Source organism: Pollicipes pollicipes, unplaced genomic scaffold (genome assembly GCF_011947565.3).
Source record: "Pollicipes pollicipes isolate AB1234 unplaced genomic scaffold, Ppol_2.1 Scaffold_4219;HRSCAF=4965_pilon_pilon_pilon, whole genome shotgun sequence".
NCBI classification, from domain to species: Eukaryota; Metazoa; Arthropoda; class Thecostraca; order Pollicipedomorpha; family Pollicipedidae; genus Pollicipes; species Pollicipes pollicipes.
Window position 1 is genome coordinate 9,057,904 of NW_023596448.1, and position 72,089 is coordinate 9,129,992.

At 50.0% G+C, this 72,089-nt stretch overlaps 3 protein-coding genes across 3 annotated transcripts in view; 1 reads left to right on the top strand and 2 right to left on the bottom strand.

Annotated features, from left to right (window-relative positions):
* LOC119095771 (uncharacterized) overlaps positions 1–8,863 on the top strand; it is a 13,738-nt gene extending 4,875 nt beyond the window's left edge. Inside the window, exons 3-9 of the mRNA XM_037218626.1 lie at positions 186–297; positions 648–1,028; positions 4,169–4,345; positions 7,358–7,528; positions 7,957–8,034; positions 8,415–8,706; positions 8,838–8,863. Of these exons, the coding sequence (XP_037074521.1) occupies positions 186–297; positions 648–1,028; positions 4,169–4,345; positions 7,358–7,528; positions 7,957–8,034; positions 8,415–8,706; positions 8,838–8,863 (1,237 nt within the window). The remainder of the gene's footprint in view (positions 1–185; positions 298–647; positions 1,029–4,168; positions 4,346–7,357; positions 7,529–7,956; positions 8,035–8,414; positions 8,707–8,837) is intronic.
* Positions 8,864–20,836: 11,973 nt separating this feature from the next.
* Positions 20,837–51,798, bottom strand: LOC119095773 (sulfhydryl oxidase 1). Its single transcript, XM_037218627.1, has 10 exons — positions 51,661–51,798; positions 43,781–44,032; positions 41,600–41,849; positions 39,398–39,458; positions 38,627–39,301; positions 36,748–37,088; positions 29,526–29,700; positions 21,652–21,787; positions 20,895–21,020; positions 20,837–20,841 (listed from the first exon to the last, which is right to left on the bottom strand). The coding sequence occupies exons 2-10, from the start codon at positions 44,028–44,030 to the stop codon at positions 20,837–20,839; spliced, it is 2,019 nt and encodes a 672-aa protein (XP_037074522.1). The 5' UTR covers positions 44,031–44,032; positions 51,661–51,798.
* A 13,020-nt stretch (positions 51,799–64,818) lies between these two features.
* On the bottom strand, positions 64,819–65,895 carry LOC119095774 (techylectin-5B-like). The gene has a single exon (XM_037218628.1). The coding sequence runs from the start codon at positions 65,893–65,895 to the stop codon at positions 64,819–64,821; it is 1,077 nt and encodes a 358-aa protein (XP_037074523.1).
* Positions 65,896–72,089: the final 6,194 nt, after the last annotated feature.

Here is a 72,089-nt window from a genome sequence, read left to right on the forward strand (position 1 = left end):
GGAACACTCCCTTTAACTAATACAACACTCGTAGTGAAAAATGACACCCGCGGCACCTTATATGTAGAATGCGACACAACTGCGTCATTGTGTTGAATATATGATAGGCAACAATCTTACCTCTCTACACCCACAAGCCTGACATTCTAAAACTACCTATCACCTTTCGAAATCTCTTGATGCAGGTACCGTTCCGAGCCGGTGGTGACCTCCATGGACATGACTTATTACAAGGTTCCCAGCTTCACATTGTGCCCCAAATACCGCGCGAACCTGACACGTCTTCTTGAGCTGCAGGTGAGGACGACGCAAAACGAGCCAAGATCTTGCATGTCTTGCCCCTTCTTTTTACCTTGTTTTAGTTCACTGATCACGAAACGTACCTTTTGGCATCAGAGAGTACCAAAAGGTGTCTTTTTGAAACCGCCCGAATAACCTGTGGTTGCTGCAAATTAAGCGAAATGAGACCATCGATTTTTCGTCGCTCTGCGTGAAACTATGACCCCGTCGTTGAGCCAATCAGTAAAAGGCAGTAACTAGTCATCACCGGTGATAAGCGATTGCCGCGAAAGCGCAGCTTCATATCGACGACGCCAGTCGGAACACTATCACACGTCACATAATTCTCAGGCGTGCCGTTTTCGCAGAACTACGTGCAACCGGTGAACCCGAATGGCTTCTGGCTCTTCTACAACAGCAGCTTCGGCAGTCCGGACCAGTTCGTGGTGGACTACCTCGGCCTGCCTGTCAGGCGGCTCCTCTACCTCTGCAACGACTTGGACTGCATGCCGATGCGCTCCAACCGGTGGAATGGCTCCCACCCGGCGCAGGAGTACCCGGGGCCCGTGTACGAGACGCGCCAGGGCACGTGGCTGCCGTACATCACGCGCCGGGGCCTCTGCCACACGTACCGGCCGAGGCCCTCCGTCTCCCAGGCGTATTCACGGTACCTTGACAACAGGGGACCGCAGATGGTGCTGCATCGTTTTGTGGAGGACTTCGTGCTCGACTCGTCCTACAGCTTGCTGGTGCGTGCTGGCGCTGCGCACAGCGCCGAGCGATGCAGAGAGTCCGGCCATTCTGTTGAGGTCAGGGGGGGGGGGGGGGGTAGGTGACATGTCCGGGATTTGCGCAGCCTGCATGAGATATCGAACTTGTTTTGGATTTTGAGAAGTCTAAAAGATCGCAGATGAAATATGCTTTGATTCGTCCATCAATACTATACTTGAGGTAAAAAAAAACTGGGGTCTCAAATACACCCTTCACCGTATTGGGCCCGAAGGGACTGACACCTCTTAAGACTAAAGACATGGCGGACATGGAAAGACACCAGACCGACACCTCTTAAGCATCTACGATTTTCACTCTACCGCCCATGGATGTCATAGGGTCGCAGCGATTCACAATTTTTGAAGCACCGTCGCATAATTGTTATGTATGGAATGGGAACATGCTGCGATACCGTGCCGGTGCCGAACAGCTTTAAGGATGCGATACAAGGTCCAGCGGTGTACCCTAGTCGATAGTAAACATACGTCAGTACACAAATCTCATGAGTGTCGTATCAAAGTTAAAAGACAGACACGTGTCGCAGTCGCACTCGGCACACAGTACGCGCGAACATGCCACATTGATGCACGCCACCCGAGTCAGGCACGTGACATGTCATGCATCAATAGCAGTTGCCACATCATGCTGAATTGTGCTTCACCATATCAGATTTTGCCAAGTAAAATTAGCGCGTAAACTGTTTTCAATTTTGTTCTTAATTGAAGAACCCTTTGGAAAATGACTATATGTGCGCCCTATCCTCTTTTCCTTTCTCCTCTTGCCCTCCCCCATAACACACAGCCACCTCTCTTTTCCTTTCTCCTCTTTCCCTCCCCATAACACACAGCCACCTCTCTTTTCATTCCTCTGTTTCCCCCTTCCCTTCTTCCCCTTCTTCGGCTGCCTCTCTTTTCCATCCTCTACCTTGCCCTTCCTCTCTTCCCTTCTTCGGCCGCCTCTCTTTTCTATCCTCTACCTTGCCCTTCCTCTCTTCCCCTTCTTCGGCCGCCTCTCTTTTCCATCCTCTGCCTTGCCCTTCCTCTCTTCCCCTTCTTCGGGCGACTCTCTTTTCCTCCCTCTACCTCCCCCTCCCTTTCTTCCCCTTCACGGGCTGCCTCTCTTTTCCTTCCTCTACCTCCCCCTCCCTTTCTTCCCCTTCTTCGGCCGCCTCTCTTTTCCTTCCTCTACCTCCCCCTCTCTTTCTTCCCCTTTATTGGCTGCCTCTCCTTTCCTTCTTCTACCTCCCCCTCCCTTTCTTCTCCTACCTTGGCCGCCTCTCTTCTTCTCAGACGGCGCTCCCCTCACCTCATAGCATCCGCCTGCTTCTTTCTCTCTTTCCCCGTCTTTCTGGCAAGCATTTCGCTCCTCTGTCCGTTGATCGCCGCTCACCTATCCACCTTCCTCAGATATCGGCTCGCCTGCCTGACAGACTCGTCCCTGATTCTACTGTCGTTCAGTCGACTAGTGATTTGAACAACAAAGAATGGAGTCAAATCCAGATATTTTCAGTAATCAACTTCCCATTTCAAGCGACTATTAACATCGGAACCCATTTAGAATCTTCCCTCAGCGGGGATAGGTATGCTGTATCTTATTCCGCATTGGTATAAACGTTATTGCTATTGGAAATATGGCAGATAGCACATAAATACACATATTTCCGTTCACATATTCACGCGATCGTGTTTGCGCGCACAAACATATACCTCGACATGTAAGGCAGTCTTTTACCTGAATTTAACGCATGGAACAGCACAGAGCAGTAGCTATTACCAAAATGAAGGGACAGCAACATAAGTGCTTTGCATGCTTATGTTTAACACTCGCCCGGGTGGCCGGTTAAATACCAGTCGCTCGGGGGGGGGGGGGGGGAAGGGTCAACTTGCCTCCCCTAATATCTCAAAGACCAAGAGAGCTAGAAACACGGAGTCACAGATTCGAATGCCCTGTGTGTCAACTACCTTTTTATCAAAACTTTAAGTTTTTGGTCGTGACCTACGGCTAAATAAGGTCAAACAATGTCAAACTCAAATTGGTGTCCAAAGTACCCCCAGACCTCCTCATGCAACCGCCTTGCCCAGACCTCCTCATGCAACCCAGATACCTGTTCTAAGCAAAAGGCCGCTGGTCTTAATCTAAGAGCAGTAACCTTCTCTGACCTCTAAGAGATTATGACGACAAAAATCCTGCGAGATTGTTCTGAGTTTTTAATTTGAACAAGCGTCAAGGATTGCGATAGGCGGTACGTTCCTGAAAATCAAATGTTGGCCCGTATCATTTTAAGTCATTGATCTACTATGACCATTAAGTGCATGGAAGATATCTGTCGTGTTTCCTGTCGTTGATAAGTACATATACGCATCAGACTAGCCTATAGCGCAAGTTCTTCAGCAATACAGCAGTATGGTTTTGACAATGGGCTGGCCTTCATACCTGACCCAGGTTTAATGGAATAAGTCGTGATCCTAAACTCAAGTTCTAATTATAGAATAAACTATGCCAGAAAGGCATAGCTTTGTCTAATACTCCGTCGCATCAGATTGAGCTATTCCCTGGAAGCTGCTTTCGCTGACAGCCATACCCTGACTTTGACATGCCCTAGTTCAGCGACCTCACAAGGTGTTAGCAATGCGTGTTAGCAATGAATGTCTTGGCTTATGGACAATAGTGATGTATGTAAATTAGCTTTAATTCATAGAAAGTCGAGAATAGGCGAAGAGTGCGTTGCTGCCGAACTATGGCATCTTGGGCCCCCAACGCATACGATCCCCCATTCCTACCTTTGCTGGACCAGCAACTGAACAGCCCGTTTGCATATTGGATACTAACTGGTTAGCTCTCATTGTACGGTGTCCACCCGACCTTGCGCACACCCGAGAGCTTGCGGCCGGTCATCTCGTGAATTTGATAACTTCAAAGAGAAATCAAATCTATTCCGATTCTGTCACAAGCATTGATTAATTCAAAAGCCGGTTCAATGGAGTAACACATGGAGCCGAATCCGCATCCGATCCTGGCCGAACCGGAATCGCTTCGGAACTTAAATCGATTCCGCTGAAATCACCCCGAGTCTGCTGTCTGACGGAGCTCCCCCCTCGTTCCCGCCTCTGATCGACAGTTGCACGGCCGGGAGGGGCCCACGCCCGACGCCACCTACCAGCTGCTAACCAACGGCATCGTCATCGAGGGCCATATTGCGATCTCGCTGATCTGCAGCTTCGGCCTTACCGTTACGGTCCGCGAGAACCTACGACGCGCCCCCTGCAACGACGACCCGAGCTACCGACATGTACGGGTGCGTATCGAAGGTGCGCCTGGGGTACATTCGCCACCGGGCTTAAGAACACCGATCCCAAATATCACGTTAGTTTGGAGACGATTCGCACAGGTAAGTGTTGAAATCAATTTCGAATGAGAAATATTGAAAAAAAGTTTATTTCCGCTGCTTCTGCAAAGGATGCGATTAGTTTTGGTGCCAGCCTGACGTCGTCAGAAGACACCAACTTTTTGTCCGCAGTTTGAAAACCAATGCTGATCGTTTTCTTTTACATGTGATGCAATTTTGCGCTTGGGTGCCTTTGACAGGCAGATCACTCCGTTGCTTAGCCATACATGTTGCGGTGTGATGACGTGAATGTTCCACCTTATCTCCACATGCCATTCCTGGTCACGCAACTGCTGCCATATTTTTCGCTTTTTTGGTAGCCATGCTGATGGTCTGGAGATGGCCATGATTATTCTGAGTAGAAGTGAGAATGTGAAGCGATCACGTCGTCAGTCTGTGCAACAATCGCTGAGTCTAATGCATTACATGTGGCGTTGACGCAATTAACGTAGAAATTTGAAGCTCGTTTTCGATGTAAGGATGCGGAAAAGCAAGAGACCAAGCGGATTTCGTAAGATGTCACCGGTGTTTGCTCCCAACGTGTGCTACATAAAACGCTTGGAAGTTTGCTCATACCTGAAATGAGGTTAACGCCAAACGCAGCCGCGGTCCGTTCTCAGTGGCATTCGCTTCAACATCAAATATTCGTGGTGGCGAGAGGGTGGTCAGTGTCCACTCTCTGCAGAATGGTTGGCCTCCGCAAAACCACACTCAACTGATTTTACAAAAAATTGGCCTAGCCGGTTTAATCCATGACGCTTTCATGCATTCATTTTTTCACCCATCATCCAGATCAAGATCAGATTGCCCACAGCCTTACCTCAAACTGCACCAGAATTGTCACATGTGCTGACGAATAAGGAAATTGAAACTAAATCTTAAAACAAGGGAAAAGTTACACCTCTGTGTGACATAACAACGATGAGCCAACGTTTCGCGGTATGGAACGCGAATAGAAAATGACGAGGAAGCCAGCGGAAATGGAAATATGAATAGATACCAGACGCTATCGCTTTCCTTAAATATTTTGAGCTCAATTTCGGCCCATTCCAACGGCCAAAATCGAGCACAAAATCGAACACCAGAACGGGTTTTAAGGAAGATGTTTGGCATTTAACGCTGTCGATATGTTTTTTAGTGCCAAAGACTGCTCTATTTCACAACATTTCGCTGTTTAGTACACATGCTGCTGAATACGTCATCGTTTCATTGCGTCATGGAACGCTCGTATGACGTCAGAGTGGCCGTCAAACTGGCCTTGCAGAATCGCCACTGTACCGGACCAGCTGTCTCAGTTGTAGCAGTCCAGCCTGTCACGATGTGTCGAATTATCGGTGTGTTTGCCGAACTACAATATTGTGACGTGTGCGTACTTTGGCCCTTTCTTGCGGTGTTCTTGCATATTTGTCCATGATTTTATATTGTTTACCTGCAATCCACATGTTCGGTTGTGGTCCAGTCTTATTTCCGTCACAACTCGTGTCACTGCCCCATTTCCTGTGTGATACAACAGGAAACGTGATTCGTGTTCGAAAGTTGCACTGAACACTGGACATTGGGCGAGGGACAACTGAACCCGTCGATGCCAGAAATCGTGCTGACGTACGCCAGGCACGAATAACTTGATAATATTTTCCTTGGCCCTGACGACTACATCACCAATGAGGTGGCAATATTCGCGTGACGGTGGCCTTGAAATAGTCCATAAGAAATCGTGTGCGCAAGCTCAGTGACGCCAACCACAGAAGCCAGAGGATTTAAGTCTAAAAAGGGAAGGGCTGTGAACTGCACTGAGTTATCTTCAAACTGGCTACCTCAATTCAAAACCCGACACAAATATGGAACGTTCCCTTCAATCCAGGTTATGCGATGTTGTTCGTGTCGAGCTGACGGCAGCCTTTTTGTTGGCAACAGCAGCAGTGTGACACTTATCATCCAACAGGATACACGTTTCCTTACAATCGTCGCCTCACGTCACTTTACAATCGCGAGAGCATGTGTTACACTAATCACAACATGTACTTCAATTGATGCATTGCCATGCATCTTGACTCAGCATTTCAGACCTTCACACTTGATCGCGAGTCCCAGTCGTGCACCTTGCACATTGCAATCTGTCTCCCGAAAATGATAAAAAACTACGAAATTTTCTCATGGGTCTCTTTGAGCTTTTCACTCACACAAAAACGCAGTTTAAAATCTGCACTTGAAGACATGCATGTCCCCAATTCCACACCGGTCAGTGCGCAGGTGATAACGTAAGGAGGTGAAAACGTGTACAGATTGGCGACCAAGGGCGTATCGATAAGCAGGAGCTTATCGATGAACAGGAGCGTGTCGATGAACAGGTGCTTGACGATGAGCAGGAGCTTGTCGATGAACAAGAGCTTGTGGGTGGGCAGGAGCGTATCAATAACCAGGAGTTTGTCTATGAACAGGAGCTTGTCGATGGGCAGGAGCTTGTCGATGAGCAAGAGACTGTCGGTGAGCAGGAGCGTGTCGATAACCAAGAGTTTGTCTATGAACAGGAGCTTTTCGATGAGCAGGAGTTTGTCAATGAGCAAGAGCTTGTCGGTGAGCAGGAGCGTGTCGATAACCAGGAGTATGTCTATGAACAGGAGCTTGTCAATGAGCAAGAGCTTGTCAGTTAGCAGGAGCGTGTCGATAAGCAGGAGTTTGTCTATGAACAGGAGCCTGAAGCTCATTTTGTGGATAGATATAGACACAAAGGATTCATGGGCACGATAAAAAAATGGTTAGCGGTAGATGTGAAATGCATTATGGAAATATATGCTATTCTGTCCCTTATTGGTTTTGGAAATGAAACATGCCTTCTTGGTCACATTACAAAGTTTCACGTGCAGCGACTTTTACCGATACTCTGACGGCAGTGCGTGATGACGGCAATGGTCCTGGCGGCAGTGCATGGAGCAGTGCATGTGGAGGATGGTAATACGGAGAGCCGGCCTCCACTGCCGCGCCCCCTGGATGTCCTTCAACGGCCCGAGCGACCTCGAGAAGAACTTTGACCTTCCCGACCCGGAAATGTGTACCGACGGAGAACAGCTGCAGCTACTCTCGGACACCGAGTTTGTAAGCAGTTTGTGGAAGCGGACTGTTGAAGCCGGCCTTTTTCAACCAATTTTGCTCAACGGGATGGCCACCCTATGACACAATGCAAGCTATTAACATAGCGAAATATCTTCCTCAACCTTTTGTTGTGCTACCAATGTTGTACCAGTGGATGGCCATCCGTATGAAAGCACGCATACTATTTTCAGAAGAAAATATATTCCCAAACGTTGCGTTACTTTTTGCAGTATGTTACAGCGCTAGTTACGGGCAGCACGGAGCGGGATATCGCGTGTCACCTTCCGTCGTATAGCAGTCAACAGTAGGCACGCCTCCGAAAAGGCATACAGGGTCTCCGCCTCGCTCGTTGTTTTCATACCATGTAGAGCCCGGCACTATCCTTTCAACACAGCTGCAGCTCACCGTGTTCCTCTCATATTTCTTTTTAGGAAATGCTGAAGGCAGACGTTAAAAGAGAATGCACCGGCTGTCCCGTCAGCTGCATCACAGAAACGTTCATCTCAAAGGTAAGACACAATGGGAATGCACCGGCTGTCCCGTCAGCTGCATGACAAAAACGTTCGTCACAAAGGTAAGACACAATGCCAAGTTCAACACACCGACAGCTCGATATCTTAGATGTGGCAATAATGACATGCATCTGGAGTTAGAAGACAGGTGAACAGACACATTCTGTCTTCACATGCATGCCATTATTGTCACATCTAAGCTAACAAGTTGCCGTTGTGGTGAATTACCAACGCGAGCTTTATCAACATCGGTAGTCCATCAGTTACCAGTGCATGGTACACTACATTTCATTCTGATAGTACGTTATACTGCATTTACATTCATCTGAACATTTTTCATTGTAATCTTGTGTTAAATGCAACGTTTATGCCCGCAGGATACGGAGCACGACAAGAGCTGGAATGAATACACGAACTCACTCCTCTCTCTGACCTACCGGATGCCGCCATTGATTCCGCGAGACACCTATCGGATCTCGTACGACGGTGTCGCCGCCCTGGCGGGCATCGGCGGCAACTTGGGACTGCTCCTGGGCTTCTCCGTGCTGACGGCGCTGGAGGTGGTGATGGCGCTGGCCGGCGGGTGCTGGGCGGCGCTGAGCTGGCTGCACAGCGGGTGTCTGCGGGGCGTGGGCGGTGCAGGCAGGAAGGTTGACTCGGCCAGTTCCAGTACGGACAGTGTCAGGTCACCGTACCAATAATACGTCTGCCACGCGTCCGTGACGTTCGAGACCCTCGGTCAGGGATCAGGAGGCTCTGAGATGCCACGATGCTGAAAACGTCCTCTCCCCGGCCTGCAGGTACCGTTGAGCGGCGCAGGCGCTAGTCAAGCACTTATCGGCATAAACTCGGCCGTCGGTATCGAGGCGGGATTACAGGCACATTCCTTGTCGCGCACATTTTGATGGCATGAACGCTATAGGACCTCATTAGCCGCTGGAGTGATCTCACTCGCTGCATTTGTCACGTACAGGGGCCGCAGCCAAGAGCGGGGAAGGCGCAACCCCTCTCTTCGACGCCATTTTTGACCTTTTCACCACAGGTGATTTCAGACAGAAAGTTAAACATCGTTGGGATAGACTGTCATTGACCTGCCCCCCCCCCCCCTCCCCATCGCCCACCTTAAGGAAACCCTGGCTACGCCCCTGGTCAAATTGTGTCTTCTTTCCGTGTATGCAGGAAAGGGACAGCCTTATCTTCTGCACTCTCACGTATTTGTCATGCATTTTGGCCTCGTGTTTCTACGCAGGACCCGTTGCACTTGCAAGCTATCACGTCACAGACCGACTAGCACCAACAATTTGGTACATTGACGCTGGAGTCAGTCATTATTTCAGTTGGTCTTAACCTGTGGTGTGAACACTAATCTCTCCACCGAGACGATCCGATGCATGACACCATTTTGCAACAGAAACTGGCCAAGCGTGGTTGATCGCTGATTTAGGGCACGCAACGGCGCGACATGACAGCTGGTGGCGAATTATGAGCTCAGAGGAAGGGCTTAAAGATGGGGCCTATTTGTTCATGCTGGGTTATCCCCGGGGTCTGAGGCTTGACTTGCACGGGGACCGCTCCAGTCGGGGACCGTTCCAGTCGACATTTGTTATGAGAGCTCGGGTGGAACCCGGCGCCGGGGTGGCTGGAATGCCAAATTGCGGCTGACATCCCCAGCCTGGCCGCGCAGTGGCGAGAGGCTGCCGGGATGCCGGATGAAGCGGGGAATACGGATAACAGCAGATGAAGGTGGTTGAAACCGAAACCACGTGGCGGTGCGCCTCGAGCCCTGCGCGTAGGCGTGAGAAAAGACTGCCGAGCACAGCGCCGCACCGTTGGGGAGGACGCACCGTACAGCGACGTCGCTCGTTTTGTCAGTGTTGTGTAGCTATCATCGTTGTAGTCACGCGTCTCTCGCTAAATATGCTCTGTGTTGCATCTAACTAAAAATGTGTGCAGTCTTAAGAGGCCTCGGCCAAACGCATGCGCGCCGCTATCATCACTGCAACCACGCGTATATCGCTGTATGTGCTATGTTGCTAAATACAAACTTGTGTTGCTTAAAGACGCTACTTCCAAGCGCATTTATAGTGAAGGCGCTTGAACCCAAACCACTACTGTTACCAGCCAACATTGCTGAGCCCGAAAGACTCGCCATCCTCACTCCTCTGTGCCCTGCATTTTCGCGGGCACGGCTATGTGGTCACCTGTTGTCTCGTAGTCTCGAAGGATGGCGCTAGCTGACAGGTTGGGGCCAGCTGCTCCCTCTGTGGAGTCTTTAACTGCATGCTTTCTCATTATTTGCATGACGAGAGCTTGTGTAAAGCTTAATGAGACAAGTGTAGTAGGGTGCGTCATCGGTAACAAAACCATGTGAGACAAAGAAATTATTTGGCGCTGGGGCCCAAAAGTACACGGCATAGCAAAGGTTCTTCCCAAAACCTTAAATTCGTGAGGCGCGAGTCGAGCGAAATATCGCCCGTAAACCGACGCCCGGCGTTGCAGTCACCCAATGCTGGGCGGCGCCCGCCGCCGCAGGTAACACCAAGCCGCGGGCGGCAAGCGACACAAAATACCTTTGCGTAAAGAAACGATGCTAATGAGCGCTCCTTAAGCCGGCGTTCGAGAATGTCACGGTCTAATGTCTAATATGCGGATCAGACATTGCCCGATTGGTTGCCTTTTGGCGGAAACTTTATGTGCTGTTGATAATGAACTCGTACGAATATCCTGGTTAGTATTGCTTTAGACTTTCACTTCTCTAAGACAACTCACGTGGTGCAAACAAATCTATGTATAGGATATAACTCAGAATATGTTGTCTGGCGTACAACGTAATACGTGCAGCAAAGTTCTGCAGCCTGTACCACGGACGTAGAGAGAGGGGCGGGGGCGGTAGGGTGACCCCATGCACATCTTGCTCCTTGCCGAGCCTGTGTAGTCGATGCACCGGCCCAAACAGCAACTGCTCACAGACTGGAAACACAAAACACGTGTTGGCAGAGATCGCACGGTAGCAGAAATACCTTCGCAGATGGGCTCCACATATTGCCGAAGCTCCAGCTCCAGCCCCAGACTTCCTCGGCAATGTGGCGCTGTGTCGCACTCCTAGTGTGAACCAGATAGGGCAAGATGGCCAGCGGTGCCTGCAATTTGTTCCGCATCACACAGTCGCTGAGGTTTCGCAGTGGGGGCCATGTGACTGGTCCGTGCCAGGGAATCAGTTCGGCGTACCTCATGGCCCCGAAGTTTACCTCTGAGATGGCGAAGACCCTGGTCTGAAGAAGGCCCTCGGCTTGCTGCTCACGAGCGGCGCGACGATCGGAGCCGCCTGTTCGCGGACCATGCGCTTCTCATCCCACACCAAGTCCAGCAGCAGCTGTTCCGGACGGACCCAGTACCCGTTACGCTGGAGGACTGGCTGCACCGTGACCTATGTATGACTGCGGCAGATCGCGGAGCAGCGCGATGCCCCGGAATAAGTTGCGTAAGCCAAAGTCGCAGCCACTGTTTTGCCAGATGGCGGACCATACCGACACATAGTGACCGGCCACGCACTGGACGAGGTTCTTAAGAACGCTGCTGGAAGTCTCACTAGAGATGTGAACTAAGAGCAGGCCAACGGCCAGCGTCAACCATCTGGAAACAAGAGCGAATATATTAGAACAATTCGCTACGAACTGAGCATTAGATTACAAAAAATATTGCGCCTCTTTAGTGTATGCAACTATGCCGATATCCAGAGTCCTCGACTGTGACGGAATACATATCAACAAATATGCTAGTAAGCATGAACTAACCAGCAAATGATACGACATACTACGGCACAAGATATGATAATAAATAAATGCTCAACAGTGAGCACATGAAATACCGATTGATGCTTGATGGACTTTAAATACTCGTGGTTATAAACTCGAAGACAATGCGTTTTCATATTTACCTGGCATGGTTCGATGGTCCGATTCGCCGCTGGGCTACCACGATTCGGACAGAGCCGTTTTGAATGCCGGAGGCCAGAAGGTACAACAGCTGCTGGTTGGTGCTCAGCTGCTGAATCAGGTCGACCGGCAAGTTTGGCACGTGCCCCGACCTAGGCTTGAATGCCACAACGTCCCTCTCCCAGACCTCTCCGACACAGGTCTTGCCGATGGGTCCTGAAAAATTTCGATCCCATGGTCGTGCCGTCCAAGCTCAGCAGCAGATGGAGGAGGTTCAGCTCGTTGCCACGCAGCTGGCAGATGAACCAGTGTACGGGTGACTTGGTGGCCAGCTCAAACAGCCGGAACACGTAGACCATCGTCTCGGTGTTGACGGCCGTGCCATCGCAGCCGAGCACATTGATGTGGCCATCGCACTGCGGGCTCACGGAGTGTAGCTCGTTGAACAAGAGCAGGGCGCGCCCGAGCTCGGACGTAAAATAAGTCACGTGGCGGCTGCCTGGCCCAGTGATGACGACCACGAGTTTTTCGACGGCGTTCGTCTGGCTCCGTGTGGCTCATATAACTCCTGCCTTCGCGTCCGCCGGAGTAGAGGATGTCAAACCTGACTCGTGGATTGCTCAAGCATTTTGATGAGCCGTCTCTTTTCTCCCTCTGTCTCTTGCCCAGCAGATCTTCTCAGGATTTGCGATGTTTGTTTTCAAGTAGCCAGTCCATCTCTGCTGTCTTGTTGAGAGACGATGATAGCAGCAGCGACCCGTTTTGAGCTACCGTAGCTGTCAACCGCCAGAGCGGTGTTAGTCAGATCGTTAACGTTATAATCTACAGTGGCAATGGTCTCAACCGGAACGAACAACCGGCGTCGTCGCCATCTTCCACCATGTACGAAACCGTGAATGAATATATGAATCCGTGCGCTCAGCGGACTCGCCAGCGCTGAGCTTGCAGCGCTTGGTCCCGTAGCAGGCTCGGGATCAGCACTAGCAGCCAGCGCCGGCTCAGCAGGCGGCGCGGGCTCAGCAATCGGCGGGGAAGGCGACTCAGGTTCAGCAGCAGACACCGCCTCACTGGCGGCCGAGCCACGACGCCCCTAGAGTTGTCTGGCCACCCTCCGCATCTCGCAAGCATTCCTATTCACAATCGTATCTCGGCCATATGACCTCAGGGTAAGCTTCTGGTGCCTGCACTGTTCCTTCATGGCAACCTCCTCCTAATACACTGTGCAGGCAGCTGGGCATGGAAAGCTGCACTGAGGCCTGCACTGGCATTTCGCGACATCGAGAAGCTGCTGAATCTCGCGGTGGCGGCGTTACTGTGTCACTCTCTTTCTTTGAATCCTTGCTAATAGCTCTGTTTGGATGATACCAATCCCTCTCGACCAATTTTGTCACCTATTTTAGATCGTGAACAGGGATCGCTTCGTTGGTCCACAGTTCCCTGATATCTACCGGCATGGTCTTGAAGATGGTATTTGTGAGATTCCTCTTCGATTCGCTCAGCCACCTGATGTAGCTCAAGGCTTTCCCGTAGTCGGCAGTTGGTGGTGGAACAGTGGAGCCGGGTGACATATCCCAAAATATTTTGTGCGCGACCGTGTAGCCTTTGGCATGCTTATTTAAGTAAATGTTCGAAAGAAAGGTTCCAGTGCCGGCAGAACTAAACAAACAAACCCATATCGCCCATACAGCAAGCATTTCGGTTGCAAATCAACACCACAGTGGTGCGTTAACAATCGCAAACTTGGGCCTACCTGTCTGCTGGAACATTTTCATAACTGCACAGCTTTGGGTTTTACCAAAAATTAATGTCCTTTTATGAAAAAGTCAGCTTGAAACCTGTTCGGCGATGCTTTCCTGATGCTCTTCATGCTATATATTTCATACTTAATCGCCCAGGTACCAGCATTGTGGAAAGTTGTAAGTTTGAGGCTTGTTGGACGATCCCAGAGCGTAATATGGGTGGCGCTAGTGTCGAATACGGAATTTTTGGCCTATTAAAGCAAAACGGCTCTCGCGTCACGAATATCAGCATTCGTGCGGTGCGACAGACCTGAAAGTTTATAATTAATCCGTGTGCCAAGTAAAAGCTTTGCCTCAGTTGATTCCAGGAGATTCACCCCCTCGATGACGCACCCTACTGTAGGATGAGTCTGCTGAGTTCACAGCGGCCGCCTATTTGGCGCGTGGCCTGGGATCACTGTGGATCCTACTGAAGTTGTGGCGAATCGTCTGGCCCAGACTGTGTGGAGCTTGCCAAGGCTTCAGTGGCCAGCTTAGGACTCATGAGTCAAACTGTGTGTTGAGCGTGCTGAGATCACAGGGGCCACCTTGAACGCGTGGTCCGGGCTCTGTATGGGTGTTGTTGAGGTCAAAGTGAGAGTCGTCTCCTGACTGTGCACCCGAGGCCTGCTTTGAAAACATCGCGCCAGCTACTGCGGTTCATAACTAGTGAATCACAAGCTGTTCCGCCAAGCTCAGCCGTGATGTCCAGACACAGCATTCGGGACGGTTCAACTTTCAGGTTAGCCCGACTCGGGAGCCATCTGAATCTACGGGTGGGCGACACAGATACCGGCGACGGCAAAAGCACGAGAACAGTGAGTCTGGTACCACCTGGCTCAGGAACGTCACTTTCTATGCCTTTGGAGAACGTGAGCCACCCCCCTCCCCCCAATGCTGACTTGAGCCCCCCTCAATTGCTCCTCTGTTCCCGTGCTATGCATATGAGCAGAGAAAACACTGGGCCCAACGCATACAGGACAGTTATCTTAACTATTGGCATACTAGTTGGTAGGCTTATGAAGATGTCAGTTTTAGTGTTGCGTTAATTTTGAACCAAGTAGTATCCTGTGGTTACCTGATGTTTTTATCGTGTCAACTCCTACATAACATTTCTGCAAATTTTGACAATTTTTTCAGGTGATAGCGCCTGGATTGGGATAAGGAACAATAAGTTGCAATATAGGACAGTTTTTAAAGGAACAGGGTGGCCCTGATGAGAGTTCACGCATGTTTTCACCCAACAGTGGAGAGTGTATTTGCCGCATAATCGTGGCTGCGATGGTTGTGCCACACGATCAACGGCAGCGGTGACACCTGATGGCCATCAGCGACTATTTTTTCGGTGGATTACACCCTATTCTAAGCTTTTTAGGAAAAGGTAGCTCTCATGAACTTGGAAGGAGAAATGATTCCTTCACACGAAAGAGTGGATTCTCCAAAATATCACAAGTTTTTGGAAAAATTGAATATCAGGTAATCAAGCTCAAGCGGCCGAAATCCGGAACGAAATCAGGTGACGGGGGGCGGGGGTCAGCCTTTTTGGCTGAGCCCCCCCCCCACCCAATCAAGTTAAGAAAGTGACGCCCCTGATCTGGCGTGAACAAGATAATATTTGTCGACGACGTCGGCATCAATGCAAAAGCGACTGATTATTCATTCCATAGTGATCTCAACCATCGCTTCGTTGGTCCACAGCACTCTGATTTCTACCGTCGCGGTTTTGAAGATGGTACTAGTGAGATTCCTCTTCGATTCGCTCAGCCACCTGATGAAATTCAAGGCCTTCCCGTAGTCGGCAGCTGGTGGTGGGACGGTAGAGCCGGGTGGCCTGTCACAAAATATTCTGTGCGCGACCGTGCAGACTTCGGAATGCTCATGCAAATCATCGTTCGAAAGAAATGTTTCAGTACCGGCAAAACTAAACGAATGGGCCCCTATTTCCCACGCAAAAAGCACGTAAATTGCAAATCAACATCACAGTAATGCGTTAGCAATAACAAACTTGAGCCTAATTAACTGATTAATAACCCGGTGTGCTGGGGCATTCTCATAGCTGCACAGCTTTGGGTTTTACCAAAAATTAGTATTCTTCACTAAAAAGGTAGCTTAAAAGCTGTTTGGCAATGTTTTACTGGTGCTCTTCATGATATTATTTCATGCTTAATCTGCCAAGTGCCAGTAGTGTGGAACGTGGTAGCTTTCAGGCTTGTTGGAGGATGATCCCAGTACGTAAAATAGGTGGCGCCAGTATCGAATGCGGTTGTCTTTGGCCTATCAAAGAATAACTGCTCCCGCCTCACGAATTTCAACATCGGTGCGGTGCGACAGACCTGAAAGTTTATCATTAACCCATGTGCCAAGGAAAAACTTTGTCTCTGCTGATTCCAAGAGATTCCCCCTCGACGACACACCCTAATGTGTAGTGCTGGTCATGTCGCTTATTCCAGCGTTCCGGTCACATCTCAAATGCCATTCGCCATGACAGCTGCAATAGGAGAGATGTTGTGACGCCGGAAAATTAGGGAAGGGAAAACTGCGGGGCGGCCGCTGTCGGATCCGTCTGAGACGAGCCGCCCCAGTCGCGGCCCAGAGCGGCCGGCCCGCAGCAACGGCGTCCACCTGCGGTCACCACTAGTCGCCGACATCTCCCGGCCGTCCCGGAGCGACGGCGTCTGCATGCGGTCACCACTGGCCGCCGACATCTCCTGGCCGTCCCAGAGCGACGGCGTCCACCTGCGGTCATCACTGGCCGCCGACATCTCCCGGCCGTCCCGGAGCGACGGCGTCCACCTGCGGTCATCACTGGCCGCCGACATCTCCCGGCCGGCCCGCAGCGAAACAGAGCAAACTCATCGCTCCGTTGATACTATGACATGTGTTTGTGTGTGAGACTACCATTTTCAGTGTGCGTGCCAATGTTCTTCGAGAAATTTACAACCTGGCTGGCTTTAAATACCTTCTACCTATGGGACTTGGATGGCCAAATTTTGTTTGCAAAAGATATGCCTGCAAGTGTATACTGACTTCAAAGTCATCATAGCAGCCCCGGCAAATATAAATTAAGTCTCAGTTCTTGGAGAAAGAGGGCTGCATGCCTGGAGATTGCTTGTATTGGTTCTTCAGCAGTCTTTTCAAAACATACCATTGTTCCAGATCTTGAAATGTACAAAATGCAACAACTTCCCCAGAGTTAACGTATGGGAAAATGGGTAAAAGAATAGCTGTTTTTACATTGATAGATCCTTACGGTGATACTTATGTTGTGATGAGGTGAAGTATGCGTACCTAGAATGAAAAGTGGGGTCTCTTGATGTTCTTCGCGACAAAAACGTGACTGAATGGGTGGGTGTGCTCGTAAGCTTCTTACAGCTTCTTGTTTTGGTGTTGATAATGTTACAAGGTTGCGTACGTGTGCCTGACATGGAACATAAGGTTGGCGGGCTCATGGGAGGCTTCAGGGAAAGTCTCTTCGCGGGCGGGTGCGGGTTTTCAAAAAAGAAACAAAATGGTTGCGGGTGGGTGCGGGTATTTCAAAACTCAAAGAGTGGCAGCTCTAGTCCCTACACCAAGCATCCAACGTCTGCCCGCGCTCGAACTGAACCGCGGACATTTTCCATGGCGGACATCTTTCACGGTGGACATCTTTCACGGTGGACATCTTTCACGGCGGACATCTTTCACGCGAACATCTTTACATCATCAGACACCATCCATGGACGTGTTTTAATCTGTACAGCGACTAGGGCATGTTTTAGCCTGGCACGAGTACGACTCAAGAGTCCATCACATTCACATGCAACGCGCCAACAGCTGCAAGGCGTTCATGCGGTTTTTTAATTGGCCAGCCATTGACCTGGTGCCGACCTGAAGGGCAGTACTGGAATGAGCTCGGGAGAGCTGTCCCGCATGGTAGTAGCCCGCAAAACAGTATCTTGTTGCGTGTATCATACATAATATGCAATATCTTAAAAAGATATACCCATGCGAATACCAACATTGTTTCAATTGTTTCTGTAACCCTGGGTTGTATCGCCGCGCTGATGTGTTCGGAAGAGTTCTGTCCCCACCGCTAGCTGTACAGTACACGTTGCGTGGAACACGACGAGCTCTTAAAATCACCTGATACCAACGAAGCCAGGTCAGCTGACTGATTGTGTGAAATGTGTATTGATGTTTGCTTCTGTCACTTTGCACTCTTGCGCGGCAGTGAGGTGTTCCGCACGAGGTGGATGCGGGTGACACCACACGTACTGTATGGTGAGATACGATACCGAATGATCCATATCACAAACGCATGCATCTACAGCACGCTTAGCAGCCACATTCTAGGAATAACATCCAATCATTAATGACAAACGAGCCCGGCTCTTTTTAGAAGATGTTATTACACGGGATGTAAAGTACAGGTATTTTTTTATTGGGGGAGCCCTAATGGCAGGATGGCGGTCACCGCTTGAAGCACGCGCCTTAAAACAGATCGGGCAGAGCGATCATATGACGGCTCGCGTGTCCATCAGAGCCCTGGTACCAGAGCCCCGAGCTTGACTCCCAGACCCCCCTCCCAGACCACCGAGCTTGACCCCCAGACCCCCTCCCAGACCACCGAGCTTGACATCCGGGATTGTGCCATAGTGCAATACGCCTGTTCAGACTAAACTTATGTCACTTAATATCAGGGGTGATCGGAAATGTCATCTTGTTGTACTTACACTTTATTCATTATAATATGTTTTAGGCATTTTATTAGGTGCCACGACAAACTGAAGGCGATGTCACACCACAAGCTGTGGGACATTAGTGGCTGCGATTCATGAAATGTTTCAAGCAATATGTGCCGTGACACAATCGTGACTGTGGACGTGAGTGGTTGCCATAAACACATCCACGTGCGCTTCCGCAGTAACAGTAAATCCAATCTGCGGCGGCCGTGAAGACATTTACTGAAGCGGCGCGCCAGCCGAGAGTTTGTATAGCAAAACAAACGCCGTGTGGAGAAGACAAAGCTTCCAGTAAACCTTGGTGCTCAGCAAGTTTCTAGTGCTCGTTTTTAGCACCACTCAGAGGGTAGTAAAATGACTCAGTTCACACAGCCACACGAAATGAGGTCGATAGTGTGCGACTCAAGCGGCACGAGAGGCCCCAAGCCTGGGCAGCTCTGAAGTACACATGACCTCCTCAGTAGCGCACGACATAAGCGGACGGATGCGTTGTCAAACAGAAGGCCAGCACAGCACTGAGACCGCTACACAGCTGACCATGCGGTGGTGGTCTCCCACATCGCCAGCCGCGACAGAGGGCACCTCAGACGTTATTGTCGAGGGCGTCTCTTCTCGCTGGCCACCGGCGCCGATGAGGCAGGTGGTTCTGTGCCCCGGCCACCATTCTCGCAGCTTGTCCGCAGCGGCATACACCACCGGCACCAGTCGTGGTGGACGAGCCATATCACGGATGCTGCTCTTGACCTCGGTGCTGGCACGGTGGCCGCCACTAGCTCTGAGCCGGCCAGCCCGGTCGTCGCGCTCTCCGCCAGCGCTTCTCCGAGGTCAACATGACGTCTCCCCTGGCGGCGCTGTGGCGGCCCCGCGGACGGCCCCGGCCGCCGGGCCCAGCGGCGCTGTGCCGGCCCCACGGGCAGCCCCGGCCACCGGGCCCGGCCGCAGCATCTGAGCCGGCGCCGGCTCGCCACCGGTCAGGCTGAACACCCGCCTGACCTGACCCGCCCCGGCGCCGCCGCCGGCGATCGAGGTCACCGGCCGGACCTGGACCGGCTCCTCGCTGTTGTGTGAGGAGAGGCTGCTCAGATGGAGGCAGTCGGCTGCGCCGGCCGCCGGCGGGCACGCCCGACGGGCACGCAGAGGAGTCTCCAGACGCAGCTCACCAACCGGCTGGAACATGGAACCAAAGCGGTGTCGGACTTCAGCATGACGACCCTGGCGTTGGGAGCTGAGCTGCAGTAAGCTCGGGAACGAGCAAGCCCTGGATAGAAATGAGGTTGCAATGTTATTGAACACAATCAGATAAATCAACATAACATCACCAATCATGAAAGAAAAAGTAAGGACGAGCTTGATCAGTCACTGAAAACACTTGATATAAATGAAACATGCAAAAACAATCAAGTATACATGCTACGTCAGGATAAAAACGGAAATAAAGGCATGTACGTTCGTTGTCGAATAGACATATTCGATTTACTTTGAGCAAAGCCTTTTCATGCCGCACGGCTAGTGAAACTCAGGTAGAAGGAACTGCAAAAAACTTACTGAGCTATCACTCGCCTGGGCAGACGGCCTGACAACCGCCAACATAAAAGAACGCATTAATTATATATACGTTTACGCCGGCAAACGACAAACGCCGCGTGGCAGCAGTGTTCTACAGCCACAACCCGGTCATCACCGCATAGTTCCGTCGCCCCATGAGGTCAAGGCCGGTCTAACTCGTCTGGGGGCTCTTCAAGAGCCGCCACCTCACCCCGACCCACCTGTTCGCCTGAAGACGCGTCCTGCGTCTCCGGCGCCGGCTGCTCCACAAAATGGCCGAACGCGTACGGGATGAGACTCTCGTCGATGTAGTGTCCGTCTTCCTCGTCTGGAAAACAGCTGCGTGCTTTGACAGAGCGACACGCGTGGAACGTTTGGTGTTTACAAAAGCACCTACTCCCACCATGCGCGCTCTGTGGCCCATTCGTGCACCATTTGGAGAAGCCTTAGCTTTAGAAAGGCAGACAAAGGCAATGACACACGGCGTTAACAGGCTGACTTGATGGAAACACAACGCAAGCGCTTATACCTCATCCCGGTATTCGTGTGTTTTAGCAGTATCTGCAAAGCAACGCAGATTAAAGCGAATATTTATGCATAGCTGAACAAAAAGTTTCAAGGACTCTCGATGGCTTCACTTTTAATTGCGCCTTCATAGTCTTTTCATGCGTGTCCTCATCAGCATGTGACGTCCCTAACTGACGTCACCCGAGGCCACGCACTGACATGCTGCTCACCAATAGCCTACACTGACCTAAGCCCAGGTCACTGCGTGACCCGGTCTGGATGACCAGAGCTCTAGCGACCTGAGCTGCGACCCCTATCCTGCGACCAACCACGACCCGACCTAAAGTCACAGTGAGCCGCGATACACCCACCGGAGCTGAGCTCGTCTGCCAGCTGGACGACTTTGTGACGGCGTACGCAGGTCTCGACGCTCATGAGCAGGACCATGAGGCCGCAGCCGCAGACCACGGGCCCGATCAGTATGAACGGGTCCTCCTCTGGCACGGACGGGCGGATTAACAGGCACGCCAGCTACCGCCTCAGCGACGCGACTAAGTCGAAACACAAGCAGCGGCCGCAGTCGTGCTAGGAACGTTGCTTTGTCACCTGCTTTTCGTAAGCCGTATATGTTAAGCAAACGTTAGAGCCTCTGATAGTCAGCTTTCTCCGTGACGTCGAGCTTAAGTGGGTAGAAATGACTGGGGTGACGCCGGTGACGTCAAGTTCCACACCACGGGGTTGAATGGTGTTATGCAGAGCATCTCAAAAAGTGACATTCAGAAGTTCCTTAGTTCGACAAGAAACCTAGCAATGCCGCTTAGTGCGTAGAAAAAAAGACACAGCATCGCGCGGAAATAATGTGTATTGCCCAGGGGAACATTATCCATGCAAAAAGGCAACTGTAATGTGAACACTCTTTTTGTGCGGTGTTTGGGCACTGCTCATCCATTTATGAACGGGCCCCGAGAGCGGAGCAGCCCTTGCTGTTCCTCAGCTTCCCGTTATGAACAGGCCCCGACAGCGGAGCAGGCCTTGTTGTTCCTCAGCTTTATTTTATGAACAGGCCCCGAGAGCGGAGCAGTCCTTTCTATTCCTCAGTTCTCTTTTGATTTCGCGTGTTGGACTTACTGCCGAGTATGAACCATGCGCCGAGGAACATGGTGAGGCCCGACACCATGATCACCAGGCCGGTGGTGACGACACAGACGATCAGCTGCCAGTCGGCCACCTTCCGACGCTGCAGTGCCGCCTCGCGCCAGTTGACCTGCGATGACGTCATGATTACGTCAGTGGGTTTGGTAGCTGGTCAGCTGACAGTCGGCCACCTTCCGACGCTGCAGCGTCGCCTCGCGCCAGTTGACCTGCGATGACGTCATGATTACGTCAGTGGGTTTGGTAGCTGGTCAGCTGCCAGTCGGCCATCTTCCGACGCTGCAACGCCGCCTCGCGCCAGTTGACCTGCAATGACGTCATGATTACGTCAGTGGGTTAGGCAGACGGCCAGATGCCAGTAGGTGCCTTTTCGGCTCTACAGCGCGCGTCAGCATTCCTACAGACAAAAAAAGAGACACCACTCCCGGCAAAAATGTGTTGCAAGGCTACCAAATCAGGGAAGCTGTCTTACTGTAGACCAAGGCAACTACTGCTGAAAACACAAAATTGGCGCACCTAAATAAGACACATTGTGCGGAGAGGTAGCATCAGGGACGAAGTATGTGCTGTCGACAAATCAGCAGGATGAAATTGGACAACAAAGAAGCAGGAAGTCGCAATTAAACAATGTTAGTTGACGTGATGAGATAAAAGTTCTTATGTCGGGTAAACGACCTTCGGTGTTCTAGGACATGCTGGTTAAACGGCGTAAATTAGTGAAGCAACTTTTGGGCTTCTGAGGCATGACCCTATTCAGCATTCGCGTTTCTGAGACCGTTTCTGAGAAATACAAATCAGTGTTGGAGGGGTGAAACAGAATCCGGATGAGACAACTTGACCTGAAAGTAACATGCTGAATTGGAAGATTTGAAAAAGGCATTTTACAGACAAAATTGGGAAAACAAAATCATTGGAATAAGGTACGCATAAAGAACACGGCAAAATAATGTTTTCCGTCTCCCAATCTTCGCAGACGTTTCACCATCACTGGACATGACATGGCAGCCAGGAGACAGAAGATGGAGAATAGGGGGCAGCAGGATAGGACAAGACAGGTCAGTACCGGGGCAAGATAAGAAAGAATAAGGTAGAACAGGATAAAGGGAAGATAACAGCACAGGGTAGGAGATGACAGGGCAGAACAGGAGACAGTGTAAGTCAGGCAGGACTGAAGATGACATATGACAGGACAGAGAAGAAGAGGATAGCACAACAAAGAAAGTCGTACATAATGAGGATGGACAAAACAAAATTCATCAAAATATATCAAAAAGAGATGTTGCGTTCAGCCTTTCTACAATAACCGTATGAACCCTGGCTCTTGTTCGCCCTGCTCCTGCCTCCTCTTGCCATCCAGCACCGGCCGTGTCCTCGTTATCGCTCCACATATAACAACCCCTGTGTTCATCTGACTGTGGCACACTGCACGGCGATCTACGGCCGGCGCGGGCAGCGGGCGACAACGGACGATGGCGCGGGGAGCGGGCGACAACGGACGATGGCGCGGGCAGCGGGCGATAACGGACGATGGCGAGGGCAGTGGGCGACAACGGACGATGGCGCGGGCAACTGGCGACAACGGACGATGGCGCGGGCAGCTGGCGACAACGGACGATGGCGCGGGCAGCGGGCGACAACGGACGATGCCGTGGGCAGCGGGCGACAACGGACGATGGCGCCGGCAGCGGGCGACAACGGACGATGGCGCGGGCAGCGGGCGACAACGGACGATGCTGTGGATGCGCACGGCGGGTCGACACTTTCTTACATGAATGAAACGTTGCATCCTGAATATATGATAAGACATATACAACTACACACCATTGTACTTGAAATTAAACAACGAACACGCCATTTTAGATTTCTTGTTACCACAGGGTAAGGTTTAATAAACATGAACATATAAAGCTGAAAAAGGTTTGATTTTCAGGACAACTGACCTTTAACCTGACATAATTCGGTCAGTTATTGAGCTAACAACGAAAATCGACACACATCGTTCAGATAAGCTCACTGACGTTTTCTGCCAGGCTCTTTCTTAGAAATAACCGGCGGGGGAGGGGGGGATGTCCACCTGCCTCCTTATGGTCCGGATTATGAAAAACGGCAAATCAGGGCGAAAGATATTAATCATTTGCATGCTGTTTCCAAGTTACCGGCCACTTTCATGAGAACTGAGTACGCATACAGTCAGCCCCCCACACTTGGACACCAGCCCGCCCCCCCCCCAACTTTACCATGAGGGTTGTCCAAATTCGTGGGTGCTTCGTGGAAAACCCCGTTCGGTGATATATTTGTGTCGGGTACGTCTCGCATGTTTTAAATACTCAGCCCTCGGATCAAGTTTTGGGAAACTACGCCCCTGCCAGGTTACCTGAATCGAGTCGCATCACTAATGTTGTAACATCTTGTGGTACACACAGGACGCAAGCAAACGCAAGGCCGCATGTCTCAAACATGAGGTTTAGTGTGTGCTGAACGACGGACCTTTAATAGGCACCGCCGGATTTACACCAGCGCCAGGTCGCCGACCTGCGGCAGCCGCGGGGCAGAAAGAGGTCCAGCATGCAGACGCGGAGTACATCACTATATCGCCGGTGACGTTATAATAACGCGGTGACGTTATGGTTATGTCGGTGGGTCAGGCAAATGGCCAGCTTGTGATTGACATTTTCCGGCGCTGCAGTGTCGCCTAGCGTCAGCTGACCCGCAGCGATCGGTGATGTAACATGACATCACGTGCAGAGGAGCCGATACATTGACGAATCTGATGACGAGCGAGGCTGCACACCGAGACATTGGCGAATCACACCGAGACATTGGCGAATCCGATGACGAGCAAGGCCGCACGCCGGAACATTGGCGAATCTGATGACGAGCGAGGCCACACACCGAAACATTGGCGAATCACGCCGAGACATTGGCGAATCTGATAACGAGCGAGGCCGCGCGCTGAGACGTTGGTGAATCTGATGACAAGCAAGGCCGCACACCGATACATTGGCGAATCTGATGACGAGCGAGGCCGCACACCGAGACATTGGCGAATCTGATGAAGAGCGAGGCCGCACACCGAGAGAGCCTCACAACTTAAAACGCTTAAGGAACATAGAAATTCAGGGGCCGTTCAAACGGACGTCGTGCTTTCTGGAAACTAATGTGCTTGGAAACATTGATCGCAGCAAAAAGCATAGTTCAGAAACAAGGCCGTTGTCTTTTTTCCTGTACAATAGGGCACTTGCCATCGATCTCATGCAAGTTATATGAGCATGCATGACTGTCCGGCGCCATTTCAATGTGAACTTAGTATGGGCGTTGCCTTACATTCCCAGAGGCAGCCGAATTCCAAGCGGTGAGACGTGTAAATTACAGTCGAAGCGGTGCATCAGCGAAAATCTGCTAACTAAACTCTCAAGAAAGACGGACTTCAAAGGCATCGAGCGTGCTCGCTAATATGGAGACCGAAAACTTACCTGGCCCAGTCAGTTCAAGTTTTGGCATCATTTACATGAACAACTGTATATATCACGGACATGAACTGTTAAACATTATGCCGTCATCAGATAAAAAGGGCAATTCTTAAGATCAGATTAAGTCAAGCTCGGGCCTTCGTATCCGTCTATTTTTTCCGCTGTTTGGATTTGTATGCTGCATACCAGCCATTTTTGTGTGAATATAGCAGCTGTTACAATTTATTTCTCACAAGTGGGCGAAACAAATCACATTGGTTCAGCGCCTGTGGAATAACCTCACATGACCTCTGATGATGATCGGATGTTACCTCGTATGTTGTGACTTACCCTTACCGCCAGGCAATCAAACCAGTCAACCAGCCGCTTGAAACCTAGCAAAAGCAGGGCAGGGAACTACAAAGATTGCATGTTGAAGCAAGTATTGGCCTGCAAGCCTCAAATGATGTCATAACTTATTCATCTACGCAAACATCGTAATTTGTGCACTCTAGAATCCGTAAAATAAGCACTCGCCAGACATGACAATTTTAGCTAATCTTTCGATGACGTCCCGAAAGGCAGGGGGGGGGGGGGGGCTCTTTGCCTGTTACTGGACGGCTGCAGGCCAAACTTTACGCGCTGAACTGGTACAAAAGCTTCCCGCACAACTCGAACGCAGACCATAGAAGAAGTGGGTAACAGCAAGAGATAGGTGGAGCTCACATGCCCTCCGACTAAGAGTGCTGCCACATTGCACAAAGCCAATTACGCTCTGCTGACGTCACTTACACAGCCGTCTGTACCGAATCTGGTGTGAGGCACCGAATATCGAATCTGGTGTGAAAATTATGCAAACCTGGTACCCGTCCAGTATCAGCACACCCATAGCCCTACGGAGTCGTGCTCACGCATGTACATGCGAGCACCAGCTAAGTCCAGCAGGACACACCAGCACCAGGACCATTGCAGGCTAGTACCTGCATTAGTTTCGTCATTTCAGTTATTTCTTGGTGTCAGTGGCAGCAATATTGTGCACTTAGGCACCAAAGGCACTGGCGTTGTCCGCTCACGCACCCATCAAGTACCGCCAACACGGCAGACGCCTTGATACCACTATTAGTGCAGCTTTGCACGGGCGGAACGCAGGGCAATGGAACGGTGGAATGCATGTGAATACCGTGGATCCCAGGTGCTCGTATCAAGCCTGTATCAACAGCCATTCCTGCGAAGTTAATCAATATGCTGTCCGTTCTGCTCAGTTATTGTGGATCAATCGCGTCATACGGCAGGTGAAAACCTTGCCGTTGTGACGCATCGGTAAATTAATCATCAGTTGATATTGGCAACACGACAAACGAGCGTGAGGCTTATCGAGGGCGCTGAACAATGGCAGCGCGTCAAACAACACGGCCACTTAAAACGACGCTGAAGTGTCTAAAGCGCGTGGTGCCATCCATGCTGAGTTACCGCATGCCGGTTGATGACATGTGCTTGCAGCGCAAACCAGTTGCACCGGATGCGGAAGAACATGAGCTTCGTGCTCGTGCCACATACGGAAGTTTGAAATAATGCCAAATTCCCAACGTTCTTCATGCTCTTCAGCTGGTAAACGCAAGCTAGCTGGTACGTCAGCACACAGCGATCTAAAAACGCGACGTAATTACTTCCAGGCAGCAGAGGCTCTCGCAGCAACAATCGTAGAAACGGACAGAGTCGCAAATACGCCGCTGTATGCAACACCCGAGAGCGCTGCCCCACGCCTCCGAACAAAAGACAGACCCCGGAGAAGATGCTTTAGCGCAGGCCGCACATACGGGTTAGGATTCACCTGCTACGCTGCAGCATTCCACCCTAGGTGACATTTCAAACAGGAAGGAAGCAACGGAACAGCGTGCTGCAGCTCAGGTCGAGCTCCGATTACTGCTCCGTTCTATAGATCTTATAGATAGCGCACTGTTCCGTGCCCGGTTATTTGATCTTAGTATGTTATAGATCTTACATAGATCTTATAGATCTGTAGAAGACCTTATATATCTGTGTAAGATCTATACCGAACGCCGTTCCGTGCTCGGTTATGGGTGCTCCATTTATTTCGTGAATTTCTGTCATGATATTTATTCTATATATCTTATTCATGTATATGTGTCATATCATTGTGCTCGGCCAGTAATCCATGTTGTGAGTATGACTTGGCATGGCCTGACCAAGCCATTTATGTCTGTATTTTATTCACTTGATGTGCTTTGAAGAAGAGCCACGTATGTGAATATGTTGCGGAATACATCTTAGTGCCTGAAGCTTGCAACGGCTGATTGAATGATACCAGAATCATGCGCCTGTAATGATCGCAATTTTCCACACGCTTTTACCATCGAGTTTTCAATGTGCTTTGTGTACGTTTATATTTATTAATGTGTTTGCGCCTCATGTAAGCTTTTGTATCCTCGCATCGACCAAGTAACGGTCCTTTGGTACATACATGTGTTGGACTTTATGAAACGGCATGCAATAAAAAGCGCCAATAAAAGATGACAATTATGTCTTTTTTGTAAGAAAGCGATGTGATCTCCAAACCGGTGACAGATGGCAATTAAATGAATCTGTCAAGCACTGACCGTGTCCTTAAATATCTGTCGCACAATTTTCGGCTTTGGGACAAAAGGGGATATGACCAATGCGATAATTTTGACACGGCGCATCTGCCCTAACAGTGACGCGGTGGGCACGAAAACGATTTCAGGTAACTTTTGCTACATTGATCAATGATTTGCCACGAAGGGGTTACTTAAGCCAATGAATAGGGCCCGCTTTTTGAGGTACGGAAGTCCAGCGCATGCGATGCGTCACAGCATAGACAACGGCGGCTCTCTGTTCCTGACTACCGAACACTTAGTATAAAAGCAAGCGGGTGCTGAAAAAACTACATATCTGATTTATAAGGATGGAGGATTGCTTGTTGAAATACGCGATGTGACCACCCAAGCACCAGCCCTGAACAGACTTATTTAAGATCGTTGGCTCCTGATGAAATGCTCGCTAAGCGCTGCCTGTTCCAAAGGACGCAGTTTCAACTGCAGTTTCAGGTTATGTGTGTGAATGTATCAGGTACGACTGCGCATGCTAACGCAACTCGACTGACACCAACCCAGTGAAAAGCCACAAAACTCTATCCTGCATATGCAGGGAGGTCAAATCCCCTGACCTGACTGAGACGCCGCCATACGCCGGGAGTTGTATCGCCAGGGGTACACACACACACGCACACACACACACCCATCGCACGCACGTGCAGCAAACGGCCCGTGCCATCCGCACGCGGTTACCGATTACGGTGGCGAGCATTTCACGCTCCAGAACACATCAATCCAGATGCGGGGTGGAATGTCAATGGGTCATGTCGGCGCTAGTTATTTGCACGAAGCCAAACATCGAAAATTGCCACTGGGAGCCAGAGGGCAAACAGCGTCCCAGTGCGATAGCCTGCAGTTACTTCTGTTGACGGAGTTCCTATTGATCACTCGTGAATGGTTGCTTCGTCGCGTACTTTCCAGTGCGGACCAGACGTGTCATGTCAGCACAATGATGTTGGTAAGCGGGACAAGGCACATAATTTCGGGAGGCGCTGGCATCCATTTTTTAAAACCTGCATGCATGTAACGCACACAAGCCATCGTTCATGTCATGTTCACTTCAAGTCCGGCACGGTTGATTTCGTGTAGGTCGGCCCAAAGCATTCAGAACACTTCTACGAATTTTGCTTCAAAAACAAGTTTACGTTGCCCGAGCATCTGCTGCGTGAATTATGTAAGTATCAAAGGGCACATGTTATGACAGAAAGTTAAACAACCACTTAATTAAGACATCCGCAAGCATACGGTGTAAACAACGGAGCTGCACAGAGAGTGACTATTACTTCCTGTAAATGCTTTCCTTCTAATCCTGGAGTTTTGCCAACGCTCTGAAAGAAAAAAACCCAACGTAAATCTGTTCAAGCCTTGTGACAGACGTCTCGAAACTTCCTAAACTCATTCCCTTACTTTGATTATTTCAGTCTGGTGTTTAGGTAGCATTCCTTCTTGTAATATATGATGGAAGAAATAAAGCAGAACTCATAATGTTTATCTTAGCACTTCCGCGTGCGTAAGGTACCAACGATACACAACTTCGAAGCCGGCTATACCGCATAACTTAGCCTCAATAATTCACATTCAGGCAGCTTCGGCACGGCGTATTTGTATCGTGACGTTTCATCATTATCATTATTTGAAGCATCAGTCGAACATGATGCTTCAAATAACGCCAAACGTAATCATAGCGTCAGCATTTCGTCCACAAGCTGCGCTAGCGACAACTCTCAAGCCATCCCCCAAACAGCACCAAATACACGACAAACCTTACCCGGACGAGGGGCCTGCTGCTGCCCCGTCTGGCCGACCCCATCTGGTGGCCGTGATGCCAGGCCTGGTGCCACTGCTGCGCCTGCTGCTGCCGCTGCTGCTGCTCCGGCGCCGGCGGGTCGGACGGGTCGGAGCTGCCGTCGACGCGCCGCCTGCTGCTGTAGTAGCGGTAGAGGCTGAGCATGCCGCCGGCGGGGCCTGAGCGGAGTCCGCCGGCGGCGCCGGTTAACGAGGATCGATGGCGGGTCCCCGCCGGTGACGGGGCGGCCGATACGCCCCGGGCCCCGGTCACTGCCGCCGACCCGGCCGCTGCCGTCCCTCGGGACCCCCGGTCGCCGCCGACAACAGTCGCCGCTGGAACGACGTACATGACTCATGCGGGCCACGGCTCGCCCCTCAGGTCACATGTTGGGGGCTGTTTGAAACGGCAGCCCCCTTCTCGCTCAGCCACTTGGCGGCCGATTCTGACTGTGGGAATACTGTGTGCTCGCCGGGCTTGGATTAGGGCTGGAAGCGTCTGAATGACTTTGCTATGGCGGTGTAGCTGAAAGCTAAGATGTGATTTACTTGGGCCTGACTTGAGAACGGACATTCTCTGGCTGCCTACAAGGCATGGCCTTGATCAGTCCAAAAGCAGAGCCTTATCTGAAACTTGTTAGCTCACACATGACTGATATCACATCGTTGTAATCAAAAGCTCGGCATAGCACACAACAGATAAATTTGTTCTGAAGGGCTTGGACTGCAAGTCAGCCTTTTGGCAGTTTCTCCGCCAAAAGTACCTTATGCGAGATTTTGCACGTCAGGGCAAAAACAACAAAAGTGTCACGCTTAAACTTAAACTTAAACCACTTAAACAAGCATTTGAGCCGTATGTGAATGGGTTGCCACTGTTCGCTCCGTGAGCTCCGTTGTGCGCCATTTGAAAATATATTTACCCGTACCACGTGAGCTTACACCACGACCCCTGAACAAAGTTCTTTAACCAAATGGCAATCAAGAACACATAGGCCCACTTCGCGACGGTGAGTCAGCACAGCTGGGACCAACTTGTCTAAGGTAATGCTCCTCGTATCGATTTAAGTGCCAGTACGAATGCTGTCGTTCTAGGAACCGCACGGCCTCCTAGACGGTCATAATTGCGGACCTTGGGACGTCGAAAGCCTCTTTAACGTTAGAGTTGAGCGCGTGACGGAGATTAGCTACGGAGCCAATTAGAGGGTCATGCAAGATCTGGAAATTCAATATACGTCGTGATTACTTCATATGTATACCGGCTGTGGCAATAAGTAGAGCAAACCCTAAACATAGTATGGTATTAACGCGTGCCAGTGAAATGCTAGCGATATATCCATAACTATAACTGTACGTAAGGTAATTGCATGTGTCAAAATGTTTCGAAGATTGCGTGTCCATGTCAGCGATTTCCAGACGAGAGGCATGCAAACCACCACTGAGCTCATCAAACGCGATAAATAACTCAAGGCATGCTTACGATATAAAGCTGTCCAGGGGTGTGATGTCCCCTACCGCTCATTAAGGCGCAAAATGACCGACGACAAAAGTCGACGCGCCCTAAAACCCCAATCATCATCATAATGCTCATTAAGGGAATGTTTCACATTTGAAGGTTTTACAGCAAGTGTGAGATGTCATGAAACAAGCTCACTTATAGCTATTGATATACTTTTCAAGTGCAAAAGACTGCTCTAGACTGCACAATTCTGTGTTTAGTAAATATGTCCCTAAAGCGCCATGGCTTGATTACGTCATCGTACTTTGCACAACAATGATTGAAAGCCTATTGACGACCTTTATATCTGGAAATCGTGTACACGGACGCCGGATATTAACTACTCGACCATCATATTTTTCTCGGCCTTGATTACCCCAGGGCTTATGAAGTGACATGATTTGAATGAAGTTATTATGCCGTCTCGAATGCTAAGGTGACTTTGTAATGCTCTCTCCGAAATACTCTCCGCATTTTCGAGGGAGTGTAGCTCAGAAATTAGAGGGGTGTAGGTCTTAAGATTGGCAGGGCTGTGAACTGCACTGAAGGGTCTTCAAAATGGCTATTTTAATTCAAAACCCCATATGAATGTGAAGCACTCGCTTTAACACTCATATGGGAGGCCGGTTGAATGCGATAGGTTCCGTAGTTGGGGGGAGGGGGAGGGGGGTGGGGTGGAGGGGGGCAAATCGACCTCATTGAATAAAAAAGCAAAGTTGGATGTGCCTAATACACAGGATATAGGTAATACTATAAATGGAGTCCGATGAATTACTTGGACGCATGGACACAGTTAGCATGTCTTAGTTTTTACTGTACTTGTTCTTGTGTTTATGCCAATGTTGCGCAACATATTTTGCATTAGCGTTTCGCACGCAACCAACTGACGCCTTTATTCAGATTTCAAGCAAATACCATTTAGGGTCATTTAAGGTCAATAACACCTTATGAATTTTAGAAGCACAAGTTAACAACAAAATATCTCTTGACGGCAAGTACCTCAAAGCAGAGGTAGATCAAAATCATGTTAGGTCACTGACCTCCACTGACCTTCCTCAAGTCAACATTAAGCACCCGTAAATGCTTTTGTGATCAAGGACTCCAAGTGTGCGCCAAGAACTGCCCCATGAGATAAGCTTTTCCATCGAAAAACTGTTTGACTTTAAGCTTGATATCACTTGACCAAGGGCCCAAGTTCAAGGTTATGACTTTGAATCCGGATTGAAATCCGCCGTAACAAATCACATGTAGGTTACAGGAATTCATCCAAAACTTTGCTATCACATGAAGAACGCTGACCTAAGAATTTCCTTCAGTGACAACCACGACATGACTAACCCGCTACACGTCCATGGCCCTGAATGAGATGTCTTTTTTTGTGCACCACAAGATCGCGTTTTCACTTATCCACGGCTCTGCAAAGCTTGATGTCGCCCCGCCGCACTGTTTTCAGGTATCTTTTTTGTAATACGTCAGGAATAGGTCAAAATAACTCAGCATTGCACGTGCTGAAGGTAACGTAGAATAAACAGAATCGGCACAAATCGAGGCGCCAGAAGCATAAAGCTTTTTTGAATCTTGTGTGCATGTTCAACTTTCCAAAAGCGCTTAACTAAACCATTGCACACAATCACGAGCTGATCACTATGCCTGACAAAGCTATTTTCCATCTTTATTCTTTTCTTCTTTCTGCTTTTTCCATCGCTCCTTGTCCATCCCCCCCGCCGCGTCTATCTCGTCTGGTCCTATTCGTGTATTCCGTGCGGTGGCCGTCTAAAATTCCGCTGCACTTCTGCCATGCAATGACAAACGGGGCTAAGCGTTATTTTTCGGAAATGGAATTATTCACATCGTTCCTTGCAGGTTGAAAAACTGTATCTTATGACGAAATATGAGAACTTAGCAAAATTGTCTCCAAAATACGTGCCAATTTTTTTAAAGCATTTAAGCACGTTTAACTCACGGAGGCCTAACGACATTTATTTTCAACAATTTTCCTGATGGCGCTTTTTATCTTTTTGCCTCTGGACGGCAAACCCCTAGCGACGCGTGCCTTACTGAGGCACCACCAACGTGGCTCTCAAATATCACGCACTCCAGCCTGCTGCGTCGAAATCCTGGTCCCTCTCACCTGCCGTCGGTGGGGGTCCTCGTGTTGCGTCCGCTCCGTGTCCGCGCGCGCGCACGTCTGCCCTGAGGTTCGCTGTGTCACCCCACTGCCGTGGGAGGCCACCGGGCCCCCGGCACCTGTTGGAAACCGCTCGGAGCCAACTGCATGCCGGTAATGGTCATTATGTGTACGTCACAAAACAAGGGCGCAAATCTGACCGGTTCTCAGGGGGTAATGGTGTTTTGGGGTAAGTCGTGCTGGCGGGTTCGCTGCTGGCGTGCGCGATGAGCGAGGGGTAGCGACCCTCGGGGCGTGCCCCTGTCCTGCGCACGCCTCTGGTGATGCAGCTCGGGGCGCCACGCCGGCTGCAGCGCGCTCATAACTGGCCGACGGGCGTCAGTCACGGCGGAGCTACCGTCGGGTCGATGCAACGGCCAACTGACGTGCGTGAGTAGTCACGGCCGGTCAGAAGGCTCAGGGTGTGGCGCGGGACAGCCGCCCGGCACCGGACACTCGCCTGCACCCCTGGGACCGGCCGGGCGGGGCGCGGTACGGCGCGGCACCCCCTACCAGGCACAGGACACCCCCTGCACCCCCGGAACCGGCCGGACAGGGCGCGATACGGCGCGGCACCCGATACCAGACACAGGACACCCCCTGTACCCCCCGGGACCGGCCGGGCGGGGCGCGGTACGGCGCGGCACCCGCTACCAGGCACAGGACACCCCCTGTACCTCCGGGACCGGCCGGACGGGGCGCGATACGGCGCGGCACCCGCTACCAGGCACAGGACACCCCCTGTACCCCCCGGGACCGGCCGGGCGGGGCGCGGTACGGCGCAGCACCCGCTACCAGGCACAGGACACCCCCTGTACCCCCGGAACCGGCCGGACGGGGCGCGGTACGGCGCGGCACCCGCTACCAGGCACAGGACACCCCCTGTACCCCCGGGACTGGCTGGACGTGGCATGGCACGAGGCCGCAAAGGCGTGAAGGACACCGAACCCGAATTTCAGGACACCGAATAACAAGCGGTTATGGCGCCCTCAAACCCAAACCAACAACAATAGGGATCGAGGCAGAGAGCGGTCTCCACGCCACACCCTCTTTTCCTGGAAGCGGAACGCGTTCTACCAAAAATACATGGACTTAAACTGTTTGAAAATAGATCAGCATCGAAAGAAAGAGGCTTCCCCATTTCAGCGAACGAACCAGTGGCCGCGCCTGTCGGCCGTCGGCTCTGAACGGAGGAGTCACGACACGGCCCACAAAGCAACATTGTCCTCTGAAGCTGCCCAGCCGCGCGTGGACGTTAGTAGCCGACAGTCCAGTGTCCATTAGGCTTTGTTCTCTGTGAGACATTACCGCGTGGACCCCTCTATGTCAAGCACTTTTAACATCCAACGATGGTTCGCAGCACGTATGGTGTCACGCAACTGCTCGACACCACGAGAGGTATCACGTCGCGGCTCGACACCACGAATAGTGTTACCCTACTCCTCGATACCACGAGTGGGGTCACATTACCGCTCGACACCACGAATGGGGTCGCGCTTCTGCTACTGCGCGACACCACGTGCATGCAGTCACCGAAGCTCAGCAGCGGAGACGATTGTGCTGAAAGGCAGGTGTTGGGAGTTGGAATGCGGTACAATGAACCGTCGGTGTCATGGCGGTGTCTCGTGCAATATTAAGCCAAACATGAAATACACTTGCTGGTCGCTTCGAAACGACGGGAGGAAAATAGATCCAGTGTGTTCAGTCTTACACGACAGTCCAGCACAATAAAAGCTGCATTAAATAAAATGAAATGAGAAAATAATGGCGGCAAGCGCCCTTATTAACTACATTGCATTTTTTGATTTTTGAAAGAAACGTGAACGTTGAAAGGCGGCATAACAGTCATCGGGCGTGCAGGTTTTTGCAACAGATTGGGGCATAGCTCATTACTCCCGGTAAAATCAACGCTATTACGCAAGTGGCGTGCAACATTTCGTGCGCTTGCATTGCCACGCCGGGTCTTTTCAACTTTGGGTTAATTAAACGGGCCAACTATTTTCGACTCCGTGTAAATTGCATGGCCCAATTCCCATACATGCAGGATGTGGTGTGATGGTTCCTCAACACTTTGCCCTTTTTTGTTGTCTCAATGAATGATGCCAAAATATGCGTTTCTTCACCTGAAGCTGCCGCCCTTCTCCAGATCTAAACGAAGTCAATGCTGTTAGAATGTTGTATATTTTACCAACGTTCTTAATCTGACGAACGAAAGCATGCAACTCACCGGATATGGAAGCACAGAATAGCGAGGTTTTGAGGGCTTCCTCATTGCCATACACTTAACTTCAGTGTATTATTTCCGAAGAATCTCTTGATACACTTTACATATGATGTTTGAGAAACGCTGCGCCGGCAATCTTCCATGCGCCCGCAGTCTCATTTTAAAAGACCATGCGATATGTATGAACGATAAAAGATGAATCAAATGCGTTCACAGATTTCTGCGCCTGATTATTATGATACATTATAGCAGAAACATCATCATCATCAAGTTGCATCTTGAGGTTCATGACTCTTCTAGACACTTCGGGGATAACCCATTTATGCAAATTATAGCCATACGCTTTTGTGCTGTGACACATATATGACAGTGTCACGAAAAAAACAATAAAACCGTTCACTGATGCCACCGGAGTTCTAAGGTATTCACCGATAAAAATGCATCGCAACATGTGCCGAAATCAACGTGATTAGTGTTCCTCACCTCCCCTTCCAGAACCGAGGTGCGTTGCAGTGCTGTCGTTTGCTACATGATTACTCGCGTTAAAGTGAGCGAAGAAGAGATTTGGTTTACTTGAAGAGATGTAAACATTGGAATAAGCTTCACCAAAAGCCAGACAACATTTAGTAATTTCGTGTTGTTTACTTGTATCAGGATCAAGATGCCCATCACACCACCTAGCCCCCATCAACCTGCCCCCACCCAGACCTGGACCTGCCCCAGCCCGGACCTGCCCTAACCCAGACCTGGACCTGCCCCAGCCCGGACCTGCGCATCAAATTGAGACAATATGCGATATACTCGACACGTTCGCCGGTCTGCTCACTGATGCTTGGTCGAGAGCCAGTAGACCCTGACGTAGTCGATCGGTCGCTACTGCTTGGTCGGGACCCAGTAGACCCTGACGTGGTCCGCCGAGCTCTGCGTCCCCATAGGAAAGCCCGATCGGTTCCCGGTGGGCACTAGAAGCGGTCGCGTGATCCCGAGCCCTTCGTGAGACGACTGCCCCGCACTGAGCGGGGCTCCCGACACGTTGTGCCCCGCGTGCACAACGCGTGGGAAGGCCCTATGTGGTGCGTGAGCCGCGCCGGGTTGGACGATGTGTGGTGCGTGGGATCTCGTGCCAAACGACGGAGGGAGCGAGCCGGGCACCACCCGCACCAGCATCGGCCGTCCGTACACCACCTTCGGGGAGGTCCTGGTCTGCCCGGTGCCTGACCGCGGGTACGGGAACGGCCAGACCACGCGCACCCTCTGCGGTTGCTGCGCCGTTCCGGCCGGCTGAACGGCCGCCCCCGGTACGCCAACAGTGGACCCACCCGGCGCGGCGACAGGCCGAGGGGGCCGGCGACTGCTGCGGGATGGACTGGCCCACGGCAGGTACGGGCCACGAGGCCAATCCATCGGGTCGGATTGCTTCGGCGCCGTAAAAGGCGTCCAAAAACTGAAGCACGGCCTGTGGGTCGTGGCGACCGTTTACGATGCAGGATGGGCACAGGTTCTGGTCGGGGAACTGGATCTTGGGGTGTAGTGGGTCCTCAGTAATGTCGTTTGCGAGCCGTTTGTTGACCTTGTTGTGAGCCCGCCACAGCCAGAACACAGCGTCGTACGCGTTGGTGACGTCGAACAAGCCGTCCTGGGCTGCCATCCGCTGGAAATGCTGGAACACACGGAGACAGCCTTATCAGCCCGTGCGTGGAACTGTATTCTCAAGTCCGAGCCAGTATACAGACGCAGACAATCCGTTCATGCCTATAGCTCAGTTGGTTTGATGTTTATTTTCGATTATGGACATTAACCAGTACATAATATGATGAGTGGATTGGCACATAAGCGGAGCGCTTGAATCTGAGCGCCTCTCCTATCAATAATTAGATATGGTCATCGCCGCCAGGGAACCCACGCCACACCACCCACTCGCCCAATCTGTAAGCCGACACGGGCCAGGCGCCCGCCGCCGCTCCGGTCTACACACACAGCCGTCCCGGGCCGGCGGCGGACGCCCGGCCCGGCAACGCCACGCAGTGGCCCGTCTGCTGCCTGCGCCCGCTGGAAGTTTTAAAGCGAATCGTTTGGTCGGTCTGAAAAAGAAATGTTTAGAAAATTTTTGCTATCTGCTGCCCATTGCGATCCTGTAAATCGCTACCTCTGAGATAGATACTTAGTTGCTCGTTGTGAGTGAAATCACAAAAGTTTGGAATGATACGATCTGTTTTACGTAGCACTGAAATTCGGATTTCATGATAGCTAGGACAGTTCAGCACAAAGTGCTAAGGGTCTTCATATAGATAGCCACACAAGCAAGAGGGACTAGGTGTAGTTGGATTTTGAATTTCGAACAGGTGAGCATTCAGGTCTGACATTCCCATCTCAGCCCAGTATTTAGGATGTTACCATGCCTGGATCCAAAGCTGTGGTACACCGGAGGCGCGGCCACAACGTAGCGCTGGTGTACTTCCCGTTTGAAGGAACGAGAAGACCGAAGAGATGATGCCTCAAGCGGGAGCTGGTTCCATCTTCTCGTAGTTGATGAAATATAGGATTTTTGGTATGTTGAGGTTCTGTTCGGTGGTAATGTGAGCGTCATTGCATTGCGTAGTGGGCGTCCTGTTGCAAGTGCTCGTATGTCATGTAGAAGTACAGTAACGTTTGTTGGCAGTAGATGTTGGTCGTGTATGAGGGTGTGGAACAGCGTCAGTTTGTGTATGTTTCTTCATGATTTCAGTGTTCCATCCTAAATCGTCCAACAGTGCGCGAGTGCGTGTTCTGTAGAGGGCGCCTACCTTCTGATCCGCATACCTTAGGAGGGGTACGGTTCTAGCCGCCCAATATACTCGCAAGTTGGCCTTGCAGGCAGCGTCGGAAATCCATCCGTTCAAAGGGTTCGAATCAAATCTTTAAGAAGTCCATTTACAAGGTTTGAGTTAAATCCCAGATAGAAAAAAAACGCATGCCGGAAGGCTGGTGACGGCTCCAGCCATGATATTTGATGCCTAGCCGATGGACCAAAATGGTGCGATTGATACCAGAGGCCACCGAAATAAAATATGAACGAAGATTATCTGAGCATCCTCCCTGCTGGGCTCACAACATCCTATGAGACAGGAGCCAATCACTCGAACCCCGCACACCGGCTTAATCTGAACCTGGATCGGTATCTGGGCGAGGCGAAAAAGCGACGCCCGGTTCTCCACGCACCTGCGAGCAGTGGCTGCAGCTGAAGAAGTTTTTGACGTAGCCGTGGATAGCCGGCAGAACGGTGACCGCCCGGCCCAGGCGCTTCTCCGTCCGCCGAGCCTGCACGGTGACGGTGTGGAACAGCGTCCAGAGGCCGCAGCTGTAGCCCCGGTAGCTCGGCTTCGAGCCGCGGCACGCCTGGTACGGCTGCAGCTCCGGCAGGCCCGCCCACGACGGCGTCTTCGAGCGCATGAAGCGCTCCAGCTCCCCGCCGGTCACTTTCTCGCGATTATCGACGAACTGCAGCAGCTGGCTGAGCGACTGCAGCATCTGCTGTCGGCCTGGGAAGTAGTTGACCAACATGCGCAGGAAGCCGCGCAGTGCCGTCATCCTCTCGCCGGTGATGTTCTGGTGGCTGGTGACCTCCTGTTTGAGCGCGCCGACGATAGCGTTCTCCATGTCCACCATGAAGACGGAGCCGGTGGGCGCGCGCGTGGGCGCCGGCGTCACCTGCGGCGGCGGCGGCGTGGCCGGCGCGGCGGTGGGGACGGCGCCCTGCTGACCTCCCGCGCCGACCAGCTGCCGCAGCGCTCTGCCGAACACCTGGCGCGGCTCCTCGCCGCGGCCGGCCGTCACCGTCTGCTGCCGGCCAGCGCGGAACACGACCAGCGCCGGCCGCTCGGCTGTCGGCGACTCCAGTCCGGCCGGCAGCCGCGTGGCGCGCGACACCCGCAGCGCGCCCCGGTGCCGGCTGAGGTCCAGTTGAACGGCGCGGCCCACCGTGCTGGCGGCCGACTCCAGCACCAGCGCCTGCACTGGCTCAGGCCCCCGCAGCAGCTGCTGGAGCGAGCCGCTGCCGGCGGCGGAGGCGCCGCGTCAGACAACCAGGCACGCGCGCGGGAGAGAATGCATTGGAAGATCAGTCACAAGAACAGGCAAACTCGGCGGTGATCGTGCAGTGCTGATAGCAGGGGACCGAACACACTCGGGGAAAACTTGGACCTCCAGGGATGGAGTTTGAATATCTTTGGGGGAGGGGGCAATGCTGATCTGCCCCCTCCCCCCAAATACTGGCCTGAACCCCACAATACGTGTAACCTGGCTGCAATACTGTATCACATATTTGAAATAAAGAATGTTGAAGGGAATTTTCCGCATTTGAATGTATTGAGACAAGTATCAGGCATGATCAAATAAGATCACTTATAGCTATTGGTATAGTTTTAGGTGAAAAATACTGCTTTAGACAACACAACTTCTCTTTTGAGTTAACATGCTCCTCAATGCGTCCCTGTTTGGTTACGTCATCGGACCTTGCACAACTTTGATTGGGGGTCAATGATAGCCGCTTTGTTTGAAAATCGCGCTCAAACGCCAGATATGAACGCCGCGAAAATCATATTTTTTTTGCTCTTGATCGCCACATGGCTGATAGAGCGACAGAATTTGAATGACACTATTATGGCGTCATGGAAGCCTGGGTGACCTTGAAATAGTCTTCCCGAAGCCGTATGCATAGCTTCGCGGACGTGTAGCTTAAGAGGCCAGAGGGGCTTAAATCTTAAGAATGGAAGGCCGCGAACTGTTTATCAATAGCATGTATCTCTAGATCGGGAAAGGTCCAACGGCTGAACTAATTGGTTCAAAAGGCTGCTGTACTGTGCTGGTGAAGTGAGGCGCCAACACTGCATCATATATATGGATGCATGGCCACGGCACGTATATATGGCCGGGTTAACAAGCCAAGTTTATCGGTTTTTTCAAACGATAAATTTTTCTCTTTGATTTGCCGGGGCTTATACTGAGGGAATCCAAAAGTTACCAGAAATTCATAACACAAAAGAAAGTGCTATGCAAACAAATAAAATTAGCGAGGACGTAAATGACTGCAATCCGCAGCGGATAAGCCGCGGATGCCTTTCGCTCTGCGGTGGTCAATTGGGTCCCTCCGATGAAACGGTAACAGTCAAGGGCGTTGCCGGACTTTCTCGGAGTGTTACAAAAATATTGAGCGGTTCATAAATTGAATGCCAGAGTTGATCGGAACAGGGTTAAAATTTACATGCATATGCCTAGCCCTTGTTCGCCAGAGAAAACAATAATTTCTTGATCATCAATCCGCAAAAAATATAATAGCATGGTTCCAAGCACTATCTCATTTCAAGCAAATTTCACCTCGAGCAAAGCTCGAAATATTGAGCACCGTCAAAATAATCGTTGCTCAGTAATGACATCGTTTGACTAGTAATGCCTGACACATCAAAGGTCGTGAGCTCGGCATAAATACTTTGATCTCGTAATGCCGAGAAACCAGGGGCTGAAGCCCTTTATAAATCTTCTATCCAGCCCAGCTTACGACCGTGGCATAAAGAGGACGAAAACCGCAAGGAAATGCGTCTGAAAGGTGGAATGGATAGATAAGGTTTATGGGTTGCCCCCCCCCCCCCCCGCTGCAGATAAGAGACGCTAGGGAGGGCAATATAAGATTGCGTCCGAAGTCCCGTGATTTTGGATGGAATTCCTTTGAAAAAAGTCCAATGTTTAGTGCAGGCATCTTGGAAGAGGGGCGCAAGCAGGGGGGAGGGGACCTCATGGTCTGTCCCATTGCTTTGTCCTGCATGGAAACGCTCTTACAAGTCAGCAATCCGACCAGAGCATCACCTAGACACAAAGACATTAAAGCACCAGGCCAACGAAGAGCCACAAAGGCCCATCGACGTTAATCTACACTAGGTCTATCACCCATCCTTGAACTAATCTTAGCACCTGACCTGCCTGAATTTGGCTATAAATGAGACCCTTAAACGTGCAGAACTTGTCCAAACGATTTCTTACTGTTGCAGGGGAGGAACTTCCTACAACTTCATTTGACGGCCCATTCCGATGATTCCTTTCTCTTTGAGTAACTAACATCTGCCTCTTCATAATGTTACCCCCACCTCTTCCTTGTTGAAACTGGTTTCCTCTAGTCTCGGCCTACTTTTGACCACTCACGTGAAGGGCGACAGGTCGGGCCACCCGGCCGGCCGCCGACGGCCGTGCACGGTTGTGACAAACTCGACGATGGCGTCCACCATCTGGCCGGGGTGGTGATGGATGGTGGAGGTGCCCGGGTCCCCGCGGCTGGCGCCGGGTCCGAACAGCCGCACCGCCGGCACGCCGTGAATGCCGTAGCGCCGACAGATGGCATTGTTGCGGCGCCGCGCGCAGTTGATGGCGGCCACCTTCACCACGGCACCCCAGTCTAGAAAGGGCGCAAACCAGCGGCGGCACATGTGATAGCAGCACGAGCGCCCTCTAACGATCCCGTGTCTGATCTACGAATGTCTTGCGTGCCACACGCTCCGAGAGGTTTGGCTACAGAGATCACCTTGTTATGAAATATCTGCGCACAACCAAAGCATCTCTTACGCCAATAACTCAACTTATTCGATACTTCAGTCAATGTAATGCTTTCTTAGTGTCTGACACGCATGCTTAGCTGCTCAACTAAGAATACATGGAGGAACATAACAATGGTTAAGTACAAAGGGGCGTCGCCTTTCAGGCGACATGTGGATCCCACGTCCCCCACCCTTGAACCCTCAAAACACACCCGCAGCTTAGCAGTAAGGCTTACAGTGCGCTGGCGCGCGAGATAGACAGGTGTGACGCCTGCTATGGTATCTGCACACCATAGCATGCATTCGTAAACAACATCGGTTCCATCAAATAACTCTGCCAGCACCTTACAACGTCTAACCTGCAAACGCCCTCAGCACGTGGCCAATACCTGCGACACATATTTTCTGGTACGGACAGTTGGTAATGGCGCGTCCAACAACAGCAGTCAAACTGTCAAGCGCACTAGGTAAAGGTTTGATGAACAGCACGCGCTTGCACTGAACCTCATTCGGAGCTTAGAACTTGTGAGTATGAAAATCCGGATGTGAACAAAATAATTGTTAGCAGTGGAATTGGCCCAACGTTTTTTTTTTTAGACCGGTAGCTATCATTCTAGATCACGATGCAGTTAAAATCAAGCCTGCGTTCCTCCACACGGGAGCTCCCAAAACCCCGCACTGCTGGCGCTTCTCTAGTAATCTTGGTTCGGCCCGACGGTTTTAAGCCCTCTCGCGGGAAAATCAACAACTAAAGTTTCGTATATCTGCCACGTAATGTTCCCACACCAAATTTGAGCACAATCGGCAGCAAGGTAAGATAGCTAAACGTCGAATATGCCTCCGATGATTTTGCAAACTGGAGTCTGGAGGCCAGAATTTGATTGACTTAAAGTCTTGTTGGCAAACAAATAAGACGCCAAGGTATCTTACGACTGGGGGTGCCCGTGCTGATTTTTTTCTTAGAAATGCAATCAAACACTTACCACGGGTAGCTCTGGGCCACAGTCTTGTTAAGCGCAGATTACCGCAAAAACATTGATGCCACCACCCCAATGGGCCATGGGGTAGCCTTCAGAAGTGCCAACTGGGGACTCGGCGAGTAATGCTATCGTTTGACCAGTCAAATAATTCCTGAGAATAAAACCCCGTGCGTTGCTGGTTTCTCTTTACCCGTCATTAGAGCACCGCTTGAGTGCACCTCCGTGCATGGGCAGTCCTGTCACAGTGCTGCTACAAGTCAGGTGTATCACGAACACGTCAGAATCGTTCGTCCCAATAAGGGCCAGGCGTCGCAGCGCTTACAAAAAAGGAACAAACAGTGAACATTGCCCGTCCCGATGGCTTCGTTGGTTAGACGAGCACCTGCCTCAGGTGCTCTTCCTTGCTCACTTGCCCGTATTGGGTTGGGTTTGAATTATTTTAGGCACTTGAATCATTTAGGAGTTGTTTGTGCCTGACTCGTATTGCCTGTGGCCACTGGTAGCGGTCGCGCTAAAGGTCGCGTGACGCCGGAGGGCAGAGCGGCCCGTGCCGGGCCGGACACTGCCTCCCCTTCGGCCTTTAATCGCAAACTTTCCCGTTGACCCGACATTTCGCGATCGACGGATGAAGGTCAGAGCTTTCCACAACAAGCACTGCTTAGCGCGGGTGTTAGCCCACAAAGCCATCCGATCAAAATGTTCAGGCTGAGTTGTAAGAACTTCACCCTAACTGCCCACTTGTCGGCCCTGTTCAAACCTCGCTGTCTGTGTGCGGACCCCAGCAGAGCAGCCCGCATCAGTCCGTGCCTCACCCTTGGTCTGGCGCGCCACCTCCGACCAGATCGGCGCGAATTTCTGACAGTGTCCGCACCAGTCCTTGTAGAACTCCACAGCCCAGGCGTGGGGCTTGTCCAGCAGCGCGCCGAAGAAGGTGGTGTTGTCCAGGTGCACCAGGTGCCGGTCGCCCTGGTACAGGTCCACGCGCTCGGTGCTGATCCGCTGCGCGACCGAGCCTTGTCCCAGCTCAGTCAGCACAACCAGCAGAAGCAGCAGTCGCATCATGTCTGCAGAGGGGCGGTGCAGCACGGTGACTGCTCTGATGGGGAACGGTGCAGCACGGCGACTGCTCTGATGGGGAACGGTGCAGCACGGTGACTGCTCTGGTGGGGAACGGTGCAGCACGGCGACTGCTCTGGTGGGGAGCGGTGTAGCGCGGTGACTGCTCTAGTGGGAGCGGTGCAGCGCGGTGACTGCTCTGGTGGGGAGCGGTGCAGCACGGTGACTGCTCTGGTGGGGAGCAGTGCAGCGCGGTGACTGCTCTGGTGGGGGGCGGTACAGCGCGGTGACTGCTCTGGTGAGGAGCAGTGCAGCGCGACGATTACTCTGGTGCGATTTACAAGAGTTCTGGGCGTTTCACGCAATAGCAGTAAGCGCAAACAGCATTACTGACATTGGGGTTTACGATCCACCCAGCTGCTGAGGCTGTATGGCCTCGCCTGCCCGCAGCCCTCGCAGGAAGGGCAGACACCGCGGGTGGTCGAGCCCCATACCTCGTTTTTCCCGGGAGCGCGGCTAAACACCCGCTGGCATTATATGCACAGGTACACATGAGGCGGGAGGAGGCTACAAGTGCGTAAGTAGCGGGCCGCGCTGAAAACGAACAGCACAGATCTCGAGCTCAGGCTTAAGCGAGGGTAAGCCCTTTCCGGACGAATTCAGAGCATCTGGCATTGCTTCTGAACTGCGCCAGGCGGATCTACCCAATTTTCAGACATTAAAAGATGATCAATTTTGCAGACTCTGGAGTGCACAAATGTCGATGAAAAGCGATGCCACCGCGTTACGGCGTGATCAACGAAACCTTGCACCGTTCTCGGCTTTACCTGCAGGATTACTGAATTCCCTTCTGGCTACTGCTAGATTTACTGTAATTCGGTGAATGGTTTGGCCGTTCGTCAGTGTCAGTCGCAGCATGCGACAATACCTCAGCACACCATCACAGGTCATAACAGGCCGTCCTAGAAGCATCAAAATAGAAAAATGTGTTATCCCGTTGTCACAAATAAGTCAGTACAACTGACACGTCTCCAAACCAATGGTCTACATATATCATGTGGATGGGAAGAACAAAAACAAACACGTCCTATGCGGTGGCCCAGCCTTGACCAGATCTAAACTGACCTTGGTCTTATCTTGCGCTAATCCTCAGCGTTTATCAACGCCATGGTATGAATCAGGACTGCGCGAGAACGCTCCTCTGTTTGGCGGCAGTCGCAAAACATGCAGACCATGTCGCGATCACCGATGGTCGTGAAGTCATTTGAAGATCTTCATGCTTATGACGGGGGGGGGGGGCAATTGTTTGTAACCCGTGACACCTGTCATCATGTAAAAATTTAAACGTAAGGATTCCGAGTTAAACCTGAGAAAGTTAATTGTCTAACCGGATATATTTATGGATTGCCATTTCATTTTTGCCAAATGCGACCGTGGGATGCTTTTTATGATGATGAAAATATGAAAATGCGAGGGACTGCTTTTTACCTCGCGGGCAGTCACGGGTCACGAAATACCGTGAGCCCCGCCATTCCAAACACGTGTGTCGTGACACACAACATCATAGGCTTACCGGGAGAGCAGAGGCCTTTCGATGACAAGGTGGAGCCAACTGAAGCCTTCAAAGCCTCGCATGCACCACGCTGTGCTCAGGACGCACCCAAGAATAAGCAAACATTAGTAAATAAGAATTTGCATCAGATCTTAGAATTCAGCGCATACCTAACACCACCATCTTCCACGCATGAACAGGCGATGTTTATACACTTTGACCTTCTGGAAGGTGACTCGTGTTTATAAACGGAGGAGCTGGCGGGCCTGTATTCGGATGAAGAGTGCAATGAGGTAGCCACACAGGTCGGATCTATCAATAACATTGCCTCGGTTCTCCGGGGAAAGCGCAGTTGTTTAAATACAGGCGGTGCATTGAAAACGGCTTCGGGGAGGGGGAGAAGGGGACTAGTGAATTGCTCCCGCTCTAAGGCTTTTTTGCTGGTTTCTATGGAATGGTTTGGGAGAGATCGTTGAAAATTTCTGACTTCCCGAAACATGTTCCATACTTATCACGGGTGAAGCCACTAAATAATAGCAATGCCAATATCCCAAAATACGATTTTGTTCCCTTCAAATCTGCCTGTACAGTGCGCTTTTCGTGTAAAGTGGCATTTTTATGCCAGGCTGTCCGCTTAAGTCTAGTTAAAGCCCAAATCCCAATTTATCTCCCAGTCTTAGAAATAAAGCAACACCGATCACACGTATCGGGTCAAAATGATCGGTATATCAGATATACATGGGTTGTTTCAGGACCAGTTATTGGGAGGCAACTCTCTTGAAATTTGGCAAAGATTATAACCACGCAAATTATACACGCATGATTATTTCTGCCAAGAATATGCGAAGATGGATTATGCAAGGGTGGTGATTTTCACAGCATGCTTCACATTGCCTTGTATTCAAAAGAGCAGCTAAAATTTTTGTTGAAGGAGACTGTTGCAGCACGGACATGCCCACTACAAGATGACGAAAGTACTACAGCAAAGTCGGTTCGACGTCTCGTGCTAGGTAGAGTTTTTAATAGTTATGTGCTTTTCAGGTCGACCTTGGAGGACTGAGGTACAAGCACAAGTGTTTCCCCTCGGCATTTAGGTGCAAACTTTACAATTCAGTCAAAATCTGCACACAAAACGGTATAGATAACCAATTCGTGTTCATGTTTTGCGAAAAGGAATGCAGATTGCGTAGCCTCAGACCCAGGGTCCGATGCAGATAATGTAGCCTCAAATGGGCACCATATGACCGTCATAGTCGGTGCGTCCCGGAGCCCAAATCATCATAACAAAGCCTCAAACATAGGGTCCGCTGCAGGTTACGTAGCCTTAAACATAGGGTCCAATGAATGGGTAGTAAATCAACATACGAACACATGCTAATCTGGTGGAAGGTGAGAAACATGGTGCGCAAAGGCGCCGCCACGGATGAAAATGAGCTTCGGACATCCCTCGATGGAACGTTACCCCGTTACGCGGCATAAATCTATGGGGCTGCCTGTCCGGAATAAGGTAACTGTCCCCTGTCCCCACAGTTAACTCAGGTGTATTTTGCATGCGGTCCACTGACATGAACGATTGTGCATGCGAGTGACAGAACACCGGTTCTATCTAAGTGATCAAAAAAGACCGATTCTGCAGTCAATTTTGAATTTACTTTGACTCAAGTGCAAGCAGCCCACGACGTGGCCTCTGCCAGGACTTTCGCTAAAATTGTTGAATAGGGATGGGTGGCGCCCCAGTGTTAATTCATCATCACTCGCTAGTTCCGCTGGGGCCAGCTGGACAGCAACAGGAACTGGCTTTGTGATTACGCTCCCGCTCTTTGCGTTGCGTTGCTCCCGTTCGTTACGTTGCGTCGCTCCCGCCCGCTGCTCCTACGATGGGCACAGTTTATGTGGTTTGGATCAATACGAAGGTTGAAATGGCTTAATAAGCCGAGCCAAGGGTTCTGTATGGCCATCCAGAAACCGGGCCATTGACGTCAGGACAGCTTGCGTGATCGATTCAACGATAACTGCTATCGCATGCGCTTCAGACTGTGTCGAAAAACCGGCCAAAACCTGTGTGGTGTTGCATGTTCCGGATCCATGAATCGGGCCTTGATCTTTAATCGACGCAACGCTCCCTCGAACAACGCAATGTAATTCAGATCAGTTCACGAATGCTATGGCAAAAGGATAGCATAATAAGATCAACGTAACATACGGTTGAACACCATCACAACTGGTTTGTTCCATTTTGCTTATCTGCATTGCCCATATGCTCCCTCATGTTTTTATATACTGACAGAGGTGAGAATAAAAGAGTGAACAGTGAATAGATCCCGCCGCCACTTTTCACATCATCAGCCAAGTTGATAACTTTCAAGTTGACCAGCTGTCGGAAGCTATCATAAATTAGTTCATTCGCTGTGCGTACCATAAACGGTACGTAAGCTACATACGGCTTGCGCATCTTTCGTATATCATGATTCAAGTGTGTATCCCGTCTTTTTGTAGTTCACCCGCTACAGAAGATGCGTGCGATTTGATTAGTAACACCAACACTCTAATGTCCTTCTAAATGGCTTAAATTTTGATTTTTAATTGGCCGACCCTGCAGAGGAAATCTCAGTTGACTCCCTACTCACCACCATGAAAGTAATACATTCAATTTGTCTTGCTATTTCCAACGTGTGTATTGCGCAATATTTGCCACACACTCACGTGTCATAACGTTTGTGTAATACATGCCACGAAGACTTGAAATACTTTATTTAGAAAAAGATACGCGAACATGAAGCTGCCATCCCGCGAATTCAACGAAACGTTGATCTAGGACCTTGATATCTCCCCTATGGCGCTCACCACAGCGGGCCTTTGCGATATTTTTGTTTGGTTTATAGTTTTTTTAGCTTTAAAAAACTTGGGAATGAAACATCTTATGATCCATGCGAAGCCCTGGTTCAGACTTCAACTAACGCACTTCTCGATAACAGTCCTCTGCCCGCTGGGTCAATTACAAACGCTTTATTCGCGCCATCAGAGGTGCGCCCAGTGATGGTCGTGACAACGGTGGTCGCGGCTGCAGGGAAGAAGCGTAGTGGTGTTACAAAGCGTTGACCGCGTAAATTGTACTGGAAGATAAGAAAACAGGGTATTCTGTACTTTGCCGGTGCTGCAGTGGCACTACCCAGTGGTACTATTCGAAGTAACTAGTCTGTAGGTTTCACTAAAGTACGTTTTTGAAATGTGCCTTGAAGCTGAGGAACTTCCTTTAATCGAGCACGGTTACTACAACCATCTCAACTTAACAATGCTGCAGAGGATTACAGGGTGCATGAATTCAACTTTAATTTGAGCTGAGCGTATTAACAAAGCTGCTGTTGTAAAAAAACACACGAGTTTCGTTAAATGTTGCACTTATGCATGTTATGAAGGAATTCAGCAAAAGCGTTCGCAGGTAGCGTTGTATAGCAAAGCCTCCCAAAACCATAACTTCCCGGTTTATCCTAGTACTTGACCCCAAACTGTTTGCTTAGCGATGATGTCACTGCAGGAATTACCGTGAAACTCGGACATAAGACGCGGTCAGCCTTCACAACGTGCGTGATAGACCATGTTTTGGCAATTGGAAGGAAGGCACTGCGTATTTGCAGGAGGAACAGGTTGCACCAACGCCAAGCCGTTAAAAACATGCAGCAAGCCCCGAGCAACGCTGAACATAGCGTCGGCCCCACGTGCCCGTGACTGCCCATTGACGCCGGCACCGAGAACGCTTAGAAAAAAAGATGTTGAGGTGGTGGTAGACATCAAATATCAACCAATCCTGGCATCCAAGCAGTGAGGCGTTTCAGTCGACCATTGCTATATCTTTTAGTGTCTTTCTGTGCCCATTATGTAAGGCTTTGGGAAAACCAGCCATTGCACAGTGAGTGGAACGTTGTGAACAGCTTGGTCAACATTTACACAAGTTCCGTTCTCCACACATGTGGCTCAATCCAGTGTACCTATTTATGAAATGTGTCATGGTGACATTGTGCACTGGGAAAGCAAAGTGGGCAAAAGCAAACTAAAATGTTTACTAAATTCATTAAACCATTTTTAGACTGACCATGAGTGTAAATGTGAATTCACTATGTGAGGATTATGATGGTTAGTGAATACCAAGTTTATTTATCATCATGTCAGGGTTATGGTGATTAGTGAGTAGAAAGTGCAGCAAACAATATACAGAAGCCAAGGTACCCTTAAAACAGAGGCACAACGCTGAACGCCACAGGGCACAAATCAAAGCCGTAGTGGAACGTTGCCTTGAGTTCGCGTAAGAATGGGATCATATTTGTACATATTTTTCATAATTAGGGGGTTTCAAGCTATCATACTATTTATTACACAATGATTTTGGTGCATTAGTATACTGAGGATATTACATAACACACACGTTTGAAAAACCCAAACGAATAGGAATTGTTAATGTTATGGTGTTGGAGAGGGAGCCCAGTGAAATTTCTTCCATCGAAGCGTCTTATTCAAATCCAATTTTTTAGCTTTTCAGAAGGATATCGAGATAACTGGTGTTGCCGATCAACCCAGACCCGCGTGGTCTACGTTAACAATGCAAAAAGTGGGATGCTACCTTCGAGACAAGCGGTGCATCACAGAGACGCCGGCCAATACTATATGACCGGAGACAGCACAAAATCGACAACGGCGTCACATCTCCGTCCGGCACAAGCATGATCCACAACTAAATGCTGGCTGTTCGAGTGCATGGAGAAGCGTTGCACGAGCAGCGCGTTCAAGTAACCCATTGGTGTCAAACAGCCTACGAACGTGAACTAACATCCACTGCACATTGCTGAGATGCGAGTCAACGTTACATGGCTGGTGGCAACACTACCCGCGCCGACGGCGTCGCCTCTCCGCGCAGCAAAGTCAGCGGGAACCGCTTGTCTGATACACCGACTCCATAGCGTACACATGTCTGTGCGTGGACGCTTTGGTGAGCCGGGCACAGCAAAGATGGCTATGTGAATTGCCGTGTAATTTTCACATACGATGGGTTCCACCTAGCCGTGACAATATATGACATACGATGGGTTCCACCTGGTCGTGACAATACACGACATACGATGGGTTCCACCTAGTCGTGACAATACACGACATACGATGGGTTCCATCTAGTCGTGACAATGGACGACATACGCTCGCGGCTGTCCGATAACGGAGACGGGCGCAGCGCTCGCGAGAGGGCGCATGTCGTGGGGTTTAAGACGGTGGCACTAACAGGTTTTGGAAAGACCAAACCGTCGAAAAGATGCCGCAAAGCTACAGCAACAATGGATGTGGCGCCCTGATACGCAGGGAACTGCCATTTGGCACGAAAATTGAAACTTAAACAATTAAATCAGGACACGTTGCGCATCAGTCACATACTGATCGATATCAAGCGGCAAAAGGCCGTACCAGACACCAACGGCATCGGCCCTTCGCGCAGCCGAGCAATCGATAATCAAAACTGTACGTTTTTATTATATGTTCCGCGTGAGATAAACAGCAGTGCGAGGGTAATTTGGCTGACATCAGCGTTAGACAGGCTGCAAATGCTAAGTGAAGTCTGCTTCACAGCGTTCAGATGTAAGTCAGTGTCACATCGCGGATGGCGGCACCACCAGCGCCAAGGGCGTCGCTTGTTCACGCAAGGAAGTAAGCGTGGCCGATTGTCCTATCTGCATTTATCGCTCGATATTGTGATCACCATTGATCTACGGGCATGGTGATTATCGGGCATTATCACGCCTTGATATCAGATGTTACGTAACACCCCATCCGCAAGCTTCAAACCATTGAGAAATCGACCGAGGCTTAACTCATACTTAAACAGGAGATACAGGAGTCTCAGGTCGGGTATTCTGTTTACTGCAACAGCAACCTCTCAAAATTACAGTCATTCCTGCAACGCACCTCACAAACTCCTTACGCGCCCACTCTTCCGACCCAGGCGCAGCAGCGCGAGGACTCGACACAGTCTGCACCTCCAACACAGGCACACGGCACGCTCACCGGCCATCTGGGACGACATACCCCCACATCTCACCATCTCACCTGTCAGCTTGTTGGGCGACGCCTGTCACGGCTACTATGTGACGCCGTCGGCTGGCGGCACGGTCCGAAGGCCAGTCGCAGTGTCCGCGCCCCGTGCTGCCGCGTCCGGACGCGGAGTGCGCACCGCCCGCCACCGGCGGCCGGTTTTGGCGCGTGACGCGTCGGCCCGGGCCGCCAGCGCCGGTCAGAGCACGGCTTCTGACGCGCCCACCACTCATTTCGGGGAACGGTGGTCCGAGCACGGCCGCCACAGCCAGTGACGCCTCTGAGCTCTGTAAATATTTGGCCCCGGACGCGGCGGCATGCTCCACTGTCGACAGCTGTCCAGAGGAGAAGCAGGCGTCACGTGCCGCATCGCGGCAACTCGCTCCTAGTTGTACCACGTAACGTCCGGGGCACGTGCTGGTGGAAGCTTTCAGTTGCCAGCTCTTTTTAAAAATTCTGCAAGAACAACGTGCGGATCGGACAATGCGTTGCTGTTTTCGGTATGGTTACAAATAGAGCACTTCGCACTCGCGAATGATTAATGTTGGTCTGTTCGGGCGAGGCGCGATTTTCTTCAGAGGGTTATTCATTCCTCTCACTGGCTACAGTGACGTAACATAATCTGATCTAATTTATGATACAAATGAGCACCCAGTTCAGTCCACAGCAAGCGATACTATGGTTTTCGGAATTATTGTAGTGAATCTTAACCCCGAAACAATCTTGTGCGCTATGAATGAGAAGAGAACACTCCTTTCTTAGGAATGCCTACGGAATAATCAACTTGATGAATGATCTAACGCATATTGAAATGGGGAAAAAACGAAAAAGCAACAGCAATTGGAAGAACTAAGACAAGAGGAAATGCAAGGCTTACATGCTGGTTGCCAATAGAGAATCACTAAAAATCACGAGAAATATCACCGACCAGCCAACCACCAACCAAAGAATACCGTACCCGCAAATACCCACAGTGTCAATGTCGATCCACGTCACTTTTCATGTCATGTGTAAAAACAACGCCAGTTACCTATTTTATAACCGCAATGTGGCAGAGCAATTGCATACTCTTCTTGAGAGTTAAAGACTGAAGATGTTCCCGCGACACAGGCGTTTAAACAGGCTCTTAAGACTGTGATGAGCGCGAAAACACCAGACAGTGTTTGATCCCCGTTGAATTCTTTAAACTGTTTTCGACTGCCTCAAGCATTTCCACTTACCGAGTGTTCTTGAGCTGATAATCTGTGAGCCATTGCAGAAAACTATGTTTTGTTTGGTTTGTAGCATAAAGCTACCAGGCACCATGAGGGGGAAGGGTATCAACCCCATCCCTAGAAAACCAGGCACCATGAGGGGGAAGGACATCAACCCCATCCCTAGAAGCCAGGCACCATGAGGGGGAAGGACATCAACCCCATCCCTAGAAGCCAGATTAACTCATGTCATCCTATGACGCTGTTAGATGTCAGCTACAAGATAATGCTAGGAATGCTATGCAACCTCTGCAAGATGGTGGGGGCCGGGTCAGACAGATCCCGAGCAGGCAGCTTTTTGTTGCGAAACCGGTTTACTGACGACAACATTATGATTACAAATGACAGAATACAGAACTTCAAAGAAATAAAGCTTCCCAGAATGCTCATCAGCTCAGGTTTCGTAGTTGCTTTAGCTCGAAACGTGGTTATTTACCCGACAGGTTAAAGATGCCGATTTCCACCCAGTTGCATCGTCTGATTTCATCCAGCATGTGTGATCTTCTCAAGAATCTGATGCGATGGGCACCTACCCGAGAAAATTAGGCTGCACAGATAGTTTGATCGAGGTAGTAATCTCAGTTGTTACCTTTTGCGCAATAGGTAATTGAATGTCTTACCAAGGAACTTCATGACGGAAACGGCATTATATTTATAAGGGTAGTCAAGGTGGAGTATAGCATATGGTGACGTATAAACATACGCCTAATAAAATGTCGTGATAGACCGACGGCCCACGTACGCACTTCTGGACGACAACATTTTCAACATAAGAGCCCTGTTTCAATGAACTTGGCGTGTTCGCTAAGCTCTGTAGCACCCATCTAAAGGAAAGAAAAAGGCGCAGGCAATATGAGTTGACATATTAAAAATATGTCACACTGCAGCATGACCGGCAGCTAGAGGGGATGACCAAAATATGGTACACTGCAGCATGACCGGCAGCTAGAGGGGTGACCAAAATATTGCGCTTTGCCTTTCAGAACGGCTGCGATAACATGCTCCACCACAATTATTGTGATAAGCTAAAGGCTACTAGCGAAACAATCTGAGAATAGCAAATATAAACTCCCACTTTAGTGTGACAAACACAGCTGTTAAGCCAAAACCTCTATCAAAACGAACACATTTGTGCGCGGTATTGCCTTTCCCTCATTCACATTATCTTCAATAATTGAAACATTGGTATTTCGTGTATCTCAACTAAAAAGTGATGAACTAAGTGAAAAACAGCTGTCCAACGCAACTTAAAACAGGCATGGCAACGACTGACGCTTAGTCCCCCACAACTGTTTTAACGATGTCGCAAGTCAGGAAGCAGATGACCTCTACGCCTAAAAGGAGAAGATCTTTTCATCTCCTCTGGAGGAGATCATCTCTCACCTTGGAGATGGACTCAGATTCATTGCATAACGCTGGCAGTCCGATGGACAATGCTTCCTGGAAGGAGCTCGTCCAGACCCTTGCAACATTTAATGAAGCTCACACACTCAAAGACAATGGCATAGCCTCATGTCCAGTCTGGTGCTCAGACCACAGGCAATTTTGTAAGGATTGGAATACGGGGTGGCATGCACCTGGGATTCGTTATTCAAGTGGTTTGCCTGGAGAAGATTACGTACATATGAGGTGCCGACTGCCGAGCTAAATTGCTACTAGACCCAGTGTCTCTTGATCCCAAAGGACTTAGGGAGAGCCTTCTATCACGCCTGAGGTTGTGAGGGCAAAGAGTAACACAGCCAATTATACATTTCACATAGTCTTAGGCGTAAACACGAGTGACATGCTGCATACGAATTTGTCTGCGATCACTGAAACACATACTTTGCCGTCTGTATCCACATGTCCAAAGAAAGCTCTTGGCCCCTTTAAGTCAATACCAAATTGACGCCAGCAATTTTTGTACTGAGATGCACTGCGGTGCGTGAAATGAAATGCTGAAAAAGTGCGGTTCAGCTACTAAAAGTTTTATGTAGGCCGGTACAGCAATGCCTGTGCCATGTTGACTGTTTCTTTTGTTTCATCAGAACGAAGTGGGCAATTGCGCCAACTTCCGGGAAGCATTCCGTGTGACCAAACGTGACCTTTTATAATGTCGTCCGAGATGGACAGGGTATAGTGATCAATTTGCTTCCACCTGTGTGCTGTACTGAAATGGTGATACCGCATGCGAATTACAAAGATTATACACTTGTTTTAGCTTCAACTAAAACATGCCCTTGGTCTTTGCTCTCAGATCATGATCATTGTGATAGAATTCTTGCTCAGAATCTTTCATCAAATCGAATGTCCTGAACCGCGTCTCGAAATCGCCACCCAGTCCTGAGATATTCAGAGGTATCGTTCACAGCGCCCTTTACGCGTGTTTCGGCGAGGCTCAAAACCAAAACACATTTACCTTGTTACTTATCAAGGTAGGTCATGTAAGCAAAGGTCCCAGGTCACGAGGCAAACAAGACAAACAAAAAGAAAAAATCGAAATTGCGAAAAGGTGGATCACATCATGGTAAGTTTATCAATATGAGAGCTATAAATAAGACTCGGATCACTTGGCTACAAGATATAAACTGCTGAAGACAGTTCTACAGCGTACCGTCTTGAAAATATCCGAAACTTCAAGTAACTTGAGGGTGGAACCGTGTTTACATTATTTTGTCATGGAAGACCAAATTTTGTCATGGAAGGCCTCCGATACGAAGTCGTTACGTCTGCCGCATGGTTTAACTTTACTGCTTACTTGCTCAGGCCAGGCAGTACTGGCAGTAATTGGCACCAGATCAACACGGGCTACGTCGATCATGCGACTGATCATGCGTAGTGTTAAGCCGTGTACATCCATGAAGTGACGCAAAACCCTATGGCAGACGCTCGGGAACATATATAGTTATATGCATGGATGTTTTCGCTGCGAGGGCGCTATTAGTTTCTTAGGACGCGCTCAGGTGAGGCAAAGTTGACCCTCCTCCACAAAGTTCTTCCTAGAATTACTTCCAAACTCTGCGTACATACCGCGCCACACGTTGCAAAGCTGTTATAGTTTGCAAAGTTTTTACAGTGAGTGAATTGATTAGCCAGCCTTTTAGTATAATGCAACTAGGTGTACCTTGCCAGTCACTGGCGTGTGGCTGGTAGCGAAGACAGTCTCTAGGAACCGTTGAATCTGATGTACAACAGATTGTTAGATGAAGCCATACACCTTTTGAAGTAGTTTCTTAGACAATTAGCTGATGCTCCAGTGGTCTTAGGCCAGGTATGAAGTTCAGGCCGACGTTGAAACCAAATCACCCTTTTAATAGGAACTTGGTTATTTGGGGTGTTTTTTGACGCTTGTTTGGATTTTTCTTGACCGCAGGGACGTTAACAGTGTCTTATTTAGAGGTCATGCAGGTCAGAGAAGGTCGCTTGTTTTTAGGAGCATACCGCCTAGCCACACTTGACGCCAGCGCTGACACCGGCGCTGACACTCCACACCAACTCTCACACCGCTGGAGACACAAACCTGACGGCGAGCAAGTCAAGCAAACAAAGCTATATTGCAAAAGAAGCGCATCCACAGTGCGCGGCTGGTAAGCTTGTGAGCTTGCAAATACGCTGGTAAGGCAAGTGATCTGATGAAAAGGTTTATAGGAGCAAAGCCCGTCAAGGAAGCTCTGGGACTTCGCGCCCTGACGCCCAAAGATATGGTGCAAGATGACGCCTTCCAGGCGGCAATGGCGACATGGTCCACGACTTCCGGTACAGGATAGATGACCAACAGGGCCAGGCGCTGGCGCTGATAACGGTATATGTTTGGGATTTATGTGCTCCACGAAACATTTAATGCAACGTGACGGTGCAGACACATGTACTTGCACCCTGTTGGTTTATTCACACCGTGCACTTCATCAGCAGCTTGCCAGCTGTGCACTGTTCCAACGTCCCACTGTACGGTCCAGGGGCCTCTGATTGCGATGAAATCTCTATTGGACCGTTTGTTGTGATGTACAGCCAAGCACTTGCATGACCTTGCATATCAAATTGCTCTTCCTCATATCCAAGTACCCATCCAAACGCTGAGCAGACGAGCCCGGTCGATTCGTCACGCATTATTAACGTTACCAACCACTCTTAGCTGACGAGCGGCAGTCCTTCCCCGTAACGCCTGTCCCACTTACAAACGGTTGAGCAGGCTAGCTCCTATGATATGACCACAGTGTAATCAGGCGAAAATACTGAGAAAGGGCCAGCGGTTTCGCAGCGCCTTCAGGCTGATCTTTCATCATGTTCATGGCTATGATCAGCGGCGTTACGAAGAATGCTTGCCTGTCCGGAAGAAAATGAATCATTCCTGCGCCATGTGCGTACGATCCCGGTGAAGCGCCCGCGGTGAGAGCGTTAAGTTGTAGAGGAAATAGTAAGCTGGTACCAATCATTTATACTTCTTTTAGCTCGTCACTTAGAGCATTTTATTAGCTACACAGCGCAATTTTCTGATGCAAAAGTGTGCTGTGCTTGCACAGTCAGCATCGTTTTTCTTAGCGCATTTTTGTCCTGTCATGTTCCAGCGTCGTCCCTGCTGAAAACCAACTATGTAAGCGCGGGCGACGAAATGCTGAGCCGTGTTTAGAGTGCGCGATAGTTTCTTCATCCAAGTCTTCTCTAGATTTAGGGTGAAAATATGTAAGCTTGTACTTTTATTAGTCGAGTTGATATGGAATGACACAACTATGTGGATGATAACCCTCCTAAATACGAACATGTCTCAGAAACAAAACATCTCCTTCGATGTATAATACAGCAATAATGCGATGTTGAAGAAAATTAATCAGTGCAGGGTCTGACATTAACTATGGTAATGTACATGGAGAATGGATGTCCATGTCGGCAGCCATATATTTGCTGAGCATTACGTTACTTGACGTCACACATTCCCACTAATTCTTGGGTACCAATTCATTTGATAGAGTTCCTTTTCCTGATGTGCACAGACTTAAAAGCGGTGATCTTTTACCTATTGGTGCAAGACACACACACACACGCACACACACACACACACACACACACACACACACACACACACACACACACACACACACACACACACACACACACACACACACACACACACACACACACACACGCATACATACACACACACATATATATATATATATATATATATATATATATATATATATATATATACAGAGCGTGCTTACCTGCGGAGGAGCGGCTAACATGCTACAGGATTTATAGCAGAATTGGATACTGCAATATGCATTTGATTCCTACTGTTTCTGGTCAGTCTTGGGAGATCTGGTGGGGTGTGATCTGCTCCGACACCTCGGTTGTTTTGTTCACTTGCCTTCCAATTTAGCACCTGTGACGGGGTGTGTTCGAGTCCCTTCAGCTGCTCGCTATTCAGGGTGACTGGGGTGACCTATGGTGGGCGGCGGCACCCGCGCTAAAGGTCAGATGACGCCAGAGGGCAGAACGAACCGCGCCGAACTTTGTGGCATGTTCAGCTTTTGCCTAAAACTCCCCGCTGACCTGGCATTTGATGATCGGATAGCGGCGACAATGCTGACGCAACAAGCACTGCTGGCGCGGCCGCCGATCGTTGATATCAATTCAACGTTCGGACGAAATATTCAACACTCTAAATCAAAAACATTTCTGCAGCAAAAAAGGGAAACGCACGCGCTGCGTGAGTATGGTGGTCAAACGCATGCGTGTGATTGACTGACCAGAGCAAAGCCCGGGTGCCTGCATAAATACAATTGCGCGGTCTGCCCTCGCAGCATTTAGTCGTTTTCGCCCAGCTGCTGACTACGATTTCGAGGCACGGGCTCCGTTTCGACAAGCGTTTGGGCGAACCCCAGAGTCACCTAAAAATAAGCGAGACATGTTGAACGAACGCTGAAATAAATAAAGCAAATACCGCGTGTGCTTTAACAAGACGGGCGGTGTGCCAACAACGCCACTGTGATACACAGCTAAACTCACCAAAATACAACTCCTTCGCAAGCTTTAGGGTGCGGTGGGGAGAAGTCAGCTTGGCATCTCGTGTCTCATACTCAAATGATGCCACGTGGTGTGCGTGCGGTGAGCATATGTGCTGAGCGAAACATTCTTACTTTCACAACCTGGGGAAGATGAAACACAGGTTGCATGTCTCCATTTGCAATGAATGCAACACTGATCGGCTGCTCATTTCAGCAACGTTAACGTTCCATGATAGTCTTGAACGCACACGTATAAGCCCCTGTCGCCCGCGCACGTCACTCAAAAAGCAACAAAGGTTTGCGTCTGGGGGCGATTCTGCGGCGCGTGTTGCGCAACACGTCTGGCACCCGTGTGGTGTAACAAATGTGGCGGACCATGTGTGTCGGACCATGTGTGGCGGACCACATATAGCGCACCACGTCTGGCACCCGTGTGGTGTAACAAGTGTGGCGGACCATGTATGTCGGACCATGTGTAGCTCCCGTGTGGCGCACCACGTGTGGCACCCGTGTGGTACCCGTGTGGCGGACCACGTGTGGCGCATCACGTGTGGCTCTCGTGTGGCGGACCACGTCTGGCGCACCACGTGTTGTGGACCACATGTGGCGGACCGCGTGTGGCGGACCACGTCTGGCGCACCACGTGTTGTGGACCACATGTGACGGGTCACGTGTGGCGGACCATGTGTGTCGGACCACGTGTGGCTCACCACATGTTGTGGACCACGTGTGGCGGACCACGTGTGGCGCCCATGCGGCGGACCACGTGTGGCACCAACTGTTGCGCCCGACCAAAACGCGAATCAAATCGGACTGCTAACAGGTCTGAAGTGACGTGAAGCAATATCCCAGCAACTCCCACCGTATCCGGGTGGCAGATAAAAAAGAGACACTGATGGACATAAGCGCATGGAACCCATCCATTTCCTAATAAAAGAATGAGCATGCTCATGGTGATCATAGCTTCTAGTTCTCATCCACGCCGTTGAAATGCTTTCTGACTCAGCCGCCCGGCCGGCGTGATTGCCCGCTGTCTGGCCATTCCCCGTCTTACCCTCGCCCTAACCAGCGCCATTGGCTTGGGCGTTTGACGCCCCATACTTCGTCACGCTCCCTCTGAGCTCCGACTGTCAATCCTGCGCTCTCGGCCGCCTCTCTGTCGACACCGTCTCCCCTCGGTCCGCGGGGTCTCCCCGTTCCGGCCCCTCCGGTCGCCGCCCCGTTCACCGCAGCGATCATTGTGCTGGCGCCGCTGGGCGCCGCGGCTCTCCGCTCGCGCTGGGTCCGCCGGGATCAGCTTCGCCCGGCCCGGCGCGGCACGCACCGCCGTCAGATCCGTGCAGGCAAGGGCAGCACCAGCGAGAGGCTGACAAAATAATCCGCTGCCTTCATTGTGGCCCACCCCATGCCGCTGCGGGGTCAGGGCTCGCTGGATGCCGTCTGCCGACGTGGGTAGACACCTCTCGTGCGCTTCGCGCCACGGCCGCGCCCGCGCTCGATCGGATTCGGTCGCATGCGCTGCCTCTGTGCACGCATGGACGGGTACAGCACGGTCAGATCGACGGCTTGTCTGTTAGGACGGCGCCAGTCTTCCAGACTCTGACACGCAGAGCGTGCCGTGACCAAATGCTGCGGCTTTCGCACGTCAGACGGCAGCGTAGCCCGCACCCAGGGTATGACGTGGAGGCCGATGACTCATGTCTGACCCGACTTGCATTTGGTCAGTAGCTGTTTTTTGCATTGCGTGCATATTTGCGTGGAAATAAATACGTGCCCCTATTTTCTAGAGGTTTAGAGGGTCTAGAGTTTCTGGGTTATCCGTGCTCTTGTTCCATGAATCATCAGGGCTCAGACGGATTCACGATAGACTGAGCACTGAACAGCGGGCGGTTGAGGTTCCTTTATTTGAGGGCTGTTTTAAAGCTGAAACTGTTCTTTATTGCCTGTACAAAGCTTCATCCATAACAGCCGTGACAGAGTTAGTGATGTGCAAAACATAATTCTACCATAAAGAGTCGCAACAAGTTCACGGAACCATTCATATCTCAACGAAACACTTCTTTCACCTTGGCTCGAGCTCCATGCAGGATCCGCATGGTTCTTTTGTTATCAACAACTCACATGCTTTTGGGCCGCATTTGAGCGTCACGGAGTGAACGGCCTGAGGCTGCCCAAAATAAATCTGGCAACGCCAGCGTGACAAGGCCTCGAGACTACGCAACGAAATACAGTACACATAGCAGAGCTCAGTGGTAGGGTGCTGAATTCGTAAGTTTCAGGTCTAGGTTCGAATCTCAACAACCGCAATGAGAAAATTCGGGTTGCAACGCACACATAGCTGAAAGCCGAGCATGACTCAGCCATTCTCAGGATTCAACACCTGACGACGGACGGATGACTAACTCGTCGAAACGTGCAAGCACCAACACACCAGACAAAGACGGTGGTCCCCCCAAAAAAAAACAAGCTCATCCATATGACCATCGATCACAGTAATATTACGAAAAGAGTAACATAGGTCTCCAGAGAAATGACGGGGCATGCTAACACTGCATTTTTGTGTTTAAAATTGAACGGTTTGATCGTCGGAAACAATCATGCGTTGGGGAACTGTTTAAACAAATTCAGGCAATCTTCAGTATGTTACGCAGCAAACGTCATGCAACACGACACCCGTGCATACATAGGGGTACCTAATTTCAAATGCAGATTCACATTTCTCAACCCCACCCGTGATACTTTGCGTGCGCCCCTCCCTATAGCCCAGTTAATGGAGCGCCTGTCTAAGTGCCTACAATAGCACCAGCTTTACCATCCACCCATCCTTGACGGGGTGGGTTCGAATCGCTTTAACGCTCGCTTTTTGTCGCCTGTGGGATGGCCCGCGGTTAGTGGCAGCGGATGCGTTAAAGGTCAGCGCTAATACATAAGCTATGTATATATATATATATATATATATATATATATATATACATATATATATATATATATGTATATATATATATATACATATATATATATATATATATATATATATATATATACATATAGTCTGCGCGCGCGTGTTAAGTTAAACATTTGTTTTCAATGGAAGTTGCGATGTACGTAGACGAAACGATCACTACGCTTTGATGATCGTGGAACCTCGAGGAGATAGACAGGATCCGGCGACAGTTCTTTCCCACTTAAGGCTGGTTTATTATTTCTTTCGCACGCTGAATGCTTCAAAATATAGATCCTACACCGATACCTGAAGAGATAATGGAGACGAAACCCTCTTCTATGTGCATCTTTTGTGCTGTCCCTCGGTCTGGGGTGGGTCTGCAGCGTATCACTCGGGTAATAGGGATGAGGGGTGATGGCAAAGGGAGGTAAATATAAATTGAAGAGTGCAAGAGATGATAAACTTTGGAGTTTTGGAACAGTGATTTGATCGTCACCGATGCTCGTCCGCACAATTGAATAGCGACTGCTGTTTAAGCGCCGGGCTGGCGAGGTGTTCGTGACCTTGTCGCCCACCGTGACAGCCTCGCTGTATTCAGGGCGCTTAATGACCCGGTGAAGATCCGACCCTGTTCACCCCATGTGCAATGTATGCCAACGTGCCTCCCGGCTGGCAAATGTGGGCGTACTCGATCTGTCAGCACTTCGCCTGTCGGTGGCATGCAGGGCCTTTTCCTGTCGCGCGGCCTCCTCCCGGAGCCGCCTGTCGTCGACCATCACGGTCTCTCGCATCAGCAAGGAACCCCGCGCCAAACTGGAGGGGGGGGGGAGGGGGAGGGGGACCCATGAACATTACCCATCCTTCCGAAACACATTATTGACAGGTTTTGCCCACGATATTCCGATCATAATTTGAACTTATTATAAAAAGAAAGGCTTTCAGTTCACAGTTTTTCTGTATCACGAGGTCAAATCGCCTATGATGAATTAACGACTTTCAGGGATTTCATGTCGTCGATGGACCGCAAGTCGGACATGGGCACATTTGCTGAACGGGGACGGGAGCGAGACCCCGAAAGCCAAAGGCTTCTAGCGTTGGTCACAACCCACTTAACAATGAATGGGATTAATTAATGGGACTAACAATGATGGGATTAATGACTTCCCGCCAGGGTGGTAGGCAGGCGTCGCCACATAATACAAGTAGTGTTGCGATGCTCCAATGGTGCGCAGCCGCTCATTTTAAGGTTAGCGACCTGGCACATACAGCTTCCTGTGTCTTCATTGTGCTTTCAGTTGACGTTTCACGCAGGTTTGTCAGTCTCTGAAAAGAGACGTACTCACACCATGTACAACCACATACATGCCCACGATCTAACTCTCCACGATGCTCAGAGCACGCTAGCTTCCCAATTATACAAAAAGGATCTGAAAAGTCCGTAGTAATAGCCCTATTCCTCGGAAAAAATTAGGAGAAGGGAGATATAATGGGTTAATATTTTGGCAACATGCCTTCATCGAAATAATAGCAGAAGTGAACTCAAAATTCCCAACTTGTGAATCAAGGATGTAATCTTGAATTCACTTCTGCCATTGTTGCGATAAAGGCATGTTGCTGAAATATCAAGCCACCTATATCCTCATTCTCCTGGCTTTCTCCGAGGAAAAAGGCTATTACTGCTGTCTTATCTATGTGAATATTGTTCCTCACAAATGCACTGAACACCCTACGTAAAAAGGACCTGAAAATGAAGTGGCCAAAATTCGGAGAATTTTGTGGGTGGGTGGGGTGGGGTCAACAGGTTCCGATGAGCATCACAATGAAACGTGGACTCTCTTGTGGAAATATCTTGGAACTGCCCGAGTGGTGTACCTAAAAATCTAAGGAGCGTTTTTTTGTAGCTTGCACTGTTGCTATAGGGCACCTATTGTTCGACATGTGCCTTGCACAGCACGCGGTCCATTGCAACGACGCGCTTGAGCTTCACATTCATTCACAGTGTTTTGGAATACGGCGTTTGTGCCCATGTCACCAGCGCTGTACAGGAGCATTTGAAACCAAATAGTTCAGTAATTACATTGACATATCTTAGGGACACAGGCAAATATAAACTTGAATTTGAAATGCATTTCCATGTTCGTAAAATTTTGAGTGCAGGATTGTAAAACAATTACAAATTGAGGAGGCCCAGACCAGTTTTGCGGGGGCCAAGCCCAATGTTGCGGGGGTCAGGCTCAACATTGGGGTGGGGGAGTAGCTCAGTCCAGGGGGGGGGGCAGGTCCCCCAGGGAGATACAAAGTTCCACCCATGTGTGTGATGTGTGGTGTGCGTACGACGCGCTATGGTCGTTTGTTTGATATTGCACTTGTGCTACAATTTTACCTGTGGGAAATCAAACAATATACCATTTGTTGGGAGGATTCGTCAATAACCTGAACATGAACGTAAATATGAATCATGCCACATCAATAGGAAAAACGGAATTAGAAAGACCTTCCAAAAGTGTTAGGAAATGTATCGTTGAACGCCATCTAATATAATATATCAAACAAATAAAGCTCAAATGTAAAATCTGTTCCAAAAGGTCAAAGCATGCCGGACTGGGCCTTACACGGCTCGACTTTAAAGAAGCAGCCTGAATAACAATGATGCACATAAGAGTAATAAGGGAAACAACTTTATCAGCTCAGAAAAGCTCCTCGGAGTACATTTTCTGTCACAAACAAGCACCATTTTCACTTTGACCAGCATCTCGTCGATAGGAACTCGAGAACAGGTTAAAGATCACGAACCGCGTAGATCAGGATTTCAATTTACCCGTCATGCGTTAAAATGCTGTCAACCCATCTAAAACAAAATTTCAGTACCATGCTCAAAACCGTTCAAACTTTATTTCAGAGGGCATTGGGGACCTCTGAGGCTCTCAACGCCAAGTGAAGGTCCGGAACGCCGTATGGCCGGCTAGATTGATTGGATCGATCTCAGGCAGGCTTAGGTCGGAGTGTAGCGGGCGGGTCTTGTCTTCATTTCCGTGCCCTTCATCGAGTAGTCGTGCCCCTTCCAGTGAAACCAGCTGATGACATTTCCGGACCTCTCCGGCGTTGCTCCCCTCATGTACAGGCCATTCAGGTTTGCGAAATGACATGCCTTGTACCACCAACCTCCCTTATGCTTTTGGGCACAGCTGATGAGTTTTTCGTCGTTGTCCCTATCTCTGGTGCTGAACTGGGCTCCGCTTTGGTAAGCCATTGAGTCTCCTGCGTCTCCCGAGAAGCCCGACAGCTGGAGCCGGTACTGGTCCGCCTCGTCCGAGACGCGGAACGAGCCGTACTGGGCGAAGCGACGCCCTCCCTCAAAGTCCTCCAGGTCAACGCGCAGCTGCTGCGGCTCGCGGGCGGTGAGCCGGTGGAGCAGCTCGTTGCCGAGCCAGAACTGGCCGGAGACATTGCCGAAGCCGTCGCGGTAGCTCTGCCAGTCGCGGGAGAAGTCGATCTGCACGGGGTCGTCCTGGCGCCGCTGGAACACGGTCCAGCCGCCGCCGGCCGTCTCCATGTCGCAGTACACTTGCACTGGCGCCTCACCCGGCGCCAGCAGCATCTCGTACTGCCCGCTGGCGCCGGCACCGAGCGACGTCACTTCGGTGCAGTCGCGGATGGCGCAGCGGCCAGCGGGCGTCAGCTGGGCCGACAGGCAGGCGCAGACACCGGCCTCGCACGCGGCGCCCGGGTCCGCCTGCCAGCACTCGGCGGAGCTGAGGCAGCGTTCACCCAGCTCGGCGTGCCCGTCGCGCACGAAGGCCGCTTCCGCCGTGGTGTTGGCCGTGCTGTTGCCGCGGCGCGAGGCCAGCCGGCAGGAGAGCTCGCCGTCTTCGCCGGCCAGCTCGGCGGCGGCGCAGTGGCGGTGGACCAGACACAGGAGGCGGCACCGGCAGGCCGAGCTGGCCGGCCATTGGGCGTACACGGCAGCGGCCGGCGGCGACCAGCCAACCTGAGTCACCCTCCAGAACTGCAGCCTGCTCTCCCTACCGGCGGTGGCCGGCAGCGTATAGACGGCCGACGCTACCGTCATCCAGGCCAGCAACAGCACCAGCAGGGCCGAGCTGGTCTCCAGACGGCCTCCTGTAGATACATCATGACAGTGACCAGGACTGAGGAAGACCCGTGGAATCACTAGGTGCCCTGGCAGCTGCCTGCTTGCCGGAATCCACTTGACACACGTTTGCACAATGCTACCTCGTGCAACCATGCTTCGCGGAAGATGCCTTTTTACTTCATGCACGATACGTAGTTTAGCCTGAAAAAGGCTGCACGCCTTTTAACTGAAAAGCGTCACAGGGGTACGGTAGTCGGTCCAAGATGGGATCCAGGGACATCAGGTCAACGTCGCGTGGCTTGTCCCTATAGGTCAGAGCTGTTTACAGTATCTTGGCAAAAAAATGCCGTACACAATTCGTGTCCATCCGTCGAAGCGGACGATAGATGTAGAACCGCGGTTGAAAAGAACATAAGTCGATTTCTCAGCTATTGTGGAAGGTTCTGCTCGGCACTTAATCGCTTAGCCTCCTGCAAACCCACACAAGTCTAACCTTAGCTCAGTGTGTGCCAATGGTGGCAACAAACATAAGTAGGAAGGAAAGTGCCAGCAATCCCCAAGATGGGAGTGAAATAAATAATGAGATTTAGACTTTACAGGTAGATATTGTAAAAACCGATATCTAGATGACCAGTGCTGATTAGAAGACACCTGACGTTTAGTTAACATCGGGTCAGTCAAGACAGCCCCTGCGGATACAAACTCACCTTTAAATATTGAAATGCAACCAAAAGTAAGCATTCTAAAAAGATCTCGCCCCGCAATTTCAGGGCCTTTTCTTCACATCGGCTTTCCTGACGGGTGTTGGGGGTGGGGGGGTGGGCTGCATTTATGCTGTTGTCAAACGAGCGTTATTGAGGTTAAGCCTCAAAACGCGAACGAATGGAGGGGGTTGGGGGGGGGGGGGGGTAAGGACGTCGAAACGGCCATACTGTCATACCCAAACTAAGGATAAAAGAGGCTGGCTAAGAAAACGGTGGATTGGCCTCAGCGAAATCTTGTGACAGGTTGCAACTTTCCTACTGCTAGGCAACAAGTTGGGACAGAACAATTGTCATGACGGACTGTTTACGCCAGCTTCACCTAATTAAGAACATGACAACAGCGCACAGTTGAAACGTTGTTGCCATGTGGCTCAGAGGGGCTCTACATTCTTAGAATCGCCAAGGTAGCGTTCTTGACCCTAAGGAGAGTCTACCTTGCCAATGCTTACCACTCAGGGACTTACTGGCTGGGATCTTTGTGCTGTCTTTGAGAAGCAGGACATATTTCATTAGTGTCCCTACGAGAAACTTGTAACGACTTGGCCGAGTAACGCCCCCCATAAAGTCTTATGGACGCCACCCCTGTTAAACGGTGTTTTACACATTTGCATGAGGTTTTGAGCTGAAAAAGGCGTTTTTAATAGCATAAGGTGCAGTTCACAGCCCTGCTCTTCCCAAGGCCTAAACCTTTGGAATTTCTGAGCTACGTGCCCGTGAAGATGTACAGATTATTTTGGGGAGACTATTTCAAGGTCACCCAGGCATCTATGGCGTCATAGTAACGTCATTCAAATCTTGCCATTCCATTAGCAAGGCGGCGACAAATGCCAATACAAATGTAATTGTTGAGTTCCTCTTATCTGGCTTTCATGAGCACGGCTTACAAACATAACGGCCGCCAATTGGCTATCAATCAATGTTGTGCACGGTAGGATAATGCAATTAAACCATGGCTTATCGAGAAGCATGGTTGCTAAATCGCAAAATTTTGTTGCCTAGAAAAGTCTTTTCCACCTCTTGGTAAAATCTGTTTCGCTGGTTTCCACAAGACAAATTATCATAGATGCCCTGAAGACTTCAAGTATCAGTCGTGAGTTTCTATGATTGGATCCCGCAATCCTTCGTGATAAAAAATAGTATACCATGCTGCTGTTGACGGCAATGCTATTTTTCTACGTCACATCCACATAATCGTGACTTCATGCAGCTGTATAGCTGTTCCATGTGCCCGTGCAAGATCAATAGCTGCGAGGTTTCCCTCTTTTGTGGAGCTACTCCTTTGCTATCTTCTTACACATTGAAACACATTTCCAGATGAAGACACGTTTGCTTCCTTAAAAGGGAATGTTCCACATTTGTATGTAGTTTTGAACTGAAATAGCCATCTTGAAGACCTTTTGATGCATTTAACAGTCATGCCCCTTTTAAGACCCAAAGCCCTCTGGGTCCTGAGTTACACGCTCGCAAAAGTGCGAAGAGGTTTATTTGGAGCCTATTTCAAAGTTGCCTCCGCAATGATGATGTCATAGAAACGTCATGCGGTCGCCGTGATGTTACAGGTTATTTTCTACTTATGGTCAAAACAGCGTGGCCGCTGGTACATTCGAAAAAGCGATGACGCGTAACGTATGACACAATGCGCGGAAGATGATTGACTGTTAGCAAGATTTCGCTGCTGAATGCGTGTCGCGAACGTAAGCGGGAGTGCTTTCGGGTTGCGCGGCATTCCTCGTCAACGGGTCATTTCTTCTTGTTTCCAGGCCACAGGCCAGTGTCATAAAAAAACGCCGCCGACTGCAAAAAAGCACGGCACCCAAAAACGGACAATCTCCCGAAAGTTATCATAAAGAAGACGCGACGGAAAATCTATCCTTTGGCAGGCGTTTTTTCTACTAATGCCTCTCTTACAGACAGCTCAGTTGGCGCCTTGTGTACCGGAGCACACAACCTTGCACGAGTTTATAGATTAGCAAGGCATTATACAATAAGGGAAACATTACAGTAATTATATATATATATATATATATATATATATATATATATATATATATATTTCACTATAAATTTTAAATATTTCACTATATATTTCAAATATTTCACACATATGGTACAACAAATTTAAATTTAGAACACAAAATTACGTTCTACAAGTAGAACCCCTTGAGTCGCATTACCATGAACCCCCGCTGGGACCTTGTTTTGAAGAGGGGTCGCGATAAAATCCGGTGTTATGACTGAAAATCCGTGCGGAAATTGCGAGAAAATCTGCCATTTGATAGTCCGCGAACTGTTCAAATGTGAGATCACACTTATTTCACAAAAGAGTGTGAATCGGGGCTCGAAATGTGGGTGATCACTGGTGGTGTGTGCCAGTGGCTTGTATTGAACCTGATGTGATGGGGAGTGTGCGCGCGAGACTTGAACTTTTGAGGGAGAGCATTGTTTTTGGTATTCTTAAGTCTACCGATCCCCAATAAAATGTGATATATCGATGCCTACCTCTACCTTCATGTTTGTGTTTCAACATGACAAAGGAATGCTGGCAAACTAAGATAAACACTAGCACTTATGTTGTGGTGTACAGAGACAAGCTGGTAGTTCATTAGAATCTTGCCAACATTTCGAACCTATTAAGGTATTACAGCATGTAATTAATCCATTGCATGTCATATCAGCAATTCATTTTTGGTAGTGGGGGCTGGTCCGTGCAGTTCATTAATGGGCGTGCTCAGCATAGGCTCACATTGTATAGCTTTGTAAAATTGTCATTCCCTTAAGAATTCTGAAAACATAGAGCCGTATTATTACTGATGCACATCATATTGTCATCCTAACTTTTGTGTACAGGCGAGCATTGTTCGTGAGTCATCAATGTCATGGTCACTGCAACCTGAGTGGGATGCTGGGTGCTGAGAATGGTGGAAAAATACTGCTATTGGTGTCTCGGGCAGCACCTAGTGATATGTTTATCATGTGTCTTGTGTGCACTGGCAGCTTCATCACTTCCTTGCATTTTGCCCCTTCAACCATAACTACATGCACTCGTTATGTCTGCAGCCTTGTGCAAGGTCGGCATGTTTGCAGTGTCATTTCACCACACGCAAAATTTACCTCTTATGTTTTAGTAAAGCAGCCTGATGGCTGCAGCATGTCGCATGACTGTGGAAGTGGAAGATGTGTTTGCATCTTTCTCACCTACGTTTTGTGGATTATCAAAACAGGCGGAGCAAGCGATGCCACTTATTGGTTGCCTGCTTTGCTGAAAGTGATATGCATATTGTATCACGAGTTTTTGGTCGATCATATGTCAGACGGGGAATCAATGCAAGAGGGCACACTTGACCCATCTCGTCATGATGAAATTTATTATGAAAGCAGCATGGATTGCAGTAGAAAAGCCATATCGTTGTTCATTATGTCATGCTACAGTACAGCGCTGAGGTAGTGCCACAACGAAGCTGTTGACCTGTGCCATTACACAATGTACTACATTGGTTGACTACTCTATGTCAAGCCTATGAGACAGCAGCCTATGATATATGAATGACTGGTAACAACTGAATTAACAATGCCAAAGGACTATCAACAGCAATAATGTCATTGCACAACAATGGCTAAATCGGGGCTATTAATTGCATAAATAATCCTGAGCAAAAACAAAATCATTGGTAGCCCAACCTTACCATCTTTGCTATAGCAATGACAATGCCTTGGCAATGAAGTCATAGCGAAGTTGCATATTTATTAATTTTCGCATGACACCACATTTCCAGTTACATACAATTAAGAAAGAAACTACTGTGCACATCACATGATATCATTGTCAGGACTACAGCACTGCAGGCGACGACGGGTCGACAACAAAATATTGGCAAAATCAACAGCATGACAACAGGAGCAGCACAGCATATAGTGCTTTGACTTTAATAATCTGCCATAAAAGCCGACAATCGCTACGTTGCGTATGTCAAACAGTCCACCAAAGCTTTTTTTACGGCCAGCACCAGGACAAAAATCCACAAACAAACCATCCACCAATCCCCACCCGATACAGATCACGCGACGAGAATGGCCGGTTGGCGTCAGCTTCCTGTGTCTTGAAGTAATCTTTAGATCTGGCTGCCAGATGCTGCCAGGCATTGCTGTCGTCACAATACCATTCCATGACTCCATCAGACAGTGACGTAATGGGGCATATTTTTACAAACTTTAAAATTTTGCTACTTAGAGTCGTTTTTGAACCTTGAAAGCTTACCAATAGCTACAACTGAGCTTTTCCAATCATATCTGATGCCTACCTCAATATCTTCAAATGTGGAACATTTCCTTTAAACTCCGCTGCACTAATAGAACTGGGAAGTCTTTCACCGTCATACTGTTCATTGGCATATTAGTATATATCACTATGCTTTCAAGTGGAAAAGACTGTCCCAGACAACACATTTTGTGTTTGTAGTAAACACGCTCCTAAACACGTTATTGATTGAGTCATTGAACGTCTGTATCACAGCAGTCACTTGTAGTTCTTCAATCTCCCGAGAGGTGGCTGCGGCGGTGATGGATGTGTGCTAAACCAAACATCATTAGGTACTCGTGTTTTGGCCCTTTCCGTGGCTCTCTTGCTTATGCATACGCGAGTTTAAGGTGCTCACTTATATTTACGTAGTTGGTCGTGGGACTTTTCTTTAAGGAAATATTCCACATTTGAAGAAATTGAGACAAGCATGAGATATGTTGAAGTAAGCCCGCTTAAGGTGAATCGTTCTTTATCAATAAATGCTTAGCACCGAAATTTTCTTTTGCCAGATGCAAATAACTCCGCATGGGATCGGAAGTTCAACACATAGGAAGTTCAACCCTTGGAGCACGTGCTTCCTCTGCGATCAGAATTCCGGCATCTGCCATCCCTGTGGCTCCAAATATTTTTCCGCCATGAGCACGCCAAGTACGAAACCCACAAACACGTTCACGCCCACGCCTACGTGAAAAACAGCAACAAAAGAGTACCCAGACTATTGGGACTTGGCAAAATTCTTCCACAACTTGAATGTAAACTGATGCCAAATGCTTAAAACGATACGTTAAAACCTATGTTGCTCCTATGACATTTTGTAGCGCTGAATACGCCAAATGTTTTCGGCCTGTGCGCCTTCTTGTCTCCAAAATTGTCGTTCTTACCCTAAATAATGGCTTCCCCTGAAAAGCGGCCAATCGAGCTGATGGACCCAACGAAAACAACACTATATTCCTTAGGTCCACGGCTACCATTTACCTTTACGTGGTGTCACGTTCTCCGTTATGGACCAAATGACGGGGCGGGGGGGGGGGGCTTCTATCCTCTTCTGCATAGGTGGCCACTTCTGGAGCCGTCTAGAAATAATGCTATTCATATCTGGTGAATCTAAA

Coding starts and splice junctions, on each gene's coding strand:
- LOC119095774 (XM_037218628.1), bottom strand. CDS start 65,895: ATGACGGTAGCGTCGGCCGTCTATACGCTGCCGGCCACCGCCGGTAGG.
- LOC119095773 (XM_037218627.1), bottom strand. CDS start 44,030: ATGATGCGACTGCTGCTTCTGCTGGTTGTGCTGACTGAGCTGGGACAA. Junction 39,459..41,599: donor CCCGACCTGTCGCCCTTCAC/GTGAGTGGTCAA, acceptor CGCCGCCGGCAG/CGGCTCGCTCCAGCAGCTGC. Junction 37,089..38,626: donor GCTGCAGCCACTGCTCGCAG/GTGCGTGGAGAA, acceptor CGTGTGTTCCAG/CATTTCCAGCGGATGGCAGC.